Source organism: Rhinopithecus roxellana, chromosome 19 (genome assembly GCF_007565055.1).
Source record: "Rhinopithecus roxellana isolate Shanxi Qingling chromosome 19, ASM756505v1, whole genome shotgun sequence".
Lineage (NCBI taxonomy): Eukaryota > Metazoa > Chordata > Mammalia > Primates > Cercopithecidae > Rhinopithecus > Rhinopithecus roxellana.
The window spans coordinates 11,084,685-11,156,773 of NC_044567.1; positions in this window are offsets into that span (position 1 = coordinate 11,084,685).

A 72,089-nucleotide genomic window follows, 5' to 3' on the forward strand; every position below is an offset into this window, starting at 1 on the left:
ATTGAAGTCTATGGTGATAAAGGAAATATCCTCAGATATAAACAAGAAGAAGCTTTCTGAGAAAGTTCTTTGTGATGTGTGAATTCATCTCTCAAAGATACACGTTTCTTATCATGGAGCAGTTTGTTAACACTGTTTTCATGGAATCTGCAAAGGGATATTTCAGAGCACTTTGAGGCCTATGGTGAATAAAAAAAATCCTCAGATAAAAACTATAAAGAAGCATTCTAAGAAACTGCTTTGTGATGTATGAAATCATCTCACAGAGATGCACAGTCCTTTTCATTGAGCAGTTTTTTAACACTGTTTTCGTGGAATCTGCAAAGGGATATTTGGGAGCAATTTGAGGCTTATCTTGAAAAAGGAAGTATCCACAGATAAACACTAGAAAGAAGCTTTCTGAGAAACTGCTTTGTGATGTGTGAATTCATCTCACAGAGATACACCACTCTTTTCATTGAGCAATTTACTAACACTGTTTTTGTGGAATCTGCAAAGGGATATTTGGGAGCGCATTGAGGCCTAGAGTGAAAAAGTAAATACCTTCAGATAAAAAACAGAAAGAAGCTTTCTGAGAAACTGCTTTGTGATGTGTGACGTCATCTCACAGAGTTACACTGCCCATTTCTCTGAGCAGTTTGCTAACACTGTGTTCTTGGAATCTGCACTGTGATATTTCAGAGTGCATTAAAGCTTATGGTGACAAAGGAAATATCCTCAGACAAAACCCAGAAAGATTTCTGAGCAACTGCTTTGTGATTTGTGAAGTCATCACACAGATTTGCATGACTCTTTTCATGGAGCACTTTTGGTAGCAGTGTTTTTGGGGAATATGAGAAGGATATTTTGAAATGCCTTGAATTCTACAGTGACAATAGAAACATAATATGATAAAAACTAGAAAGAAGCTTTCTAGGAAACCACTTTGTGATGTGTGAATTCATCTCACAGAGTTACATGATTCTTTTCTTGGAGTAGTTTGCTAACACTGTGTTCGAGGAATCTGCAATGGGATATTTCAGAGCACATTGAAGTTAATGGTGACGATGGAAATATCATTAGACAAAAACTAGAAAGAAACTTTCTGAGAAACTGCTTGGTGATTTGTGAATTCATCTCACAGAGTTACACCTCTTTTTTTCATTGAGCAGATTGCTAACAAAGTTTTTGTGGAATCTGCAAATGAATATTTCTGAGTGCTTTGAATCTTAAGGTTACAAATGAAATACCCTCATATAAAAACTAGAAAGAATTTTTCTGAGGAAATAATTTCTCATGTGTAAATTCGCCTCACGGAGTTACATGATTCATTTCATGTATCTTTATGGTAGCAAAGTGTTTGGGGAATCTGAGAAGGGATATTTTGGATCGCAATGAAGGCTACGGTGACAAAGGGAATATCCTGAGATAAAAATGAAAAATAAGCTTTCTGATAAGCTGCTTTGTGATATGTGAATTTGTCTCACAGGGTTACACTGTTCTTTTCACTGAGCAGTTTGCTCACACTGTATTTTGGAATCTGGAATGAGTTATTTCAGAGCACATTGAAGCTTTTGGTGAAAAAGGAAATATTCTCAGACAAAAACTTGAAAGAAGCTTTCTGAGAAACTGCTTTGTGATTTATGAATTCATTTCACAGAGTTACACTTTTCTTTTCATAGAGCAGTTTGGTAGCAGCATTTTGGAGATCTGAGAAGGGATATTGTGAATCGCATCGAAGCCTATGGTGACAAAGGATATATCCTCAGATAATATCTAGAAAGAAGCTTTCTGAGGAACTTCTTTGTGATGTGAGACTTCATCTCACAGAGGTACACCTTTTTGTTCATAGAGCAGTTTGGTTGCTCTGTTTCTGGTGAATCGGAGAAGGGATATTTTGAATTGCATTGAAACCTATGGTGATAAAGGAAGTATCCTCAGATAAAAACTAGAAAGGTTTCTGAGAAACTGCTTTGCAATGTGTGAATTCGCCTCAAAGAGATACATGATTCTTTTATTGGAACAGTTTGGTAACACTGTTTTCATGGAATCTGCAAAGGGATATAAGGGAGCACCTTGGAGCCCATGGTGACAAAGTAAATATCCTCAGAAAAAAACTAGAAAGAAGGTTTTTGAGAAACCGCTTTGTGATGTGTGAAATTATCTCACAGACTTACACCATTCTTTTCATTGAGCAGTTTGATAACACTGTTTTCGTGGTATCTGCAATAGGATATTTGGGAGCACATTGAAGCCTACGGTGACAAAGGAAATATAATGAAATAAAAACCAAATCGAAGATTTCTGATAAGCTTCTTTGTGATGTGTAAATTCATGTCACAGAGTAACACTGTTGTTTTCATTGAGCAGTTTGTTCACACTGTATTCTTGGAATCTGCAAGGGGATATTTCAGAGCACATTGAAGCTCATGGTGACAAAGGAAATATCCTCAGACAAAAACTGGAAAGAAGCTTTCTGAGAAATTGCTTTGTGATTTGTGAAATCATCTCACAGAGTTACACGATTGTTTTCATGGAACAGTTTGGTACCACTGTTTTTGGGGATTCTGAGAATTGATATTTTGGATTGCATTGAAGCTTAAGGAGATAATGGAAATATCCTCAGATAAAACTAGAATTAAGTTTTCTGAGAAACTTCTTTGTGATCTGTAAATTTAAGTCAGAGAGTTACACTTTCTTTTCATTTATCAGTTTGCTAAGACTGTTTTCGTGGAATCTGCAAAGGTATATTTGGGAGCACATTGAGGCCTAAGGTGGAAATGTTTTTATCCTCAGATAAAAACTAGAAAGAATCATTCTGGGAAACTGCTTTGTGATGTGTGAATTCATCTCACTGAGTTACAGTGTTCTTTTCAATGAGCAGTTTGATAACACTGTGTTCTTGGAGTCTGCACTGGGATATTTCGGAGCACATTGAATCTTATGGTGACAAATGAAATATCCTCATATAAAAACTAGAAAGAAGCTTTCTGAGAAACCACTTTGTGATGCCCTAATTCATCTCAGAGTTATACTATGCTTTTCATGTTGCAGTTTGGTAGCAATATTTTTGGGGAATCTGAGAAGGGATAATTTGGATGGCATTGAAGCCTATGGTGTCAAAGGAAATATCCTCAGATAAAAACGAGAAGGAAGCCTTCTGAGAAAGTTCTTTGTGATGTGTGAATTCATCTCACAGAGTTACACAATGCTATTTTTGTAGCAGTTTGCTAACACTGCTTTCGTGTAATCTGCAAAGGGATTTGGGGGGTGGGGGGTGGCTTGAAGCCTACGGTGACAAAGGAAACATCCTGAGATAAAAACCAAAAAGAAGCTTTCCAATAAGCTGCTTTCTGATGTGTGAATTCATCACACAGATTTGCACTGTTCTTTTTATTGAGTAGTTTGCTCACACTGTATTCTTGGAATCTGCAATGGGATATTTCAGAGCAACTTGAAACTTATGGTGACAAAAGAAATATCCTCAGATAAAAACTAGAAAGAAGCTTTCTGAGAAACTACTTTGTGATGTGTGAATTCATCTCACAATGCTACACCTTTCTTTTCATGGAGCAGTTTGGTTGCACTGTTTTTGTGGAATCTGTGAAGGTATATTTTGAATTACTTTGAAGCCTATGGTGAGAAAGAAAATATCCTCACATAATAACTAGAAGGAACCTTTCTGAGAAACTTCTTTGTGATGTGTGAATTCACCTCAGAGAGGTATCCCTTCCTTTTCATGGAACAATTTGCTAAGACTGTTTTTGTGGGATCTGCAAAGGGATATTTGGGAGCGCATGGAAGCCTATGGTGAAAAAGGAAATGTCCACAGATAAAATCCAGAAAGAAGCTTCCTGATAAACTGCTTTGTGATGTGTGAATTCATCTCACATAGGTACACTGTGCTTTTCAATGAGCCGTTTGATAACACTGCTTTCTTGGAATCTGCAATGGGATATTTCAGAGTTCATTGAATCATACAGTGACAAAAAAAATCCTCATATAAAAACTAGAAAGAAGTTTCTGAGAAACCACTTTCTGATGCCCTAATTCATCTCATGGAGTTACACGATTCTTTTCATGGATCAGTTTGGTTTCACTGTTTTTGGGGAATCTGAGAAGGGATATTCTGGATCACATTGAAGAATATGGTGACAAAGGAAATATCCTCAGATAAAAACTAGAAAGAACGTTTCTGGGAAAGTTGTTTGTGATATGTGAATTCATCTCACAGAATTACACCTTTCTTGCTTGGGAGTAGTTTGCTTACACTGTTTTCACGGAATCTGCAAAGGTATATTTGGGAGAGCATTGAGGCCTATTTTGAAAAAGGAAATATACTCAGATAAAAATTAGAAAGAAGCTTTCTGAGAAACTGCCTTGTGATGTATGAATTAATCTCACAGAGTTACACTGTTGTATTCATTGAGCAGTTTGCTAACACTGTTTTTGTGGAATCTGCACTGTGTTATTTCAGAGCGGATTGAAGCTTAGCATGACAAACGAAATATCCTCAGACAAAAGCAAAACGAAGCTTTCTGAGAAACTGCTTTGTGATGTGTGAATTCATCTCACAGATTTACACGATTCTTTTCATAGACCAGTTGGGTAACACCTTTTCTGGGGGAATCTGAAAAGGGAGATTTTGGATCACATTGAAACCTATGGTGACAAAGGAAATAACCTCAGATATAAACAAGAAAGAAGCTTTCTGAGAAAGTTCTTTGTGATGTGTGAATTCATCTCACAGACGTACACCTTCCCATTCATGGAGCTGTTTGCTAACATTGTTTTCATGGAGTCTGCAAAGGGATATTTGGGAGCGTATTGAGGCCTATGGTGAAAAACTGAATATCTTCATGTAAAGACTAGAAAGCAGCTTTCTGAAAAACTGCTTTGTGGTGTGTGAATTCATCTCATAGTGTTACACTGTTCTTTCCTTTGAGTAGTTTGCTGACGTTGTTTTTATGGAATCTGCAAAGCATTATTTGGGAGCACATTGAGGTCTATAGTGAAAAGCGAAATACCCTAAGATAAAAACTAGAAAGAAGGTTTCTGAGAAACTGCTTTGTGATGTGTGAATTCATCTCACAGAGCTACACTGTTCTTTTCTTTGAGCTGTTTGATAACACTGTTTTTGTGGAATCTACATTGCGATATTTGGGAGCCCATTGAAGCTTATGTTGACAAAAAATTATCCCCAGATAAAAAACAAAAAGAACTTTCTGAGAAACTGCTTTGTGATGTTTGAATTCATCTCATAGAGTTACACTGTTCTTTTTGTTGAGCTGTTTGCTAGCAGTTTTCTTGGAATCTGTAATGGGATATTTCAGAGTGCATTCAAGCTTATGGTGAAAAAGTAAATATCTTCAGACAAAAAATAGAAATAAGCATTCTGAGAAATTTCTTTGTGTTGTGAATTCTTCTAACAGGCTTACATGATACTTTTCATGGATCAGTTTGGTGGTACTGTTTTTAGGGTATGTGAGAATGGATATTTTGGTTTGCATTGAAGCTAATGGTGACAAAGGAAATATCCTCAGACAAACACTAGAAAGAAGCTTTCTGAGAAACTGCTTTATGATTTGTGAATTTACCTCAGAGTTACACGATTCTTTTCATGGAGCAGTTTGGTTACACTGCTTTTGGGGAATCTGAGAATGGATATTTTGCATCGCCTTGAAGCCTATGATGACAAAGAAATAACCTCAGATAATAACTAGAGAGAAGCTTTCTGAGAAAATGCTTGGTGATGTTTGAATTCATCTCATAAAGTTACATTGTTGTTTTCATTCAGCAGTTTGATAACACTGTTTTTGTGGTATCTGCAATAGAATATTTGGGATCATATTGAAGTGTATGGTAACAAATTAAATATCCTCAGATAAAAATTAGAAAGAAGTTTTCTGACAAACTGCTTTGTGATGTTTTAATTCATCTCACAGAGTTACACAATTCTTTTCATGGATTAGTTTGGTAGCACTGTTTGTAGGGAATCTGAGAACGGATATTTTGGATCACATTGAAACCTATGGTGTCAAAGGAAATATCCTCAAATAAAAACTAGACAGAAGCTTTCTGAGAATGTTCTTTGTGACGTGTGAATTCATCTCACAGAGTTACACCTTTCTTTTGATAGAGTAGTTTGCTAACACTGCTTTCCTGGCATCTGCAAAGGGATATTTGGGAGCGCCTTGAGGTCTATGGTGAAAAAAGAAATATCCTCAGATAAAAACTATAAAGAAGCTTTCTGAGAAACTGCTTTGTGATGGGTGAATTTATCCCACAGAATTACATCTTTCTTTTCATTGTGCAGTTTGGTAGCACTGTTTTTTGGAAATCTGCAAAGGGATTTTCAGGAGCTCATAGAGGCCTATGGTGAAAAAGGAAATATCTTCAGATAAAAACTGGAGAGAAGGTTTTTGAGAAACTGTTTTGTGATGTGTGCATTCATCTCATAGAGATAAACCATGTTGTTCACTGAGCAGTTTGGCATCACTGTTTTTGTGGTGTCTGAGAAGGAATATTTGGGAGTGCATTGAGGCAGATGGTGGATTAGTAAATATGCACAGATAAAAACTAGAAAGAAGCTTTCTGAGAGATTGTTTTGTGATGGGTGAATTTGTCTCACAGAGTTAAATTTTTCTTTTCATTGAGCAGTTTGCTAACACTGTTTTTGTGGAATATGCAAAGGGATATTCAGGAGTGGATAGAGGCCAATGTTGAAAAAGGAATTATCTTCAGGTAAAAACTGGAGAGAAAGTTTCTGATAACTGTTTTGTGATGTGGGCATTCATCTCATAGAGATAAATCCTTCTGATGAGAGAGTACTTTGGCGCAATGAAGCTTACGGTGACAAAGGAAATATCCTCAGACAGAAACTACAAAGAAGCTTTCTGAGAAACTGCTTTGTGATTTGTGAATTCATCTCACAGAGTTACACAATTTTTTTCATTGACAACGTTCCTGATAATTCCTTCATGATGTGTGCATTCATCTCATAGAGGTGAAACTTTCTGTTGAGAGAGCACTTTGGCATCACTCTTTTGGGGTGTCTGAGAGGGATTTTTGGGAGCCCATCCAAGATGATGGTGGAAAAGGACATATTCTGAGATAAAAACTAGAAAGAAGTGTTCTGAGAAATTTCTTTGTGATGGCTGAATTCATCAGAAAGAGTTACAACTTTGTTTTCTTTAAGCAGTTTGGTAGCACTGTTTTTATGGAATCTGCAAAGGGATATTTAGAAACTCCTAGAGGGCTACAGTGGAAAAGGAAATAACTTCAGATAAAAACTAGAGATAAACTTTTTGAGAGACAGTTTTGTGATGTGTGTATTTTTCTCAAAGAGTTTACACTTTTTGTTGATTGAGCAGTTCATCATTGTTTTTGTGGTATCTGAAAGGAGTTATTTTTGAGTACATTGAAATCTATGGTGAAAAAGGAAATATCCTGAGATTTGAACTAGAAGAACCTTTTTGATAAACTGCCATGTGATGGGTGAACTGGAATCCGCAAAGGGATATTCAGGAGCACATAGAATCCAATGGCAAAAAAGGAAATATCTTCAGGTAAAAATTGGAGAGAAGCTTTCTGAGAAACTCCTTTGTGATGTCTGTATTCATCTCATAGAGCCAAACTTTTCTGTTGAGGGAGCACTTTGGCATCACTCTTTTTGTGGTGTCTGAGAAGGGATATTTGGAAGCACATTGAAGCCTATGTTTTAAAAGGAAATATCCGCACATAAAAACTAGAAAGAAGCTTTCTGAGAAACAGGTTTGTAATGTGTGAATTCATCTCACAGAGTTACACCATTCTTTTCATGGAGCAGTTTGGTAGCACTGTTTTGGGGGAATCTGAGAAGGGATATTTTGGATCGCATTGAAGCCTACAGTGACAAAGGGAATATCCTCAGATAAAAACTAGAAAGAAGCTTTCTGAAAAAGAGCTTTGTGATGTGTGAATTCATCTTACAGAGTTTCACCATTCTTTTCATTGAGTAGTTTTATAACACTGTTTTCGTGAAATCTGTAATAGGATATTTCGGTGTGCATTGAAGCCTATGGTGACAAAGGAAATATCCACAGATAAAAGTTCAAAAAGAAGCTTTCTGTGAAACCGCTTTGTGAAGTGTGAATTCATCTCACAGAGTTACACCGTTCTTTTCATTGAAAAGCTTGCTACCTCTTTTTGGGTTTAATCTGCTATGGTATATTTGGGAGCACATTGATTAAAATGGTGGAAAAGGAAATATCCTCAGATAAAAACTAGACAGAAATTTTCTGAGAAACATCTTTGTGATATGTGAATTCCTCTCACAGAGTTACATCATTCTTTTCATGGAACAGTTTGGTAGCACTGTTTTTGGGGAATCTGAGAAGGGATATTTGGGTAACATTGAATCCTATGGTGACAAGGGGAATATCTTCAATTAAAAACTACAAAGAAGATTTCTGAGAAAGTACATCATGTGTGAATTCATCTCACAGAGTTACACTTTTGTTTTCATTGAGCAGTTTGATAACACTTTTTCATGGAATCTGCAATAGGATATTTGAGAGTGCATTGAATCCTATGGGGAGAAAGAAAATATCCTCAATTAAAAACTAGAAAGAAGATTTCTGAGGAATGACGTCATGTGTGAATTCATCTCACAGAGTTATGCTGTTGTTTTCATTGAGCAGTTTGATGACACTGTTTTCGTGGAATCTGCAAAGAGATATTTGTGAGTGCTTTGAGGCTTATGGTGTAAAAGGAAATATCCTCATATAAAAACTAGAAGAAGCTTTCTCAGAAACTGCTATCTGATGTGTAAATTCATCTCACAGAGTTACACTGTTCTTTTGATTGAGCAGTTTGCTAACACTGTTTTCTTGGAATCTGCAATGGGATATTTCGGAGCACATTTTAGCTTATGGTGACAAAGGAAATATCCTCATAAAAAACTAGAAAGAATCATTTGGAGAAACGCTTTCTGATGTGCTAATTCATCTCACAGAGTTCATGATTCATTTCGTGGAGCAGTTTTGTAGCACTGTTTTTGGGAATCTGAGAAGGGATATTTTGGATCACATTGATGTCTATGGTGACTAAGGAAATATCCTCAGATAAAAAATAGCAAGAAGCCTTCTGAGACACTTGTTTCTGATGTGTGAATTCACCTCACAGAGACATAATTTTATTTTCATGGAACAATTTTCCAGCACTATTTTTGGGGAATCTGAGACAGGATCTTTTGAATTGCATTGAAGTGTATGCTGATAAAGGAAATATCCTCGGATAATAACTAGAAAGAAGCTTTCTGAGAAGCTGCTTTGTGATCAGTGAATTCATCTCAGAGAATTACACTGTTCTTCTCATTGAGGAGTTTGATAACACTGTTTTCTTGGAATCTGCAATGGAATATTTTGGAGTACATTGAAGCTTATGGTGACAAAGGAAATAATCTCCTATAAAAACGAGAAAGAAGCTTTCTGTGAAACTTATTTGTGATGTGTGAATTCATTTCACAGAGTTACACTGTTCTTTTCATTCAGCGGTTTGATAACATTGTTTTCGTGGACTCTGCAAAGGGATATTTGGGAGCGTATTGAAGACTATGGTGAAAAAGGAAATATCCTCAAATAATAACTAGAAAGAAGCTTTTGGAGAAACTGATTTGTGATGTTTGAATTCATCTCATAGAGTTACACCGTTCTTTTCATTGAGCAGTCTGATAACACTAGTTTTGTGGAATTTGTAATAGGATACTTTGGAGTGCATTGAAGCCTATGGTGACAATGGAAATATCCTCACATAAAAATCAGAAAGGAAGATTTCTGAGAAACTGCTTTGTGATGTGTGAATTCATCTGACAGATTTAGATTGTTCTTTTCACTGAGAAGTTTGCCAACACTTTTTTCTTTTAATCTGCAATGGGATATTCGGGAGGGCATGGAGGATTATGGTGAAAAAGGAAATATCCTCAGATTAAAACTAGAAAGAGATTTTGTAAGAAACTGCTTTTTGATGCGTTAATTCATCTCAAGGAGTTACAAGATTCCTTTTATTGATCTGTCTGGTAGCACTGTTTTTGGGGAATCTGAGATGGGATATTTTGGATCGCATTGAAGCCTATGATGACAAAGGAAGTATCCTCAAATAAAAACTAAAAAGGAGCTTTCTGAGAAAGATTTTTGTGAAGTGTGAATTCATCACACAGAGTTACACCTTTCTTTTCATGGAACATCTTGCTTACACTCTTTTCCTGGAATCTGCAAGGGATATTTGTGAGCACATTGAGGCATATTGTGAAAAGGAAAATATCCTCAGATTAAAACCAGATAGAAGCTGTCTGATAAACTGTTTGTGATGTGTGAATTCGTCTCACAGTGTTACACTGTTATTTTCATTGAGCAGTTTGCTAACACTGTTTCTTAGAATCTGCAATGTGATATTTCAGAGTGCCTTGAGGCTTATGGTGACAAAGGACATATCCTGAAATAAAAACTAGAAAGAAGCATTCTGAGAAACCACGTTCTGATGTGTTAATTTATCTCACAGAGTTACACAATTCTTTTCATGTAGCAGTTTGGTAGCACTGTTTTTGGGAAACCTGAGAAGGGATATTTTGGTTTGCGTTGAAGCCTGTGGTGACTAAGGAAATATCCTCAGATAAAAAGGAGAGAGAAGTTTTCTGAGAAATTTCTTTGTGATGTGTGAATTCATCTCACAAAGATAAAGTTTCTTTTCATGGAGCAGTGTTGTAGCACTGTTTTTGGGGAATCTGAGAAGGGATACTTGGAATTGCATTGAAGCATATGGTGACAAAGGAAATATCCTCAGATAAAAACTAGAAGAAAGCTTTCCTAGAAAGTTCTTTGTGATGTGTGAATTCATCTCACAGATATACACCTTTCTTTTCATGGAGCAGTTTGCTTACACTGTTTTTGTGGAATCTACAAAGGGATATTTGGGACAACATTGAAGCCTGTGGTGAAAAAGAAAAAATCGTCAGATAAAAGCCAGAAAGAAACTTTCTGAGAAACTGCTCTGTGATCAGTGAATTCATCTCACAGAGTTACAGCATTCTTTTTGTTTACCAGTATGCTAAGCATGTTTTCTGTAATCTGCAATAGGATATTTTGGAGGGTTTTGAAGCCTATGGTGACAAAGGAAATATCCTCAGATAAATACCAAAAGAAACCTTTCTGAGAGACTGTTTTGTGATGTGTGAATTCATTTCACAGAGTTAAACTGTTCCTTTTTTTTTGGAATCTGCAATTGGATATTTTCGAGCTTTTTGAAGCTTAGGGTGACAAAGGAAATAGCCTCAGAACAAAACTAGAAAGAAGCTTTCTGAGAAACTGCTCTGTGATTTGTGGATTCATCTCACAGAGTTACATGATCTTTTCATGGAGCAGTTTGGTAGCACTGTTTCTCTGGAATCTCTGAAGTAATATTTTACATTGCATTGAAGCCTATGGTGACAAAGTAAATATCCTCAGAAAAAGACTAGCTGGGCATGGTGGCTCATGCCTGTAATCCCAGCACTTTGGGAGGCCGAGGTGGGTGGATCATGAGGTCAGAAGATCGAGACCATCCTGCCTAAGATGGTGAAACCCCATCTCCGCTAAAAACACACACACACAAAAAAAACTTAGCTGAGCGTTTTGGTGAGCACTCATAGTCCCAGCTACTCGGGAAGCTGAGACAGGACAATGACATGAACTCAGGAGGCAGAGCTTGCAGTGAGGCGAGATCGTGCCACTGCACTCTAGCCTGGGTGATGAGCAAGACTCCATCTCAAAAAAAGAGAAAAAAACGAGAAAGAAGCTTCCCTAGAAACTGCTTTGTGATTTTTGAATTCGTCTCACTGAGCTACACCTTTCGTTTCATTTAGCAGTTTGGTGGCATTGTTATTGGTTAGTCTGAGAAAGGATATTTTGGATCACATTGAAGCCTCTGGTGACAAAGGATATACCCTCAGAGAACAACAAGAAGGAAATTTCTGAGAAACTTCTTTTTGATGTGAGAATTCATTTCACAGAGTTATACATTTCTTTTCATGGAGCAGTCTACCTACACTGTTTTCCTGGTATCTGCAAAGGCATATATGTGAGTGCATTGAGGCCTATGGTGTAAAAGGAAATATCCTCAGATAAAAACTAGAAAGAAGCTATCTGAGAAACTTCTTTGTGATGTGTGAATTCATCCCACAGTGTTACACTGTTCTTTTCATTGATCAGTTTGCTACCCCTGTTTTCTTGGAATATGTAATGGGATATTTTGAGCACACAGAAGCTTATGGTGACAAAGGAAATATCCTCATATAAAAGTAGAAAGATGCTTTCTGAGAAACTGCTTTGTGATGTGTTAATTCATCTCACGGAGTTCCACGATTCTTTTCATTTAGCCATTTGGTTGTACTGTTTTTGGGGAATCTGAGAAGGGATATTTTGGATCGCATTGAAGCCTGTGATGACAAAGTAAATATCTTCAGATAAAAACTAGAAAGAATCTTTCTGAGAAAGTTCTTTGTGATGTGTGAATTCATCTAACAGACTTACACCATCCTTTACACTGAGGAGTTTGATAACCCTGTTTTTGTGGAATCTGCAACAGGATATTTGGGAGCGCATTGAATCCTATGTGACAAAGGAAATATCCTCAGTAATTAAACAAAAAGAAACTATCTGAGAGATTGCTTTGTGATGTGTGAATTAATCTCACAGAGTTACACTGTTCTTTTCATTGAACAGTTACTAACACTGTTTTCTTGGAATCTGCAATGGGATATTTTGGAATGCATTGAAGCTTATGGTGACTAAGTAAATATCCTCAGACAAAAAGTAGAAAGAAGCTTCCTGGGAAACTGCTTTGTGATGTGTCAATTTATGTCACAGAGTTACAGCATTCTTTTATTGGAGTAGTTTGTTAGCACTGTTTTTGTGGAATCTGCAGAGGGATATTTGGGAGCACATAGAGGTCTAAGTTGATAAAATATAATTCTTCAGGTAACAACTGGAGAGAAGGTTTTGGAGAAACCCCTTTGTGATATGTGTATTCATCTCATAGAGATAAACGTTTCTTTTGAGGTAGCACTTTCACAACACTGTTTTCGTGATGTCTCAGAAGGGATATTTGGGAGCACATTGAAGCCTATAGTGGAAAAGTAAATATCCTCATGTGAAAACTGGAAAGAAGCTTTCTGAGAAACCACGTTGTGATGTTAATTCATCTCTCCAAATTACACGACTCTTTTCATGGAGCAGTTTGGTAGCACTGTTTTTGGGGAATCTGAGAAGGGATATTTTGGATCATATTGAACCCTATGGTGAAAAAAGTAATATCCTCAGATAAAATCTAAAGAGAAGGTTTCTGAAAAACTGCTTTGTGATGTGTGAATTCATCTCACAGAGTAACACCTTTCTTTTCATGAAGCAGTTTGTTAACTCTGTTTTCATGGAATCTGCAATGTGATATTTGTGAGCTAGTTGAGACCTATGTTGAAAAATGAAATATCCTCAGATGAAAAATAGAAAGAAGCTTTCTGAGAAACTGCTTTGTGATGTGTGAATTCATCTCACGCAGTTACAGTGCTCTTGTCATGGAGAAGTTTGCTAACACCATTCCCATGGAATTTGCAATAGGATATTTTGGAGTGCTTTGAAGGTTTTGGTATGGTAGCACTGTTTTGGGGTAATCTGAAAAGGGATATTTTGCGTCACAATGAAGCCTAGGGTGACAAAGGAAATATCCTCACATAAAAACTAGAAAGATGCATTCTGAGAAACTGTATGTGACGTGTGAATTCATCTCACAGAGTTACACTGTCCCTTGCATTGAGCAGCTTGCTTACTCTGTTCTCTTGGAATCTGCAATATGATATTTTGGAGCACATTGAAGCTTATGGTGACAAAGGAAATATCCTCAGATAAAAAGTACAAAGAAACTTACTGAGCAACCATTTTGTGAAGTTTTAATTCATCTAACTCAATTACACAAGTCTTTACATGTAGCAGTTTGCTAGCACTGCTTTTGGTGAATCTGAGAAGTGATATTTTGAATGGCATTTAAACCTATGTTGACAAAGGAAATATCATCAGAAAATAACTAGAAAGAAGCTTTCTGAGAAAGTTCTTTGTGATGTGCGAATTCTTCACACAGAGGTGCACCTTTCTTTTCATGCAGAAGTTTGGAAACACTGTTTTTGTGGAATCTGGAAATGGATATTTGGGATCACATTGAGACCTATAGTGAGCAAGAAAATATCTTGTCATAAAAACTAGAAAGTTTTCTGAGAACCTACTTTGTGATATATGAATTCATCTCAAAGAGTTACATTGTCCTTTTCATTCACCAGTCAGCTAACACTGTTTTCGTGGAATCTGCAGTAGGATATTTGGGAGTGCATTGAAGCCTACAGTGACAAAGGAAATATCCTCATAGAAAAGTCAAAAAGATGGTTTCTGAGAAACTGCTTTGTGATGTGTGAATTTATCTCACAGAGTTACACTGTTTATTTCATTGAGCAGTTTGCTAACACTGTATTCTTGGAATCTGCAATGGAATATTTCAGAGCACATTGAGGCTTATAGTGAAAAAGGAAATATCCTCAGATGAAAACTACAAAGAAGCTTTCTATGAAACTGCTTTGTCATGTGTGAATTCATCTCACAGAGTTACACCATTCTCTTCATTGAGAAGTTTGCTAACACTTTTTTCATTTATTCTGCAATGGGATATTCAGGAGCACTTTGAGGAATATGGAGAAAAAGGAAATATCCTTAGATAAAAACTGGAAAGAGTTTTTCTGTGAAACATTTTTGTGATATGTGAACTCATCTCACAGAGTTATGCCATACTTTTCAGTGAACAGTTCGGTAGCACTCTTTTTGGGGAATCTGAGAAGTGATATTTTGGCGTGCATTGAAGCCTTTGCTGAAGTATCTTCAGATAAAATATAGAAGTAAGCTTTCTGAGAAACTACTTTAAGAAGTGTGAATTCATCTCACAGAGTTGCACTGTTGTTTTCATTCAGCAGTTTGATAACACTGTTTTCATGGAATCTGTAATAGGATATTTTGGAGTGCATTGAAGCTTATGGTGACAAAGGAAATATCTTCTGACAAAAACCAAAAAGAACTTATCTTAGAAACTGCTTTATGATGTGTGAATTCACCTCACCGATTTATACCTTTCTTTTCATGGAACAGTTTGCCAACACTAAATTCATGGTATCTGCAAAGGGATATTCACAAGCACCTTCTGGCTAATGGTGAGAAAGGAAACATTCTACAACAAAAACGATAAAGAAGCATTCTGAAAAATGGCTTGTGATTTGTGTATTCATCTAACAGAGTTACGTGATTCATTTCATGGGGCTGTTTGGTGGCACTGTTTTTGGGGATTCTGAGAAGGGATATATTGGATCACATTGAAGTCTATGGTGAGAAAGGACATATCCTTAGTTAAAATCTAGAAAGAAAGTTTCTGAGAAAGTTCTTTGTGATGTGTGAATTCGTGCCACATAGTTACACCTTTCTTTTCCTGGAGCAGCTTGCTGACACTGTTTTCATGGAATCTGCAATGGGATATTCTGGAGAGCTTTAATGCCTATAGTGGAAAAGGGAATATCCTCAGATAAAATCTAGAAGAAGCTTTCTGAGAAAGTTCTTTGTGATGTGTGAATTCATCTCACAGAGCTACACTGTTCTTTGCATTGAGCAGTTTGCTTACACTGTTTTCTTGTAATCTGCAATCTGATATTTTGGAGCACATTGAAGCTTATGGTGACAATGGAAATATCCTCACATAAAAACTAGAAGGAAGCTTTCTGACAAATTGCTGTGTGATGTTTTAATTCATCTCACGCAGTTACACAATTCTTTTCATGGAGCAGTGTGGTAGCACTGTTTTTGGTGAATCTGAGAAGGGATATTTTGGATGGCATTTAAGCCTATGGTGACAAAGGTAACATTCTCAGATAAAAACTAGAAAGAAGGTTTTTGAGAAAGTTCTTTGTGATGTGTGAATTCAACTCATAGAGTTACACCTTACTTTCCATGGAGGAGTTTGCAAACACTATTCTCATGGAATCTGTAAAAGGGATATTTGGGAGTGCTTTGAGCCTAATGGTGAAAAGCTAAATATCCTTAGATAAAAAGTAGAAAGAAGAATTCTGAGAAACTGCTTTGTTATGTGTGCATTCATTGCACAGAGTTATACCTTTCTTTTCATTGAGCAGTTTGCTAACATTGTTTTCTTGTATTCTGCAATGGAATATTTTGGATTGCATTGAAACTTATGGTGAGAAAGGAAATATCCTCATATAAAAAATAGAAGGAAGCTTTCTGAGAAACCGCTTTGTGATGTGTTAATTCATCTCAAAGTGCAGCATGATTCTTTTCATGGATCAGTTTTGTAGCACTGTTTTTGGGACATTTGAGAAGGGATATTTTGGATCGCAATGAAGGTTACAATGACAAAGTAAATATCCTCAGGAAAAAACTAGAAAGAAGCTTTCTGAAAAACTGAATTGTGATTTGTGAATTCGCCTCATGGAGCTACACCGTCCTTTCCATTGAGCAGTTTTATAACACTTTTTTCATGGAATCTATAATAGGATATTTTGGAGCACATTGATGTCTATGGAAACAAAGGAAATATCCTCAGATGAAAACCAAAAAGAAGGTTTCTGAGAAACTGCTTTGTGTTGTGTCAATTCATCTCACAGAGTTACACAGTTCTTTTCATTGAGCAGTTTGCAAACACTATTTACTTTTAATCTGCAATGGGATATTTTGGAGCATTGAAGCTTATGGTGACATTGGAAATATCCTCAGATAAAAACGAGAAGGAAGCTTTCTGAGAAAGTTCTTTGTGATGTGTGAATTCATCTCATAGAGTTACACCTTTCTTTTCACAGAGCAGTTTGCTAACACTGTTTTCATGGAATCTGCAAAGGACATTTGGGAGTGCTTTGAGGCCTATGGTGAAAAAAGAAATATCCTCAGATTAAATCTAGAAAGAAGCTTTCTGAGAAACTGCTTTGTAATAGGTGAATTCGTCTCACAGAGCTACACCGTTCTTTTTTTTTTGAGCCGTTTGATTATACTGTTTTCGTGGAGGCTGCAAAAGGATATTTCTGAGTACATTGAAGCCTATGATGACAAAGGGAGTATCCCCATAGAAATACCAAAGGAAGCTTTCTGAGAAACTGCTTTCTGACGTGTGGATTCAAGTCACAGAGTTACCCTTTTCTTGTCATTGAGCTGTTTGCTCACACTGTTTCTTGGAATCTATGATGGGATATTTTGGAGTTCTTTGAAGCTTATTGTGAAAAAGTAAATATCCTCAGACAAAAACTAGAAAGAAACATTCTGAGAAACTGTTTTGTGATTTGTATATTCATTGCACAGAGTTACATGATTCCTTTCATGGATCAGTTTGACAGCTCTGTTTTTGGGGAATCTGAGAAGGTATATTTTGGATCGCATGGAAGCCTATGGTGACACAGGAAGTATCCTCAGATAAAAGCTAGAAAGAAGGTTTCTGAGAAAGTTCTTTGTGATGTGTGAATTCATTTCACAGAGTTATACCTTTCTTTTCATGGAGCAGTTTGCTAACACTGCTTTCCTCTAATCTGCAAAAGGGTATTTGGGAGCACTTTGAGGCCTATGGTGAAAAAGGAAATATCCTCAGATAAAAACTATAAAGAAGGTTTCTGAGAAAGTTCTTTGTGATGTGTGAATTCATTTCACAGAGTTATACCTTTCTTTTCATGGAGAAGTTTGCTAACAGTGTTTTCCTGGAATCTGCAAAGGGATATTTGGGAGCGCCTTGAGGTCCATGGTGAAAAAGGAAATATCCTCCGGTAAAAACTCTAAAGAAGCTTTCTGAGAAATTGCTTTGTAATGGTTGGTTGAATTCATCTCACAGAGTTACACCTTTGTTTTCATTGAGCCGTTTGGTAGCACTGTTTTTGGGGAATCTACAAAGGGATATTCCGGAGTTCGTAGAGGCCTTTGGTGAAAAAGGAAATATCTGCAGCTAAAAACTGGAGAGAAAGATTTTGAGAAATTGTTTTGTGATGTGTGTATTCACCTCAGAGAGATAAATCATTTTGTTGATTTATCTTTTGGGCATCACTGTTTTTGTGTTGTCTCAAGGGATATTTGAGAGCGCATTGAGGCTGATGGTGGAAAAGTAAATATCCTCAGATAAAAACTAGAAAGAAACTTTCTGAGAGACTATTTTGTAATGGGTGTTTTCATCTCACGGAGTTATATCTTTCTTTTCATTGAGCAATTTGTTAACACTGTGTCGTGGAAAATGCAAAAGGATATTCGGGAGCAGAGAGTGGCCAGTGTTGAAAAAGGAAATATCATCAGGTAAAAATTGGAAAGAATGTCTCTGATAACTTCCTTGTGATGTGTGCATTCATCTCATAGAGGTAAAGCTTTCTGTTGAGAGAGTAGTTTGGCATCACTGTTTTTGTGGTGTCTGTGAAGGGATATTTGGGAGTGCATGGAAGCCGGTGGTGGAAAAGGAAATATCCTGAGATAACAACTAGAAAGAAGCTGTCTGAGAAATTTCTTTGTGATGGGTGAATTCATCAACAGAGTTACACCTTGGTTTTCTTTGAGCAGTTTGGTAGCACTGTTTTTATGGAATCTGCAAAGGGATATTCAGAAGCTTCTAGAGTCGTACATTTGAAAAGGAAATAGCTTCAGATAAAAACTAGAAAGAAGCTTTTCAAGAAACAGTTTTGTGGTGTGTGTATTCATTTCATAGAGTTTAACCTTTCTGTTGATTGAGCAGTTTGGCATCACTGTTTTTGTGGTGTCTGAGAGTTTTTGGGGAGCACATTGAAGCCTACAGTGAAGAAGGAAATATCCTCAGATAAAATCTAGAAAAATGCTTTGTGAGAAACTACTTTGTGATGGGTGAATTCATCTCACAGAAGTACACTTTTGTTTTCATGGAGCAGTTTGCTAACACTATTTTTGTAGAATCTTCAAAGAGATATTCACCAGTGCCTTCAGGCAAATGGTGAAAAGGAATTATCCTCAGAAAAAAAATTGAAAGGAGCTTTCTGAGAAACTGCATTTTGATATGTGAATTCATCTCACAGAGTTACATGATTCTTTTCATGGAGCAGTTTGGTAGCACTCTTTTTGGAGAATCTGAGAAGGGATATTTTGGATCACTTTGAAGCTTATGGTGACAAAGAAAATATCCTCAGATAAAATCTAAAAATAAACTCTCTGAGACAGTTCTTTGTGATGTGTGAATTCATGTCACAGAGTTACACCATTCTTTTCATTGAGAAGTTTTCTAACACTTTTTTTTTGAATTTGTGATGGGATATTTGGGAGCACATTGAGGAATAGGGTGAAAAAAGAAATATCGTCAGATAAAAACTAGAAAGAAGCCTTCTGAGAAACATTTTTGTGATGTGTGAATTTATCTCACAGAGTTACAGCATTCTGTTCATGGAGTGGTTTGGTAGCACTGTTTTTGGGAAATCTGAGAAGGGATATTTTGGATCACATTGAAGCCTATGGTGAAAAAGGAAATATTCCCAGATAAAAACCATAAAAACAGCTTTTTGAGAAAGTTCTTTGTGATGTGTGAATGCATCTCACAGAGCTAAACATTTCTTTCCCTGGAGCAGTTTGTTAACACTGCTTTCATGGAATCTGCAATGATATATTCTGCAGCGCATTGATGCCTATAGTGAAAAATGAATTCTCCTCAGATAAAAAATAGTATGAAGCCTTCTGAGAAACAGTTTTTGATGTGTGAATTCATCTTACAGAATTTCACTGTTCTTTTCATTGAGCAGTTGGATAACTCTGTTTTCTTGACATCTACAAAGGGATATTTGTGAGTGCTTTGAGGTCTATGGTGAAAAAGGAAATATCCTCAGATAAAAACTAGATAGAAGCTTTTTGAGGAACTGTTTGTGATGGGTGAATTCATCTCACAGAGTTACACTTTTCTTTTCAAGGAGCAGTTTGCTAACACTATTTTCATAGAATCTCAAAGGAATATTCAAGAGTGCCTTCAGGCAAATGCAGAAAAAGTAATTATCCACAAACGAAAGCTAGAAAGAAGCTTTCTGAGAAACTGCTTTGTGATTTGTGAATTCATCTCACAAAGTTACACCGTTATTTTCATTGAGAAGTTTGCTAACCCTTTTTTTGGAAGCCAGTGATTGGATATTCAGGAGTGCAATGAGGAATATGGTGACAAAGTAAATATCCTCAGATAAAAACTAGAAAAAGCTTTCTGAGAAAGTTCTTTATGATGAGTGAATTCATCTCACAAAGTTACACCCTCCTTTTCATTGAGCATTTTGATAACACTGTTTTTGTGGAATCTGCAATAGGATATTTGGAGGGGCTTTGACGCCTATGTTTATGAAGGAAATATCCTCCGATAAAAACCAAAAAGAAGCTTTCTGTGAAACTTCTTTGTGATGTGTGAATTCATCACACAGTGTTACACTGTTCTTTTCATTGAGCAGTTTGCTAACACTGTTTTCATGGAATCTGCAATGGAGTATTTCAGAGCACATTGAAGCTTATGGTGACAAATGAAATATCCTCAGACAAGAACTAGAAAGAAGCTTTCTGAGAAACTGCTTTGTGATGTGTGAATTCATCTCAAAGAGTTGTAGTGTTCTTTGCATTGAGCAGTTTACTTACACTGTTTTCCTGGAATCTGAAATCTGATATTTGTGAGTGCTTTGAAGCTTATAGTGACAAAGTAAATATCCTCATATAAAAACTAGAAAGAAGCTTTCTGAGAAGCTGCTTTCAGATGTGGTAATTCATCTCACAAAGTTACACGATTGCTTTCGTGGAGCAGTTTGGTAGCAGTGTTTTTGGTGCATCTGAGATATAATATTTTGGATCACATTGAAACCTATGGTGACAAAGCAAATATCCTCAGATAAAAACTAGAAAGAAGCATTCTGAGTAATTCTTTGTGATGTGTGTATTCATCTCACAGAGTTACACCTTACTTTTCATGGAGCAGTTTGTAAACACTGTTTTCGAGGAGTCTGCAAAGGGATATTTGGGAGTGCTTTGAGACCTATGGCGAAAAAGGAAATACCCTCAGATAAAAATTAGAATAAAGCTTTCTGGGAGACTCTTTTGTGATGGGCAAATTCATCTCACAGAGTTAAAGCTTTCTTTTCACTGAACTGTTTGTTAGCACTCTTTTTGTGGAATATGCAAGGGATATTAGGGAGCAGATAGAGGCCAATGATGAAAAAGGAAATATCTACAGGTAAAAACGGGAGAGGACGCTTCTGATAACTCATTTGTGATGTGTGCATTAATCTCATAGAGGTCAAGCTTTCTGTTGAGAAAGCAGTTTGGCATCACTGTTTTTGTGGTGTCTGAGAAGTGATATTTGGGAGTGCATGGAAGCCGATGCTGGAAAAGGAAATATCCTGAGATAAAAACTAGAAAGAAGTTTTCTGAGAAATTTCTTCAGGATGGGCGAATTCATCACATAGAATTACGCGATTGTTTTCTTTGAGCAGTTTGGTAGCACTGTTTTCATGGAATCTGCAAAGGGATATTTGGGAGCTCCAAGAGGCCTATGGTGAAAAAGGAAATAATTTCGGATGAAAACTGGAGAGAAGCTCTTTGAGAAATTGTTTTGTGATGTGTGTATTCATCTTATAGAGTTTAAAATTTTTATTGATTGAGTAGTTCATCATCACTGTTTTTGTGGTATCTGAGAGGAGTTACTTTGGAGTACATTGACACCTATGGTGAAAAAGGAAATGTCCTCAGATTTAAACTAGAAAGAAGCTTTCTGAGAAACCGTTTTGTGATGTGTGAATTCATCTCATTTAGTTACCTTTCTTTTCATTGAGCAGATTGCTAACACTGTTTTTGTGGAATCTGCAAAGGGATATTCAGGAGCGCAGAGATTCCAATGGCAAAAAATTAAATATCTTCTGGTAAAAACTGGAGAGAAGCTTTCTGAGAAACTCTTTTGTGAGAAATGCATTCATCTCATAGAGCTAAACGTTTCTGTTGAGGGAGCACTTTGGCATCACTGTTTTTGTGGTGTCTGAGAAGGGATATTTGGGAGTGCATTGAACCCTATGGTGGAAAAGGAAATATCCTCAGTTAAAAACTGGAAAGAAACTTCCTGAGAAACTACTTTGTGATGGATCAATTTATCTCACAGCATCACATGATTCTTTTCATGGAGCAGTTTGTTAGCACTGTTTTTGTGGAATCTGCAGAGGGATATTTGGGACTGCATAGAGGCCTAAGGAAACAAAAGAAAATTCTTCAGCTAAGACAGGAGAGAAGATTTTGGAGAAACCCCTTTGTGATGTGTGCATTCATCTAATAGAGCTAAGTGTTTCAGTTGAGGGAACACTTTGGCATTACTCTTTTTCTGGTGTCTTAGAATGTATACTTTAGAGCGCATTGTATCTTATGGTGGAAAAGGAAATATCCTCATTTAAAATCTAGAAAGAAGCTTTCTGTGATACTGCTTTGTGACGTGTTAATTCATCTCACAGAGTTACATGATTCTTTTCATAGATCAAGTTGGTAGCACTGTTTTTTGGGAATCTGAGAAGGGATATTTTGGATCACATTGAAGCCTATGGTGACAAAGGGAATATCCTCAGATTTAAGCTAGAAAGAAGCTTTCTGAGAAACTTCTTGTAATGTGTGAATTCATCTTGCAGAGTTATACTGTTCTTTTAATTGAGCAGTTTGCTAACACTGTTTTCGTGGAATCTGCAAAGGGATATATTGGAGTGCATTGAGGCCTATGGTGAAAGAGGAAATATTCTCAGATAAAAAGTAGAAAGAATCTTTCAGAGCAACTGCTTTGTGATACTTCACAGACTTACACTGTTCTTTTCATTTAGCAGTTTGCTAACACTCTTTTCTTGGATTCTGCAATGCGATATTTCTGAGCATATTGAAGCTTATATTGAGAAAGGAAATATCCTCATATAAACACCAGAAAGAAGCATATTGAGAAACTGCTTTTTGATGTGTTAATTCATCTCACAGAGTTACACGATTCTTTTCATAGATCAATTTGGTAGCACTGTTTTTTGGGGAATATTAGAAGGGATATTTTGGATCACATTGAAGCCTGTGGTGGCTAAGAAATTATCCTCAGATAAAAACTAGAAGGAAGCTTTCTGAGAAAGTTCTTTGTGATGTGTGAATTCATCTCACAGGGAAACACCTTGTTTTTCATGGAGCAGTTTGCTAACACTGTTTTCGTGGGATCTGCAAAGGGATATTCGGGAGCGCATTGAGGGCTATGGTGAAAAAGGATATATCCTCAGATGAAAACTGAAAAGAAGCGTTCTGAGAAACTGCATTGTGATGTGTGAATTCAACTTAGAGTTACAGTGTTCTTTTCATTGATCAGTTTGCGAACACTGTTTCCTTGAAATCTGCAATGGGATATTTCTTAGCACCATGAACCTTATGGTGACAAAGGAAATATCCTCCAATTAAAACGAGAAAGAAGCTTTCTGAGAAACGGCTTTGTGATATGTGAATCCACCTCACAGAGTTACACTGTTCTTTTCATAGGTAAGTGTGCTAATACTGTTTTCTTGGAATCTCCATTGGGATATTTCAGAGTGCATTGAAGCTTATGCTGACAAAGAAACTATCCTTATATAGAAACTAGAAAGAAATTTTCTGAGAAACAATTTTGTAATTGGTCACTTCATCCCAGAGAGTTACACAATTCTTTTCATGGATAAGATTGGTAGCACTGTTTTTGAGGAATCTGAGAAAGGATATTTTTGATCGCATTGAAGACTCTGGTGACAAAGAAATATCCTCAGATAAAAGCTAGAAGGAAGCTTTATGAGAGAGTTCCTTGTGATGTTTGAAATCATCTCACAGATTTACAAGTTTCTTTTCATGGAACAGTTTCCTAACACTGTTTTGGAGGAATCTACAAAGGGATATTTGGGAGTGCATTGAGGTCTAGAGTGAAAAAGGAAATATCATCAGATAACAACTAGAAAGAATCATTCTCAGAAACTACTTTGTGATGTGTGAATTCATCTCACAGAGTTACACTGTTCTTTTCTTGGAACAGTGTGTTAGCACTGTTTACGTGGAATCTGCAATAGGATATTTGGGAGCACATTGAAGCCTATGGTGATAAAGGAAATATCCTCAGATAACAACTAGAAAGAATCATTCTCAGAAACTACTTTGTGATGTGTGAATTCATCACACCAAGGCACACATTTTTTTCATGAATCAGTTTGCTAACTTTGTTTTTGTGGAATCTGCATAGGGATATTTGGGAGTGCTTTGAGGCCTATAATGAAAAGGGAAATACCATCAGAAAAAAACGAGAAACAATCTTTCTGAGAAACTGCTTTGCGATGTGTGAATTTATCTCACATAATTACACCTTTCTTTACATTGAGCACTTTGATAACACTGTTTTCGTGGAATCTTCAATAAGATATATGGTAGCAGATTGAAGCCTATGGTGACAAAGGAAATATACTCAGATAAAAACCAAAAAGACGCTCGCTGATCAACTGCTTTGTGATGTGTGAATTCATCTCACAGAGTTACACCTTTCTTTCTTTATATGGAGCAGTTTTCTAACACTGTTTTCATGAAATCTGCAAAGGGATATTTGTGAGCACATTGAGACATAGAGTGAAAAAGGAAATATTCTCAGATAAAAACGAGAAAGAAGCATTCTGAGAAATGACTTTGTGATGTGTTAATTCACCTCATAGTGTTACACGATTGTTTTTATGGATCATTTCACAACACTATTTTTGAGGAATCTGAGAAGGCATATTTTGGATCGCATTGAAAGTAGTTTTTGATAGTTTTTGATATTTTGGATTGCTTTGGAAGTAGTGTATTTCCTTTGTCACAGAGTTACACCATTCTTTGCATGGAGCACCTTGATAACACTGTTTTTGTGGAATCAGCAACAGGATATTTGGGAGCTCATTTAAGTGTAAGTTGGCAATGGAAATATCCTCAGATAAAAAGCAAAAAGAAGATTTCTGAGATACTGCTTTGTGATTTCTGAATTCATCTCATGGAGTTACACTGTTCTTTTCATTGAGCAGTTTGCTAACACTCTTTTGTTGGAATCTGCAATGGCATATTTTGGAGAGCATTGGCCTTTATGCTGACAAAGGAAATATCCTAAGACAAAAACTAGAAACAAGCTTTCTGAGAAACTGCTTTGTGGTGTGTTGTTTCATCTCACACAGTTACACCTTTCTGTTCATGCAGCAGTTTTGTAGCACTCTTTTTGGGGCATCTGTGAAGGGATATTTGGGATTGCATTGAAGCCTACAGTGACAAAGGAAGTATCCTCAGATAAAAACTAGAAAGAAGCTTTCTCAGAAACTTCTTTGTGATGTGTGAATTCATCACAGAGAGTTACACCTTTCTTTCCATGGAGCAGTTTTCTAACACTCTTTTCATCGTATCTGCAAAGTGATATTTGGGAGAACATTGAGGCCTATGGTGAAAAAAGAAATATCCTCAGGTGAAAACTAGAAAGACACTTTCTGTTAAACTGGTTTTTGATTTGTGAATTCGTCTCACAGTGTGCCACTGTTCTTTCCATGGAGCAGTTTGCTAACACTGTTTCCTTTTAACCTGCAATGGGATATTTCGGAGTGCATTGAAGCTTTTGTTGACATAGGAAATATACTCATAGAAAAAGTAAAATGAAGCTTTCTGAGAAACGTCTTTGTGATGTGTTAATTCAACTCACAGAGTTACATGACTTTTTACTGGATACGTTTGCCAGCACTGTTTTTGGGGAATCTGCAAATGGATATTACAGATCACATTCAAGCCTATGGTGACAAAGGAAATATCCTTAGAAAAAATCTAGAAAGAAGCTCTCTGAGAAAGTTCTTTGTGATGTGTGAATTCATCTCACAGAGTTACACTGTTCTTTTCATTGAACAGTTTACTAACGCTGTTTTTTTGGAATCTGAAATGGAATATTTCAGAGCACATTGAAGCTTATGTTGACAAATGAAATATCCTCATATAAAACCTAGAAACAAGCTATCTGAAAAACCTCTTTGTTATGTATTAATTCATCTCACAGTGTTACATGATTCTTTTCATGGATCAGTTTCGTAGCACTATTTTTATGCTGTCTTCGAAGGGGTATTTTGGAGCACGTGAAGCTGATGGTGTAAAAGGTAATACCCTGAGATAAAAACTTGATTGAAGCTTTCTGTGAAATTTCTTTGTGATGGGCGAATTCATCACACTGAGTTACACCTTAGTTTTCTTTGAGCACATTGGTAGCATTGTTTCTGTGGAATCTGCAAAGTGATATTCAGGAGCTCCTTGAGCCCTACAGAGTAAAAGGAAAAAAAACTTCAGATAAAAACTGGAGAGAAGCTTTTCGAGAAATATTTTTGTGATGTTTGTATTCATCTCAGAGAATTTAGCCTTTTTGTAGATTGAGCATTCTGGCATCACTGTTTTTGCAGTGTCTCAGAAGAGATTCATGGGAGCATATTGAATATTATGGTAAAAAAGGAAGTATTCTTACATTTAAACAAGAAAGAAGCTTTCTGAGAAACTGCTTTGTGATGGGTGATTCATCTCACCATGTAACACCTTTCTTTTCTTTGAGCAGTTTGGTAACACTGCTTTGGGAAATCTGCAAAGGGATATTCTGGAGCACATAGAGTCCAATGGCGAAAAAGGAAATAACTTCAGGTAAAAACTGGAGGCAAGCTTTCTGAGAAACCCCTTTGTGATGTGGGTATTCATCTCATAGAGTTAACGTGTCTGTTGAGGGAGCACTTTTATTCACTATTTTGTGTGTTGTCTGAAAAGGGACATTTTGGATCACCTTGAAGCCTATGGTGTAAAAGGAAATAGGCTCATATAACAACTAGAAGGAAGCTTTCTGATTAAATGCTTTGCCATGTGTTAATTCACCTCACAGAGTTACAAGATTCTTTTCATGGACTAGTTTGGTAGCAATGTTTGTGGGGAATCTGAGAAGGAATATTTTGGATCTCATTCAAGTCTTTGGTGACAAAGGAAATATCCTCTGATAAAAACTAGAAAGAAGCTTTCTGAGAAAGTTCTTTGTGATGTGTGAATTCATCTCACAGTGTTACACCTCTACTTTCATGGAGTAGTTTGCTATCACTGTATTCCTGGAATCTGCAAAGGGGTATTTGGGAACGCATTGAGCCTAGTGAAAAAGGAAATATCCTCAGATAAAAACTAGAAAGAAGCTTTCTCAGAAACTGGTTTGTGATGTGTGAATTCATCTCACAGAGTTACACTTTTCCTATCATCGAGCAGTTGGCTAACACGCTTTTCTTGGAATCTGCAATGGGATATTTCAGAGATCATTGAAGTTTACTGTGACAAAGGAAATATCCTCAGACAAAAACTAGAAAGAAGGTTTCTGAGAAACTGCTTTGTGATTTCTGAATTCACCTCACAGAGTTACGTGATTCTTTTCAAGGAACAGTATTGTAGCACTGTTTGTTGGGAATCTGAGAAGGGATATTTTCGATCGCATTGAAGCCTATGGTGATAAAGGAAATACCCTCAGATAAAAAGCAGAAATCAGCTTTCTGAAAAGCTTCTTTATGATGTATGTTGTCATCTCACAGTGTAACACTTTCATTCATGGAGCAGATTGCTACCACTGTTTTTATGGAAGCTGTAAAAGGATATTTGTGAGCACTTTGAGGCCTACAGTGAAAAAGAAAATATCCTCAGATAAAAATGTGAAAGAAGATTTCTGAGAAACTGCTTTGTAATGTGTGAATTCATCTCACAGAATAACACTGTTATTTTCTTTGAGCATTTTGAGAACACTGTTTTCTTGGAAACTGTAATAGGATATTTGGGAGTACATTGATGACTATTGTGATAAAGGAAATATCCTCAGATAAAAACCAAAAAGCATCTTTCTGTGAAACTGCTTTGTGATGTGTCAATTCATCTCACAGAGTTACACTGTTGTTGTCATTGAGAAGTTTGCTAACACATTTTTTTCTGGAATCTGCAATGGGATATTCCAGAATACACAGAGGAATACAGTGAAACAGGAAATATCTTCACATAAAAGCTACTAAGAAGCTTACTGAGAAACAGGTTTGTGATGTGTGAATTCATTTCACAGAGTTACACCATTCTCTTCATGGAGCAGCATGGTAACACTGTTTTTGAGGAATCTGCAAAAGGATATTTGGAAGTGCATTGAAGCCTATGGTGACAAAGGAAATATCCTCAGACAAAAACCAAAAAGAAGCTCTCTGAGAAACTGCTTTGTGGTGTGCGAATTCACCTCACAAATTTACACCTTTCTGTTCATTTAGTAGTTTGCTAACACTATTTTCATGGAATATGCAAAGAGATATTCGTGAGTGCATTGAGGCCTATGGGGAAAAAGGAAATACCCTCAGACAAAAACTAGAAAGAAGCTTTCTGAGAAACTGCTTTGTGATTTGTCAATTTGTCTCACAGAGTTACATGATTCTTTTTCATGGAGCAGTTTGGTAGCACTGTTTTTGGGGAATCTGAGAAGGGATATTTTGGATTGCATTGATGCCTATGCTGACAAAGGAAATATAATCATATAAAAACTAGAAGGAAGATTTCTGAGAAACTTCTTTGTGATGTGTGTATTCATCACACAGAGGAACATCTTTCTTTTCATGGAGCAGTTTGCAAACACTGTTTGTGTGGAATCTGCAACAGGATATTTTGTAGGGTATTGAAGCCTATGGTGACAAAAGAAATATCCTCAGATAAAAACCAAAAAGAAGCTTTCTGAGAAATTGCTTTGTGATTGATGAATTCATCTTGCAGAGTAACGGTGTTCTTTTCAATGATCAGTTTGCTTACACTGTCTTCTTGGAATCTGCAATGGGATATTTCAGAATGCATTGAAGTTTACGGTGACAAAGGAAATGTCCTCAGATAAAAACTACAAAGAAGTTTTTTGAGAAAGTTCCTTTGTAATGTGTGAATCATCTCAAGGAGTTACACCTTTCCTTTCATGGAGCAGTTTGCTAACACTGTTTTCATGGAATCTGTGAAGGGATATTTGGGAGCGCATTGAGGCCAATGGTGAAAAAGGAAGTATCCTCAGATAAAAACTAGAAAGAAGAATTCTGAGAAACAGCTTTGTGATGTATGAATTTGTCTCACATAGATACACCATTCTTTTCATGGAGCAGTTCGGTAACACTGTTTTTGGGGAATCTGAGAAGGGATATTTAGATGGCATTAAAGAGTATGGTGACAAGGAAAATATACTCAGATAAAAACTACAAAGAAGCTTTCTGAGAAACTTCTTTGTGATGTGTGATTTCCTCTCACGGAGTTAAAATTTTCTTTCCATGGAGCAGTTTGCTAACACTGTTGCCATGAAATCTGCAACGGGATATTTGAAAGAGCATTGAGGCCTATAGAGAAAAAGGAAATATCCTCAGATAATAACTAGAAAGAAGCTTTCTGAGAAACTGCTTTGTGACGTGTGAATTAATCTCACAGAGTTACACTGTTCTTCTCATTGAGCAGTTTGCAACCACTGTTTTCTTGGAATCTGCAATGGGATATATTGGAGTCCATTGAAGCTTATTTTGACAAAGAAAATATCCTCAGGAAAATACTAGATAGAAGCTTTGTGTGAAACTGCTTTGTGGTGTGTTAATTCATCTCACAGAATTACACAATTCTTTTCATGGATCAGTTTCATAGCACTGTTTTTGAGGAATCTGAGAACGGATATTTTGGATTGTATTGAAGCCTATGGTGACAAAGGAAATATCCTCAAGTATAAACTAGAAAGAATCTGTCTGAGAAACTTCTTTGTGATGTGTGAATTCGTCTCACAGAGTTAAACCTTTCTTTTCATGGAGCAGTTTGCTAACAATCTTTTCATGGACTCTGAAAAGGGATATTTTTCAGAGCATTGAGACTATGGTTATAAAGGAAATACCCTCAGAGAAAAACTAGAAAGAAACTATCTTAGAAACTCTTTTGTAATGTGTAAATTCATCTCACAGAGCTACGCTGTTCTTTTCAGTGAGTAGTTTTCCCACACTGTTTACTTCGAATCTGCAATGGGATATTTCGGAGTGCACTCATGCTTATGGTGACAAATTTAAAAATATCATATAAAAACTAGACAGAAGCTTTCTGAGAAACTACTTTGTGATGTGTTAATTGATCCCTTATAGTTACACAACTGTTTTCATGCATCAGTTTGCTAGCAGTGTTTTTGGGGAATCTGAGAAGGGATATTTTGGATCAAATTGAAGTCTATCATGACAAAGGAAATATCCTCATACAAAAATTGGAAAGAAGCTTTCTGAGAAACCGCTTTGTGATATGTTAATTGAACTCACAGAGTTACATGTTTCTTTTTGTGGAGCACTTTGCTATCACTGCACTGTTTTTGTGGAATTTACAGAGGTATATTTTCGAGCACACTGTGGTTTATGGTAAAAACAGGAAATATCCTCAGATAAGAACTAGAAAGAAGCTTTTTTAGAAACTGCTTTGTGATGTGTGACTCCTTCTCACAGAGTTACACCATTCTTTTCATGGAGCAGTTTGGTAGCACTGTTTTTGGGGACCTGAGAAGGGCTATTTTGAATTGCATTGAAGCCTACAGTGAGAAAGAAAAAATCCTCACATAAAAACTAGTAAGAAACTTTCTGAGAAGCTTCTTTGTGATGTGTGAATTCACCTCATAAGGTTACACTTTTCTATTCATGGAGCAGTTTGTTTACAATCTTTTCGTGTAATCTGTGAAAGAATATTTGGAAGGGCATTGTGGTCTCTGGTGAAAAAGGAAATATCCTCAGAAAAATGAAAAAAAAGTCTCTGAGAAACTGTTTATGATGTGTTAATTTATCTCAGGGAGTTACATGATTCTTTTTGTGGATCAGTTTGGTATCACTGTTTCTGGGTAATATGAGAAGGGATATTTTGGATCACTTTGAAGAATATAGGGACAAAAGAAATGTCCTCAGATAAAAACTAGAAAGAGGCTTTCTGAGAAACTGTTTTGTAATGTGAGAATTCATCTCACCAAGTTACACTGTTCTTTTCATTGAGGAGTTTGCTAACACAGTTTTCTTGGAATCTGCAGTGGGATATTTTGGAGCACATTGAAGCTTATGTTGACAAAGGAAATATCCTCATACGAAAACTAAAAAGAAGTATTCTGAGAAACTGCTTTGTAATGTTTTAATTCATCTAACAGAGTTCATGATTCTTTTCATGGAACAGTTTGGTAGCACTGCTTTTGCAGAATCTAGAATGGATATTTTGGATTGTATTGAAGTCTATGGGGACTAAGGAAATATCCTCAGATAAAACTAGAAAGAAATTTTGAGAAATTTCTTTGTGATGTGTGAATTCATCTCACAGTGTTACACCTTTCTTTTCATGGAGCACTTTTGTGGCACTGTTTTTGGGGAATCTGAGAAGGGATATTTTGAACTGCGTTGAAGAGAATGGTGAGAAAGAAAATATCCTCAGATAAAAACTAGAAAGAAGTTATCTGAGAAACATCTTTGTGGTTTGTGAATTCATCTAACAGAGATGCACCATTCTTTCCATTTAGCAGTTTCATAGCACTGTTTTTGGGGAATCTTAGTAGGGATATTTTGGGTCGCTTTGAAGGCTATGGTGACAAAGGCTTCAGAAAAAACCGAAAAGAACATTTCTGAGAAACTGCTTTGTGATGTGTGAATTCAACTCAAAGATTTACATCTTTCTTTTCATGGAGCAGTTTGCTAACACTCTTTTCGTGGAACCTGCAAAGGGATATTCACGAGGGCACTGAGGCAAATGTTGAAAAAGCAAATATCCTCAGACAAACACTAGGAAGAAGCTTCCTGAGATACTACTTCGTGATTGGTGAATTCATCTCACAGTGTTACAGGATTCTTTTCATGGAACAGTTTTGTAGCACTGTTTTTGGGGAATCTGAGAAGGGATATTTTGGATTGCAATGAAGCCTATGGTGACAAAGGAAATATCCTCAGATAAAAACTAGGAAAAAGATTTCTGAGAAACTACTTCGTGATGTGTGAATTCAACTCACACTGTTACACCTGTATTTTCATTTAGAATTTTACTAATACATTTTTCCTGGAATCTGCGATGGGCTACTCCAGAGTGTATTGAGGAATATGGTGAAAAGGGTAATATCCTCAGGGAAACACTAGAAACAAGCTTTCTGAAAAACAGCTATGTGTTGGGTGAATTCATCTCACAGAGTTACACTGTTCTTTGTATTTTGCAGTTTGCTTACACTGTTTTCTTGGAATCTGCAATCTGATGTTTTGAAGTGCATTGAAACTTACGGAGACAATCGAAATAACCTCATATAAAAACAAGAAAGAAGCTTTCCTTTCTGAGAAACTGCTTTTTGATGTGTGAATTTCTCTCACAGAGTTACACCAGTATTTTCATTGAGAAGTTTGCTAACACTTTTTTCATGGAATCTGTGATCGGCTATTCCAGAGTGCATTGAGGAATATGGTGAAAAGGGAAATATCCTTAGATAAAAACTAGAAACAAGCTTTTTGAGAAACAGCTTTGTGATGTGTGAATTCATCTCCCAGAGTTACGCTGTTCTTTTCATTGAGCAGCTTCCTAACACTGTTTTCTTGGAATCTGCAAAGGGTTATTTCAGAGTGCATTGAAGCTTATGGTGAAAAAGGCAATATCCTCATATAAAAACTAGAAAGAAGCTTTTTGAGAAACCATTTTGTGATGTATTAATTCATCTCATAGAGTTACATAATTCTCTTCATGGATCAGTTTGCTAGCACTGTTTTTGTGGAATCTGAGGAAGGACATATTGAATCTCATTGAAGCCAACGGTGACAAAGGAAATATCCTTAGGTAAAAAATAGAAAGAAGGTTTCTGAGAAAGTTCTTTATGATGTGTGAATTCATCTCACAGAGTTGCCCCTTTCATTTCATGGAGCAGTTCACTAACACGGTTATCGTGGAATCTACAGAGGGATATTTTGTAGCACATTGTGTCCTACAGTGAAAAAGGAAGTATCCTCAGATAGTAACTAGAGACAAGCTTTCTGAGAAACTGCTTTGAGATGTGTGAATTCATCTCAGAGTGTTACACCATTCTCCTCATAGAGCAGATTGCTAACACTGTTTTCATGGAATCTGCAAAGGGATATATGTGAGTGCATTGAGGCCTATGGTGAAAAAGAAAATATCCTCAGATAAAAACTAGAAAGAAACTTTCTGAGAAACTGCTTTATGAGTGTGAATTCATATCACAGAGATACACTGTTCTTTTCATTGATCAGTTCATTAACTTTTTTTCTTGGAATCTACAAAGGGATATTTCGGAGCGCATTGAAGCTTATGGTGACAATGGAAATATCCTTATGTAAAAACTAGAAAGAAGATTTCTGAGAAATTGCCTTCTGATTCGTAAATTCATCTCACAGAGTTACATGATTCCTTTCATGGATCTGTTTGGTAGCACTGTTTTGGGGGAAATTGAGAAGGAATATTTTGAATCACATTGAAGCCTATGGTGACAAAGGAAATATCCCCAGATCAAAACTAGAAAAAAGCCTTCTGAGAACGTTCTTTGTGGTGTGTTTTTTCATCTCACAGGGTTACACCTTTCTTTTCATGGTGCAGTTTGCTAACTCTGTTTTCGTGGAATCTGCATAGATATATTTGGGAGTGCATCGAGGCCTATGGTGAAAAAGGAAATATCCTCAGATAAAAACTAGAAAGAAGCTTTCTGAGAAACTGCTTTGTGATTTGTGAAATCATCTCACAGAGATAAAACACCCTTTTCATGGAGTAGTTTGGTAGCATTGTTTTGGAGGAATCTGTGAAGGGATATTTTGGATCGCATTGAAGCCTGTGGTGACAAAGGAAATATCCTCAGATAAAAACTAGAAAGATGCTTCCTGAAAACGTCATTGTTGTGTTTGAATGGAGCTCACAGAGTTACAATTTTCTTTTCATGGAGCGGTCTGATAACACTGTTTTTGTGGCATCTGCAAGGAGATGTTTGGGAGTCCATTGGGTCATTGATAAAAAAGGAAATATCCTCAGATGAAAGCTAGAAAGAAACTTTCTGATAAAGTTCGTTGTGATGTGTGAAATCATTCCACCAATTTGCACATTGCTTTTCATGGAGCAGTTTGCTAACACTGTATTCTTGGAATCTGCAATGGGATTTTTTGGAGAGCATTGAACCTTAGGGTGACAAAGGAAATATCCTCAGACAAAAACTAGAAAGAAGTTTTCTGAGAAACTACTTTGTGATGTGTGAATTCATCTCACAGCGTTACAGGAGGCTTTTCATGGAACAGTTTGGTTGCACTGTTTTTGTGGAATCTGAGAAGGGATTTTTTGGATTGCATTGAAAAATATGGAGAAAAAGAAATATTCTCAGATAAAAACTAGAAAGAAGCTTTCTGAGAAAGTTCTTTGTGATGTGTGAATTCAACTCACAGAGTTACACCTTTCTTTTCATGGAGCAGTTTGATAAAACTCCTTTCCTGGAATTTGCAAAGGGATATTTGGGAGCTCCATGAGGCCTTGAGAAGCTTTCTGAGAAACTCCTCTGTGATGTGTGTATTCATTTCATAGAACTAAACGTTTATATTGAGGGAGCACTTTGGTATCACTCTTTCTGTGGTGTCTAAGAAGGGATATTTGGGAGCACATTGAGGCCTATGGTTTAAAAGGAAATATCCGCATATAAAAACTAGAAAGAAGCTTTTTGAGAAACTGCCATGTGATGGGTGAATTCATCTCACAGAGTTACACTTTTCTTTTCATTGAACAGTCTGGTAACACCGTTTCTCTGGAATCTACAAAGGGATATTCGGGAGTGCAAAGAGTCCAATGGCGTAAAAGGAAACATATTTAGGTAAAAACTGGAGAGAAGCTTTCTGAGAAACTCCTTTGTGATGTGTGTGTTCATCTCATAGAGCTAAACATTTCTGTTGATGACACTCTTTGGCATCACTGTTTTTGTGGTGTCTGAGAAGGGATATTTGGGAGCACATTGAAGCCTGTGGTTTAAAAGGAAATATCCACATATAAAAACTAGAAAGAAGCTTTCTGAGAAACAGTTTTGTGATGTGTGAATTCTTCACACAGTTAAACCATTCTTTTCATGTAGCAGTTTGGTAGCACTATTTGTGGGGAATCTGAGAAGGGATATTTGGATCACATTGAAGCCTATGGTGTCAAAGGGAATATCCTCAGAAAAAATCTAGAAAGAAGCTGTCTGTAAAACTGCCTTGTGATGTGTGAATTCATCTTACAGAGTTTCACCATTCTTTTCATTGAGCAGTTTGATAACACTGTTTTCATGTAATCTGCAATAGGATATTTCGGAGTGCATAGAAGCCTATGCTGACAAAGGAAATATCCACAGATAAAAGTCCAAAAAGAAGCTTTCCGTGAAACTGCTTTGTGATGTGTGAAATCATCTCACAGAGTTACACCTTTGTTTTCATTGAGAAGTTTGCTACCCTTTTTTAAATTAATCATGTATGGGATATATGGGAGCACCTTGATTAAAATTGTGAAAAAGGAAATATCCTCAGATAGAAACTAGAAAGAAGTTTTCTGAGAAACATCATTGTGATATGTGAATTCATCTCACAGAGTCACACCATCCTTCTCATGGAATAGTTTGGTAGCACTGTTTTTGGGGAATCTGAGTAGGGATATTTTGGGTCATATTGAAACCTGTGGCAACAAAGGAAATATCTTCAATTAGAAACTAGAAAGATTTCTGAGAAACTACTTCATCATGTGTAAATTCACCTCACAGAGTTACACTGTTGTTTTCATTGAGCTGTTTGATAACACTGTTTCCATGGAATGTACAATAGGATATTCAGGAGCTCATTGAAGCCTATGGTGACAAGGAAAATATCCTCTGACAAAAACCAAAAAGAAGCTTTCTGAGAAACTGCTTTGTGATTTGTGAATTCATCTCACAGAGCTGTACCTTTCTTTTAATGTAGCACTTCGCTATCATTGTTTTTTCGGAATCTGCAAAGGGATATTTTGAGCACTTTGAGGCCAATGGTGAAAAAGGAAGTATCCTCATAAAAACCAGAAAGAAGCTTTCTGACAGACTGTTTTGAGTTGTGTGCTTTCATCTCACAGAGTTAAATCTTTTTTCTCATTGAACAATTCGGTAACACTGTTTTTGAGATATCTGTAATGGGATATTTGAGATCACTTAGAGGCCTAAAGTGAAAAAAGAAAATTATCCAGGTAAAAACTGGAGAGAAGCTTTCAGAGAAATTCCCTTGTGATTTCTGCATTCATTTCATAGAGCTAAACGTTTCTGTTCAGGGAACACTTTGGCATCACTGTTTTGTGGTGTCTGAGAAGGGATATTTTGGAGCACATTAAAGTCTATGGTTTAAAAGAAAATATCTGCATATAAAAACTAGAAAGAAGCTTTCTGAGGAACTGCTTTGTGATGTGTGAGTTCATCTCACAGAGTTACACTGCTCTTTTCATTGAGCAGTTTACCAACACTGTTTTCTGGGAATCTGCAATGGGATATTTCAGAACCCATTGAAGCTTATAGTGACAAAGGAAATATCCTCAGATAAAAACAAGAAAGCGCTTTCTGAGAAACTACTTTGTGATTTTTGAATTCATCTCACAGAGTTACACGATTCTTTTCATGGAGAAGTTTGGTAGCACTGTTTTTGGGGACTCTGAGAAGGGGTGTTTTAGATCACAAAATCTCTATGGTGACAAAATAAATAATCTCAGATAAAAACTAAAAAGAAGTTTTCTGAGAAAGTTCCTTGTGATGTGTGAATTAATCTCATAGAGGTTTATCTTTCTTTTCATGGAGAATTTGCATACACTGTTATGATGTAATCTCCAAGGGATATTTGGGAACGCAATGAGGCCTATGGTGACAAAGGAAATATCCTCCTATAAAAACTAGAAAGAAGATTTCATAGATACCATTTTGTGATGTGTTAATTCATCTCACAGAGTTACAGCTTTCTTTTCATAGAGCAGTTTGCTAACAGTTTTCGTGGAATCTGCGCAGGGATATTTGGGAGCACATTAAGACCTATAGTGCAAAGGAGAATATCCTCATAAAAACTAGACAGGAGCTTTCTGAGAAAGTTCTCTGTAATGTGTGAATTCATCTCACAGAGGTACACATTTCTTTTCATGGAGCAGTGGGCTAACAGTGTTTATGTGAAATCTGCAAAGGGATATTTTGGAACGTTTTGAGGTCTATGGTGATAAAGGAAATATCCACAGATAAAAACTAGAAAGAAGCTTTCTGAGAAACAGCTTTGTGTTGTATGAATTCATCCCACAGAGTTACACCATTCTTTTCATTGAGAAGTGTGATAACACTGTTTTCGTGGAATCTGCAACAGGATATTTCGGAGCACATTGAAGCCTATGGTGAAAAAGGAAATATCCTCATAGAAAAACTAGAAAGAAGCTTTCTGAGACACCGCTTTGTTATGTGTTAGTTCATCTAACAGAATTACACGACTCTTTTCATGGATCAGTTTGACAGCATTGTTTTTTGGGAATATAAGAAGGGATATGTTGGATTGCATTGAAGCCTATGGTGACAAAGGAAATATCCTCAGTTCAAAACTATAGGGAAGCTGTCTGAGAAATTTATTTGTGATGCGTGAATTCTTCTCACAGTGTTATATCTTTCTTTTCATGGAGTAGTTTGCAAACACTCTTTTCGTGGAATCTGCAGAGGGATATTTGGGGGCACTTTGAGGACTATAGTGATAAATGGAATATCCTCAGATAAAACCGAGAGAGAAGTTTTCTGAGTAACTAGTTTATTATGTGTTAATTCACCTCACAGAGTTACATGATTCCTTTCATTGATCAGTTTAGTAGCACGGAATTTCAGGGATCTGCGAAGGGATATTTTGGATCGCATTGAAGCCTATGGTTACAAAGGAAATATCCTCAGATAAAAATTAGAAAGAGGCTTTCTGTGAAAGTTCTTTGTGATGTGTGAAATCATGTCACGGAGTTACACCTTTCTTTTTATGGAGCATCTTGATGACATTGTTTTCATGGAATCTGCAAAGGGATATTTGGGAGTGTATAGAGGCCTATTGTGAAAAGGGAAATATCCTCAGATAAAAACTAGAAAGAAGCTTCCTGAGAAACAGTTTGTGATGTGTGAATTACTCTCACAGATTTAGACTGTTCATTTCCTTGAGAAAAGTGCTAACACTTTTTTCGTTTAACCTGCAATAGGACATTCAGGAGTGCATTGAGGATTACGGTGAAAAGGGAAATATCCTCACAGAAAAAATAGAAATAAGGTCTCTGAGAAACCCCTTTTAATGTGTGTGTTCATCTCACAGAATTACACCACTGTTTTCATGGAGCAATTTGGTAGCATTGTTTTTGGGAAATCTAAAAAGGGATATTTTGAATTGCATTGAAGCCTATTGCGACAAAGGAAATATCCTCAGATAAAAACCAGAAAGAAGCTTTCTGAAAAGGTTCTTTGTGATGTCTGAATTCACCTCACACAGTTACACCTTCTTTTTCATGGAGCAGTTTGCTAACATTCTTTCTGTGGAATCTGCAAACGGATATTAGGGAACACATTGAGGCCTATAGTGAAAAAGGAAATATCCTCAGATTAAAACAAGAAAGAAATTTTGTGAGAAACCTCTTTTTGATGCGTTAATTCATCTTACGGAGTTACATGATTCTTTTCATGGATTTGTTTTGTGGCACTGTTTTTGGGGAATCTGAGATGGGATATTTTGGATTGCATTGAAGCCTATGGTGACAAAGGAAATATCCACAGATAAAAACTTGAAAGAAGCTTTCTGAGGAAGTTCTTTGTGATGTCTGAATTCGTCTCACAGAGTTACACTGTTCTTTTCCTTGAGCAGTTTGCTAACACTGTTTTATTAGAATCTGCAATGGGATATTTCAGAACACCTTGAAGTTTATGGTGACAAAGGACATATCATCAAATAAAAACTAGAAAGAAGCATTATGAAAAACCGCTTTGTGATGGGTTAATACATCTCACAAAGTTACAGGATTCTTTTCAAGTAACAGTTTGGTAGCACTGTTTTTGGGGCAACTGAGAAGGGATATTTTGGACCACACTGAAGCTGATGGTGACTAAAGAAATATCCTCAAATAAAAACTACAGGGAGACTTTCTGAGAAACTTCTTTGTAATGTGTGAATTCATCTCACAGATTTACACTTTTCTTTTCATGGAGCAGTTTGTTAACATTGCTTTCATGGAATCTGCAAAGGGATATTTGGGCACGCATTGAAGCCTGTGGTGAAAAAGACAATATCCTCAGATAAAAACTAGAAAGAACCTTTCTGAGAAACTGTTTTGTGATGTGTGAATTCATCTCACTGAGTTACACCATTCTTTCATTGAGCTGTTTGCTCACCCTTTTTTCGTGGAATATACAAAGGGATATTTGGAATTGCGTTGAAGTCTATGTTCACAAAGCTTTCTGAGAAAGTGTTTTTTATGTGTGAATTCATCTCACTGAGTTACACTGTTCTCTTCATTGAGCAGTTTGCTAACACTGTATTCTTGGAATCTGCAATGGGATATTTCGGAGGACTTTGAAGCTTATGGTGACAAAGGAAATATCCTCATATAAAAACTAGAAAGAAGCTTTCTGAGAAACTGCTCTCTGATATGCTAATTCATCTCAAATGGCTGCATGATCCTTTTCTAGGATGAGTTTGGTAGTAGTGTTTTTGGGGAATCTGAGAGGGGGTATTTTGAATTGCTTTGAAGCCTTCATTGAGCAAGGAAATATCATCAGATAAAATCTAGAAGGAAACTTTCTGAGAAACTTCTTTGTGATGTGAGAATTCATCTCACAGAGATACACCATTCTTTTCATTGAGATTTTTGCTAATGCTTTTTTCATGGAAGATGCAATGGGATATTCCAGATCGCATTGAGGAATATGGCGAAAAAGAAAATATCCCCATATAAGTACAAGACAGAATCTTTCTGAGAAACAGCTTTGTGATGTGTGAATTTATGTCACAGAGTTCCACCATTCTTTTCATGGATCAGTTTGGTAGCACTGTTTTTGGGGAATCTGAGAAGTGATATTTTGGATCACATTGAAGCCTAGGGTGACAAAGGAAATATCCCCATAAAAATACTGGATAGAAGCCTTATGTGAAACTTATTTGTGATTTGTGAATTCATCTCACAGAGTAACACGATTCTTTTCTTGAGGCTGTTTTGCAACATTGTCTTTGTGGAATCTGCAATAGGATATTTGGGAGTTCATTGAAGCCTATGGTGACAAAGGAAATACCCTCAGACTAAAACAAGAAAGAAGCATTTCGAGAAACAGCCTTGTGGTGTGTGAATTCAACTCTCAGATTTACACCTTTCTTTTCATTGAGCACTTTGCTAACACTCTTTTAGTGGAATCTACAAATGGATATTCTGGAGCACATTGAGGCCTATGGTGTAAAAGGAAATATCCTCAGATGAAAACTAGAAAGAAGCTTTCTGAGAAACTGCTTTGTGATTTGTGAATTCATCTCACAGAGCTACAACTTTCTTTCAAGGAGCAGTTTCCTAACACTGTTTTCGTGGAATCTGCAAAGGGATATTTGGAAGCACATTGAGCCCTATAGTGAAAAAGGAAATATCCCCAGATAAAAACTAGAAAGAAGCTTTCTGAGAAACGGCTTTGTGATCTGTAAATTCATCTCACAGAGCTACACCATTCTTTTCATTGAGCAGTTTGATAAACTGTTTTTGTGGAATCTGCAATAGGATATATGGGAGTGCATTGAAGCCTTTGGTAACAAAGGATATATTCTCAGATAAAAAACAAAAGGAAGCTTCTAAGAAACTATTTTGTGATGTGTAAATTCATCTCACTGCATTACACTGTTCTTTTCTTTGAGTAGTTTGCTAACACTGTTTTCTTGGAATCCACAATGGGAGGTTTCGGAGCACATTGAAGCTTATATTGACAACGGAAATATCCTCAGATAAAAACTCGAAAGAAACCTTCTGAAAAACTGCTTTCTGATATGTGACTTCATCTCACAGTGTTCCAACTTTCTTTTCACCCAGCAGTTTAGTAGCACTGTTTTTGGGGAATCCAAGAAGTGATATTTTGGATCACAGTGAAGCCTATGGTGACAAAGGAAATATCCTCAGATAAAAACTAGAAAGAAGTTTTCTGAGAAACTGCTTTGTGATTTGTGAATTCAATCTCACAGAGTTACATGATACATTTCACGGAGCAGTTTGGTAGGACTGTTTTTGGGGAATCTGAGAAGCGATATATTGGATTGCATTGAAGCCAACGGTGACAAATCAAATGTCCTCCTGAAAAAACCAGAAATAAGCTTTCTGAGAAACTTCTTTGAGATGTGTTAATTTATCTCACGGCTTGACATGATTCTTTTCTTAGATCAGTCTGTTAGCACTGTCTTTGGGGAATCTGAGAAAGGATATTTTGGATCACATTGAAACCTATGGTGACAAAAGAAGTATTCTCTGATAAAATCTAGAAAGAAGGTTTCTGAGAAAGTTCTTTGAGATGTGTGAATTCATCTATAAGAGTTGCAATTTTCTTTTCATGGAGAAGTTTGCTAACACTGTTTCCATGGAATCTGCAGAGGGATATTTGGGAGCGCATTGTGGCCTATAGTGAAAACAGAAATAACTTCTGATAAAAACTAGAAAGAAGCTTCTGTGAAACTGCTTTGAGATGTGTGAATTCGTCTCCCAGAGTTACACTGTTATTTTCATTGAGCAGTCTGTTAACACTGTTCACTTGGAATTTGCAAAGGGATATTTTGGAGCGCATTGAAGCTTATCGTAAAAAAGGAAATGTCCTCAGTAAAAACTAGAAAGATGCTTTCTGAGAAACTGCTGTGCAATGTGTGAATTCCTCTCACAGAGTTACCCCGTTCTTTTCATTGAGCTGTTTAGTAACACAGTTTTCATGGAATCTGTCATAGAATATTTGGGAATGCATTGAAGCAGATAGTTAAAAAGGACATATCCTGAGATAAAAACCAAAAACAAGCTTTCTGAGAAACTGGATTTTGATTTCTGAATTTATCTCACAGAGCTACATGATTCTTTTCACAGAGCAGTTTGGTAACACTGTTTTTGGGGTAACTGACAAGGTATAAATTTGACTGCATTGAATCCTATCACAGCAAAGGAAGTATCCTCAGATGAAATCAAAAAAGAAAGTGTCTGAGAAACCGCTGTGTGATTTGTTAATTCATCTCACAGAGTAAAAGCTTTCTTTTCATGGACCAGTTTACAAACACTGTTTTCATGGAATCTGCAAAGGGATATTATGAGTGCATTGAAGCATATGGTGAAATTGGAAATATCCACAGATAAAAACTAGAAAGAAGCATTATGAGAAACTGGTTTGTGATGTGTGAATTCATCTCACAGGGTTACACTGTTCTTTTAATTGAACAGTTTGGCAACACGATTTTCTTGGAATCTCCAATGGGATACTTTGGAGCCCTTTGAAGCTTAAAGTGACAAAGGAAATATGCTCATATAAAAACTAGGAAGAATCTTTATGAGAAACCACTTTGTGAGGTGCTAATTCATCTCACAGAGTCACATGATTTTTTTCATGGATCAGTTTCGTAGCACTGTTTTTGGGGAATGTGAGAAGGAATACTTTGGATCACATTGAAGCTTATGGTGAAAAGGAAATATCCTCAGATAAAAACTAGAAAGAAGCTTTCTGAATAAGTTATTTGTGATGTGTGAACTCATCTCACATAGGTACACTGTTCTTTAAATTGAGCAGTCTGAGAGCACTGTTTTTGTAGGATATGCAATAGGATATTTGGAATCACATTGAAGCCTGTGGTGACAAAGGAAAAATCCTCAGATAAAAACCAAAAAGCAGCTTTCTGAGAAACTGCTTTGTGATGTGTGAATTCATCTCACAGAGATGCACCATCCTTTTCATTGAGCAGTTTGCTAACACTGTTTTCATGGAATCTCCAAAGGAATATTTCGAAGTGCATTGAAGCTTAAGGTGACAAAGGAAATACCCTAATATAATAACTAGAAAGAAGCTTTCTGAGGAAACACTTTCAGTGTTGTAATTCATCTTCAAGGGATACACGATTCTTTTCATGGAACAGTTTGTTAGCACAGTTTTTGGGGAAACTGAGAAGGTATATTCTGGATGACATTGAAGCCTATGGTGACAAAGTATATATCATCAGTAAAAAACTAGAAATAAGCTTTCTAAGAAAGTTCTCTGTGATGTGTGAATTCACCTAACAGAGTTACACTTTTCTTTTCATGGTGCAGTTTCCCAAAACTCTTTTCGTGGATTCTGTAAAGGAATACTTGGGAGCACATTGAGGACTATAGTGAAAAAGGGAGTATCCTCAGATAAAAACTAGAAAGAAGCTTTCTGAGAAAGTTCTTTATGATGTGTGAATTCATTTCACAGAGTTGCACCTTTCTTTTCATGTAGCAGTTTACCAACACCATTTTTGTGGAATACGTAATGGAATATATCAGAGCCTTTTGAAGCTTATGGTGACAAAGCGAATATCCTCAGACAAAAACTAGAAAAAAGCTTTCTGAGAAAATGCTTTGTGATATCTTAATTCACCTCACAGAGTTACTCGATTCTTCTCATGGATCAGTTTGTAACACTGTTTTTGAGGAAACTGAGAAGGAATATTTTGGATTGCATAGAAGCCTATGGTGACAAAGGAAATATCCTCAGATAAAAACTAGAAAGAGTCTTTCTGAGAAAGTTCTTTGTGATATGTGAATTCATCTCATGGAGTTACACCTTTCTTTTCATTCAACTCCTTGCTAACATTGTTTTCATGGAATCTGCAAAGGGATATTTGGGAGTGTATTGAGGCCTATAGTGAAAAGGGAAATATCCTCAGATAAAAACTAGAAAGAAATTTTCTCAGAAACTGCTTTGTTATGTATGAATTCATCTCACAGAACTACACTGTTCTTTTCACTGAGCAGTTTGCTAACACTGTTTTCTTGGAATCTGCAATGGGATATTTTTGAGCGCATTGTAGCTTATGGTGACAAAGGAAATATCCTAATAAGAAAACTGGAAAGAAGCATTTTGAGAAACTGCTTTGTGATATGCTAATTCATCTCACAGAATTCACAATTCTCTTCATGGAGCAGCTTCGTAGCACTGTTTTTGGGGAATCTGAGAAGGGGTATTTTGATCACATTGTAGTCTATGGTGACTAAGGAAATATCCTATGATAACAACTGGAAAGAAGCTTTCCGAGAAACTTGTTTCTGATATGTGAGTTCACCTCACGGAGATACAATTTTCTTTTCAAGGATCAGTTTTCCAGCACTGTTTTTGAGGAATTTGAGAAGGGATATTTTGAATTTCATTGAAGCGTATAGTGACAAAGAAAATATCCTTAGATAATAACTAGAAAGAAGCTGTCTTAGAAACTTCTTTGTTATTTTTGAATTCACCTCACAGAGTTACACCTTTCTTTTCATAGAGCAGTTTTGTAACACTGTTTTCATGGAATCCACAAAGGCATATTTGGGAGCACACTGAGGTGTATAGTGAAAAGCAAAATATCCTCATTTAAAAACGAGAAAGGATTTTTCTGGGAAACTGCTTTGTGATGTGTGAATTCATCTCACAGAGTTACTCAGTTCTTTTCATTGAACAATTTGATAACACTGTTTTGTGGAATCTGCACTAGCATATTTTGGATTGCATTGAAGCCTATGGTGACAAAGGAAATATTCTCAGATAAAAACCAAAAAGATGCTTTCTTTGTAACTGCCTTGTGATGTTTGAATTCGTCTCACATAGTTACACTTTTGTTTTTATTGAGCAGTTTGCTAACACTGTTTTCTTGGAATCTGCAATGGGATATTTCAGAGCACATTAAAGCTTATGATGACAAAGGAAATTTCCTCAGACAGAAACAAGAAAGAATCTTTCTGAGAAACTGCTTTGTGATATGTGAATTCATCTCACAGAGTTACACTTTAATTTTCATGAAGAACTTTGGTAGCACTGTTTTAGGGGAATCTGAGAAGGGATAATTTGGATTGCATTCAAGCCTATGATGAGAAAGGAAATATCCTAAGATAAAAACTAGAAAGAAGCTTTCTGAGAAACGTCTTTGTGATGTGTGAATTTATCTAACAGAGTTACACCTTTCTTTTCATGGAGTAGTATCCTAACACACTTTTCGTGGAATCGGCAAAGGGATTTTTGGGAGTGCATTGGGTCCCTTGCTGGAAAAGGAAACATCCTCAGATAAAAACTGGAAAGAAGCTTTCTGAGAAACTGCTTTGTGATGTATAAATTCATCTCAGAGTGTTACAGTGTTCTCTACATGGAGCAGTTTGCTAACACTCTTTTCTTGGAATCTGCAATGCGACATTTCAGAGCACGTTGAATCTTATGGTGAAAGGGAAATATCCTAATATAAAATCTAGAAAGATGCTTTCTGAGAAACTGATTTGTGATGTGTTAATTCATCTCACAGAGTTACACAATTCTTTTCATGTATCAGTTTCGTAGAACTGGTTTTTGGGAATCTGAGAGGGGATATTTTGAAGTGCATTGAAGCCTAGGGTGACAAAGGAAATATCCTCAGATAAAAACTAGAAAGAAACTGTCTGAGAAAGTTCTTTGTGATTTGTGAATTCATCTCACAGAGTTCCACCTTTCCTTTAATGGAGAAGTTTTCTAACACTGTTTTTGTGGAATCTGCTAAGGGATATTTGGGAGGGCTTTGATGTGTATTGGAAATATTCATATATAAAAACGACAAAGAAGTTTTCTGAGAAACTGCTTTGTGATGTGTGAATTCATCTCACAAAGTTACACTGTTGTTTTCATTGAGCAGTTTGATAACACTGTTTTCATGGAATCTGCTATATTATGTTTGGGAGCACATTGAAGCCTGTGGTGACTAAGGAAATAGCCTCAGATAAAAAATAAAAAGCAGCTTTCCAAGAAATTTATTTGTGATGGATGAATTCTGCACACAGATTTACACATTTGGTTTCTTTAAGCAGTTTGGTAGCCCTGTTTAAATGAAATCTGGAAAGGGATATTCAGAAGCTCCCAGAGGCCTACAGTGAAAAAGGAAATAACTTCACATAAAAACTGGATAGAGGCTTTTTTGAGAAACGGTTTTGTGATGTGTGTATACATCTCATAGAATTTAAATTTTGTTCATTGGGCAGTTCAGCATCACTGTTTTTGTGTTATCTGAGAGGAGATACTTGGGAGCACATTGAAGCCAGTGATGAAAAAGGAAATATCCTCAGATTTCAACTAGAAAGAAGGTTTCTGAGAAACTGCTTTGTGATGGGTGAATTCATCTCACAGAGTTTCACCTTTCTGTTCATTGAGCAATTTGTTAACAGTTTTTGTGGAATCTGCAAAGGGATATTTGGGAGTGCATAGAGTCCAATGGTGAAAAAGCAAATATCTTCAGGTGCAATCGTGAGAGAAGCTTTCTGAGAACCACCTTTGTGAAGTGTGCATTCATCTAATAGAGTTAAACATTTCTGCTGAGGGAGCAATTTGGCCTCACTGTTTTTGTGGTATCTGAGAAGGGATACTTGGGAGCGCATTGAAGCCTATGGTGGAAAGGGAAATATCCACATATAAAAACTAGAAAGAAGCCTTCTGAGAAACCGCTTTTTGATGTGTTAATTCATCTCACAGAGTTAAACGATTCTTTCTATGTAGCAGATTGGGAGCACTGTTTTTGGAGAATCTGAGAAGGGATATTTTTGATAGCACAGAAGCCTATCATGACAAAAGAAATATCCTCAGACAAAAACTAGAAAGAATCTTTCTGAGAAGCCCCTTTGTGATGTATGTATTCACCTCACAGAGTAACACCTTTCTTTTCATGGAGCAGTTTGCTAACACTGTTTTCGTGGAATCTACATAGGGATATTTCTGAGAGTTTTGAGCCATATAATGAAAAAGTAAATATCCTCAGATAAAAACTAGAAATATACATTCTGAGAAACTGCTTTGTGATGTGTGAATTCATCTCACAGAATTATACTATTATTTTCATTGAGCAGTTTGATAACACTGTTTTCTTGCAATACGCAATAGGATATTTCGGAACACATTGAAGTCTATTGTGACAAAGGAAATATCCTCAGATCAAAACCAAAAAGAAGTTTTCTGTGAAACTGTTTTGTGATGTGTCAATTCACCTCACTGCGTCATACCGTCCCTTTCATTGAGTAGTTTGCTAACAGTTTTTCCTGGAATCTGCAATGGGATATTCCAGAGCTCATTGAGGAAAATGGTGAAAAAGGAAATATCCTCAGATAAAAGCTGAAAAGAAGCTTTCTGAGATACCACTTTGTTATGTGTCAATTCATCTCACAGAGTTATGCCATTCTTTTCATACAGCAGTTTGGTAACACTGCTTTTGGGGAATCTGAGAAGGGATATTTTGGATTGCATCAAAGCCTATGGTTACAAAGAAAATATCCTCAGATAACAACTAGAAAGGAGGTTTCTGAGAAAGTTCTTTGCTGTGTGTGAATTCATCTTAGAGTTACACCTTTCTTTTCATGGAGCCATTTGCTAACACTGTTTTCGTGTAACATACAAAGGGATATTTGGGAGCCAGTTGAGGCCTGTGGTGAAAGAGGGAATATCCTCAGATAAAAATCAAAAAGAAGCTTTCTGAGAAACTCCTTTGTGGTGTCTGAATTCATCTCACAGAGTTACACTGCTCTTTTCAATGAGAAGTTTTGTAACACTTTTTTCGTGGAATCTGCAATGGGATATTCCAGAGACCATTGAGGACTATGGATAAAAAGGAAATATCTGCAGATAAAATATAGAAAGAAACAGTCTGTGAAACAGCTTTGTGATGTTTGAATTCATCTCTCAGAAGGGATATTTTGGATAGCATTGAAGCCTAGTGTGACAATGGAAATATATCCAGATAAAAACTAGCAAGAAACTTTCTGAGAAACCTCTTTGTGATGTGTGTATTTATCTCACAGAGTAACAGCTTTCTTTTCATGGAGCTGTTTGATGACACTGTTTTTGTGGAATCTACCAAGTGATATTTGGGAGTGAGTTGAGAAGATGGTGAAAAAGGAAATATCCTCAGATAAAAACTAGAAGGAAGCTTTCTGAGAAACTGATTTGTGAATTCATCTCACAGACTTACACCTTTATTTTCACGGCGTAGTTTGGTCACACACTTTTTGGGGAATCTGGGAAGGTATATTTTGGATTGCATTGAAGCCTAACATGACAAAGGACATATCCTTGGACAAAAACTAGAAATAAGCATTCTGAGTAATGGTTTTGTGATGTATTAACTCATTTCAGATAGTTACATGATTCTTTTCAAGGATCGGTTTTGTAGAACTGTTTTCAATTGCACAGTTTCGTGGAATCTGCAAAGAGATATTTGGGAGTGCACTGAGGGGTAAACTGAAAAAGGAAATATCCTCAGAAAAAAAGTAGAAACAAACATTCTGAGAGACTGCTTTGTGATGTGTGAATTCATCTTATGAAACTATACTGTTCTTTTCCTTGAGCAGTCTGATAACACTGTTTTCGTGGTATGTGTAATAAGATATTTGGGAGCACATTGAAGCCTATGGTGACAAAGGAAATATCCTCAGAAAAAAAACAAAAGAAGTTTTCTGTGATACTTCTTTGTGATGTGTGAATTCATCTCACAGTGTAACACCATTCATTTCATTGAGAAGTTTGCTAACACTTTTTTCCTGAAATCTGCAATGGTATATTAGGGAGTGCATTGAGGCCTATTGTGAAAAAGGAAATATCCTCAGGGAAAAACTAGAAAGAAGGTTTCTGAGAGAAAAATTTCTGGTATGTGAATTCACCTCACAGAGTTACACTGTTATTTTTCATTGAGCAGTTTGCTAACACTGTTTAGTTGGAATTTCCAATGGGATATTTTGGAACACGTTGAAGCTTATGGTGACAAGGGAAATAACCTCAGACAAAAACTAGACAGAAGCTTTCTTTTTTTTTTTTTTATTATACTTTAAGTTCTAGGGTATATGTGCATAACGTGCAGGTTTGTTACATATGTATACTTATGCCATGTTGGTGTGCTGCACCCATCAACTCGTCAGCACCCATCAATTCATCATTTATATCTTGTATAACTCCCCAATGCAAGCCCTCCCTCCTCCCCCCTCCCCCCTCCCCATGATAGGCCCCTGTGCGTGATGTTCCCCTTCCCGAGTTCAAGTGATCTCATTGTTCAGTTCCCACCTATGAGTGAGAACATGCGGTGTTTGGTTTTCTGTTCTTGTGATAGTTTGCTAAGAATGATGGTTTCCAGCTGCATCCATGTCCCTACAAAGGACGCAAACTCATCCTTTTTTATGGCTGCATAGTATTCCATGGTGTATATGTGCCACATTTTCTTAATCCAGTCTGTCACAGATGGATATTTGGGTTGATTCCAAGTCTTTGCTATTGTGAATAGTGCCGCAATAAACATACGTGTACATGTGTCTTTGTAGTAGAATAATTTATAATCCTTTGGGTATATACCCAGTAGTGGGATGGCTGGGTCATATGGTACATCTAGTTCTAGATCCTTGAGGAATTGCCATACTGTTTTCCATAATGGTTGAACTAGTTTACAATCCCACCAACAGTGTAAAAGTGTTCCTATTTCTCCACATCCTCTCCAACACCTGTTGTTTCCTGACTTCTTAATGATTGCCATTCTAACTGGTGTGAGATGGTATCTCATTGTGGTTTTGATTTGCATTTCTCTGATGGCCAGTGATGATGAGCATTTTTTCATGTGTCTGTTGGCTGTATGAATATCTTCTTTTGAGAAATGTCTGTTCATATCCTTTCCCCACTTTTTGATGGGGTTGTTTGTTTTTTTCTCGTATATTTGTTTGAGTTCTTTGTAGATCCAAAATATCTCATTGCAGATTCCATAAAAACAGTGCTACCATACTGCTCCATGAAAAGAAACCTGTATCTCTGTAAGATGAATTCACAAATCACAAAGCAGTTTCTCAGAAAGCTTCTGTCCCAGGAGTGAATTGGACAGAAGCTTTCTGAGAAACTGCTTTGTGATTTGTGAATTCATCTTACAGAGATACAGGTTTCTTTTCATGGAGCAGTATGGTAGCACTGTTTTTATGGAATCTGCAATGAGATATTTTGGATCGCATTGAAGCCTATGGTGACCAATGAAAATCCTCAGATAAAGACTAGAAAAAAGATTTGCAAGAAACTGCTTTGTGATTTGTGAATTCATCTCACAGAGTTGCACTAGTCTTTTCATGGAGCAGTTTGGTAGCACTGTTTTTGGGGAATCTCAGAAGTGATATTTTACATCACATTGAAGGCTATGGTGACAAAGGTAATATCCTCAGAGAAAAACTAGAAAGAAGCTTCTTGAGAAATTGCTTTGTGATTTGGAATTCAGCTCACGGAGGTACACCATTATTTTCAATGAGAAGTTTGGTAACTCTGTTTTTGGTTAATCTGAGAAGGGATATTTTGTATCACATTGAAGCCTATGATGACAAAGGAAATACCCTCAGATAAAAACTAGAAAGCAATTTTCTGAGAAACTTATTTGTGATGTGTGAATTCATCTTACAGGCTTACACATTTCTTTTCATGTAGCTGTCAGCTAACAATGTTTTTGTGGAATCAGCAAAGGGATATATGGGAGCACTTGAGGCCTATGGTGAAAAAGGAAATATCCGCAGAGAAAAACCAGAAAGATGCTTTCTGAGAAACTGCTTTGTGATGTGTGAATTCATCTCACAGAGTTACAGTGTTCTTTTCATTGAGCTGTTTGCTAGCACTGTTTTCATGGAAACTGCAATGGGATATTTGGGAGGGCATTGGAGCGTATGGTGAAAAAAGAAACATCCTCAGATTAAGAATCAAAGAGAAGCTTTCTGTGAAACTTCTTTGTGATGTTTGAATTCATCTCTCAGAATTACACTGTTCTTTTCATTTAACAGTTTTGTAATACTGTTTTCTTGGAATCGGCAATGGGATATTTTTTAACTCACAAAATCTTATGGTGACAAAGGAAACATCCTCATATAAAAAGTAGAAAGAAGCTTTGTGAGAAACTGCTTTGTGATGTGTTTATTTATCTCAAAATGTTTCACGATTCTTTTCATTTAGCAGTTTGGTTGCACTGTTTTTGGGGAATCTGAAAAGGGATATTTGGGATTGCATTGAAGTCTATGGTAATAAAGTAAATATCCTCAGATAGAAACTAGAAAGAAGCTTTCTAAGAAAGTTCTTTCTGATGAGTGAATACATCTCACAGAGTTACATGTTTCTTTTCATGGAGCAGTTTGATAACTGTTTTCTTGGGATCTGCAAAGCAATATTTTGGAGTTCATTGAGACCAATAGTGAAAAAGGAAATACCCTAGATAAAAACTGGAAAGAATCTTACTGAGAAACAGCTCTGTTCTGTGTGAATTCATCATACACATTTACATCATTCATTTAATTGAGCAGTTTGATGACACCATTTTCATGGAATCTTCAAAAGGATATTTCAGAGTGCATTGAGGCCAACGGTGACAAAGGAAATATCCTCAGACAAAAACCAAAAAGAAGCTTACTGTGAAGCTGCTATGTGATGTGTGAAATCATTGTAGTGAGTTAAACCATTCTTTTCATTGAGAAGCTTGCTTCATTGAGAACTTTTTTCATGGAATCTGCAATGGGATATTCTGGAGCACATTGGGGAATATGGTGAAAAAGGAAATAATCTCAGATAAAAACTTGAAAGAACCTATCTGAGAAACAGCTTTGTGATGTGTGAATTTATCTCACAGAGTTACAACCCTCATTTCATAGAGCAGTGTTGTAACACTCTTTTTGGGGAATCTGAGAAGGGATATTTTGAATAGCATTGTATCCTATGATGACAAAGGAAACATCCTCAGTTACAAACTACAAAGAAACTTTCTGAGGAACTGCTTGTGATGTGTGAATTCCTCTCACACAATTATATGATTCTTTTCTTGGAGTAGTTTGCTAACACTGTTTTTGTGGAATCTAAAATAGTTTATTTTGGAGCGCATTAAAGCCTATATTGACAATGGAAATGTCCTCAAACAAAAACCAAAAAGAAGCTTTCTGAGACACAACTTTGTGATTTGTGGATTCATCTCACAGGGTTACTTGATTATTTTCATGGAACTGTTTGGTGGCACTGTTTTTGGGTAATCTGAGAATCGATATTTTGGATCGCATTGAAGCCTATGGTAACAAAGGAAATATCCTCAGATAAAAACTGGAAAGAAGCTTTCCAAGAAACTTCTTTGTAATGCGTCAATTCACATAACAAATTTACACCTTTCTTTTCATGGAACAGTTTGCTAAGTCTATTTTCGTGGAATCCTCAAAGGGATATTCATTAGTGCATTTGGGGCCTATGGTGAAAAAGGAAATAACCTCATAAAAAACTAGAAAGAAGCTATCTGATAAACTGTTTTATGATTTGTGAATTCAACTCACAGAGTTACAGGATTCTCTTCATGGAGTCGTTTTGCTACACTGTTTTTGGGGAATCTGAGATGGGATATTTTGAATTGCCTTGAAGCCTATGGTGATAAAGAAATATAAACAGATAAAAACTAGAAAGAAGTTTTCCGAGAAACTTCTTTTTGATGTGTGTATCCATCTCACAGAGTAACAAATTTCTTTTCATGGAACAGTGTGCTAGCAATGTTTGCATGCTATCTACAAAGTGATATGTGGGAGCGAGTAGCAACCTATGGTGTAAAAGGAAATATCCTCAGATAAAAACTAGAAAGAAGCTTTCTGAGAAACTGCTTTGTGATGTGTGTATTCATCTCACAGAGTAACAACTTTCTTTTCATGGAGCAGTTTGCTAAAACTGTTTTTGTGGCATCTGCGAAGGGATATTTGAGAGGACATTGAGGCCCATGATGAAAAGGAAATATCTTCACATAAAAACTAGAAGGAAGGTTTCTGACTAACAGCTTTGTGATATGTGAATTTATCTCACAGAGTTACCCCATTTTTTTCATGGAACAGTTTGGCAACACTGTTTTTGCAGAATCTGAGAAGGGATATTTGGATGGCATTGAAGAATATGGTGACAAAAGATGTATCCTCAGACAAGAACTAGAAAGAACGTTTCTGAGAAACTTCTTTGCTATATGTGCATTCATCTCACAGAGTAACAACTTTCTTTTCATGGAGCAGTTTGCTAACACTGTTTTTGTATGATCTAAAAAGGGATATTTGGGATTGAGTTCAGGCTTGTGGTGAAAAAGGAAATATCCTCAGATAAAAACTGCAAAGAAGCTTTCTGAGAAAATGCTTTGAGACATGTGAATTCATCTCAGCTAGTTACACAACCCTTTTCTTAGAGCAGTTTGGTATCACTGTTTTTGGGGAATCTGAGAAGGGATAGCATGAATTGCATTGAAGTCTTTGGTTACTAAGGAAATATCCTCAGATAAAAACCAGAAAGAAGCTTTCTGAGAAATTTCTTTGTGATGTGTGAATTCACCTCACAGACTTACACGATTCTTTTCTTTCAGCAGTTTGCTAACACTGTTTTCATAGAATCTTCAGTAGGACATTTTGGAACGTATTGAAACCTATCTTGACAAAGAAAATATCCTCATAGTAAAAAACAAAAATAAACTTTCTGAGAAACTGCTTTGTGTTGTGTGAATTCAATTTACAGAGACACACCATTCTGTTCATTGAGCAGTTTGCTAACACTGTTTTCGTGGAATCTGCAATAGAATATTTGGGACCACATTGAAGCCTATGGTGACAAAGGAATTATCCTCAGATAAAAACCAAAAAGAAACATTCTGTGAAACTGCTTTGGGATATGTGAATTCATCTGACAGAGTTACAAATTTCTTTTCATTAAGAAAATTTTCAATACTTTTTTCATGGAATCTGCAATGGGATATTCTGTAGCACATTGAGGAATATGGTCAAAAAGGTTATAACTTCTGATAAATCTAGAAAGAAGCTTTCTGAGAAACAGCTTTGTGATGTGTGAATTCATCTCTCAGAGTTACACCATGGTTTTTATGTAGCTGTTTGGTAGCACTATATTTGGGGAATCTGAGAAGGCATATTTTGAATACCATTGAAGTCTATGGTGAAAAGTAAATATCCTCAGATTAAAATTAGAAAAAAGCCTTCTGTAAAACTGCTTAGTGATGTGTGAATTCATCTCACAGAGTTAAACTTTTCTTTTCATATAGCAGTTTGCTACAACTCTTTTCTTGTAATCTGCTATGGGATATTTTGGACTGCATTGAAGCCTATGGTGACAATGGAAATATCCTCCTATAAAAACTAGAAAGAAGTTTTCTGATATACCACTTTGTGATTTGTTAATAAATCTCACAGCATTGCAAGATGCTTTTCATGGATCAGTGTCTTAGCACTGTTTTTGTGAACTCTGAGAGAGGATATTTTGGATCACTTTGAGCCAATGTTGACAAATAAAATATCATCAGATAACAAATAGAAAGAAGCTTTCTGAGAAAATTTTTTGTGACGTGTGAACTTATCTCACAGAGTTACACCTTTCCTTTCATGTAGCAGTTTGGCAACACTGTTTTTGTGGAATCTGAAATAGGATACTTGGGGGCATATTGCAGCCTATGGTACATAGACAACGGAAATATCCCCATAGAAAAACCAAAAATAAGCTTTCTGTGAAACTGCTTTGTGATGTGTGAACTCAACTCACAGATTTGCACTTTTCTTTTCATGGAGCACTTTGTTAACACTGTTCTCGTGGAATCTTCAAAGGAATATTTGAGAGTGCATTGAAGCCCATGGTGAAAAAGAAAATACCCTCAGATAAAAATAGAAAGAAGCTTTCTGAGAACCTCTTTGTGATTTGAGAATTCATCACACAGTGTTACACTGTTCTTTTCATTGAGCAGCTTGCTAAACTGTTTTCTTGGAATCTGCAATGTGATATTTTGGAGCGCTTTGAAGCTTATGGTGACAACGGAAATATCTTCATATTAAAACTAGAAAGAAGCTTTCTGAGAAACCGCTTGGTGATGTGTTAATTCATCTCACAGAGTTACATGATTCTTTTCATGGATCAGTTTGGTAGCACTGTTTTTGGCGAATCTGAGAAGGGTTATTTTGGATCACATAGAAGCATATGGTGACAAAGTAAGTATCTTCAGATAAAAATTGGAAAGAAGCGTTCTGAGAAAATTCTTTGAGATGTTTGCATTCATCTCACAGATTTATACATTTCTTTTCATGGAACAGTTTGCTAACACTGTTTTCCTGGAATCTGCAAAGGGATATTTGGGAGCTAATTTAAACCTATAGTGAAAAAGGAAATATCCTCAGATAAAAAATTGAAAGAAGCTTTCTGAGAAACTGCTTTGTGATTCGTGAATTCATCTTACAGAGTTATACTGTACTTTTCATTAAGCAGGTTGCTAACACTGTTTTTGTGTAATCTGCAATAGGATATTTGGGAGCACATTGAAGCTTATGGCGGCAAATGAAATATACTCAGATAAAAACCTAAAATAATCTTTCTCAGAAAGCCATTTGTGATGTGTGAATTCATCTCATTGAGTTACATCATTCTTTTCACTGAGAAATTTGCTAAAACTTTACTCGTGGAACCTGAAATGGGATGTTGGGTGAGCATTGAGGAATATGGTGAAAAAGGAAATATTCTCAGATAAAATCGTAAAAAGAATCTTTCTGAGAAACAGCTTTTTGATGTGTGAATTCGTCTCACAGATTTACACCACATTTTTATGCAGCAGGTTGGTAGCACTGTCTTTGGGGAGTCTGCAAAGGGTTATTTTGGATCGCATTGATGCCTATGTTGAAAAAGGAAATGCCTGAGGCCTATGTTGAAAAAGGAAATGCCTGAGATAAAATCTGGAAAGAAGTTTCTCAGAAATTGCTTTGTGATGTGTGAATTCATTTCGCAGAGTTACACGATTCAATTCTTGGAGCAGTTTGTTAACCCTGTTTTCGTGGAATCTGCATTAGGATATTTGGGAGTGGTTTGAAACATATGGTGACAAACGAAGTATCCTTAGATAAAAAGCAAAAAGAAGCTTTCTGAGAAACTGCTTTGTGATGTGTGAATTTATATCACAGAGTTTCATGATTGTTTTCATGGATTAGTTTGGTAGCACTGTGTTTGAGGAATTTGAGAAGGGATACTTCGGATCGCATTGGACAGTATGGTGACAAATGAAATACCGTCATATAAAAAATAGAAAAAAGCTTTCTGAAAAAGTTTTTTGTAATGTGTGAATTCACCTCACAGAGTTACACCTTTCTTGACATGGAGCAGTTTGCTAACAATATTTATGTGGAAACTGCGAAGCGATGTTTTTTAGCACTTTGAGGCCTATGATGAAAAAGGAAATATTCTCAGATAAAAACTAGAAAGAAGCTTTCTGAGAAAGTTCTTTGTGATGCGTGAATTTACCTTACAGAGTTACATGGTTCTTTTTTTTTGAGAAGTTTGCTAAAACTGTTTTCTTAGAATCTGAAGTGGGATATTTTGAAGCGCATCGAATCTTATGGTGACAAAGGAATTATCCTCAGATAAAAATTAGAAAGAAGCTTTCTATAAAACAGCAATGTCATGTGTTAATTCATTTCACAGAGTTACACGATTCTTTTCATGGTTCAGTTTGGTAGACTGTTTTTGGGGAATCTGAGATGGGATATTTTGGATTGCATTGAAGCCTATGGTGTCAAAGGAAATAACCTCAGATAAAAACTAGAAATAAATTTTCTGAGAACGTTCTTTGAGATGTTTGAATTCACCTCACAAATGTAGACCTTTCTTTTCATGGAACAATTTGCTAACACCATTTTTGTGGAATCTGCAAAGGGATATTTGGGAATGCATTGAGACTTATAGTAAAAAAGGATATATCCTCAGATAAAAACTAGAAAGAAACTTTCTGAGAAACTGTTTTGTGGTGTGTGATTTCAACTTACAAAGACACACTGATATTTTCATTTATCAGCTTGATAAGCCTATTTTCGTGTAATCTGCAATAGGATAATTGGGAGCACCTTGAAGCCTATGGTGACTAAGGAATTATCCTCAGATAAAAACCAAAAAGAAGCTTTCTGTGAATCTGCTTTGGGATGTGTACATTCATCTAACAGTTACAACTTTCTCTTCATTGAGAAGCTTGTCAATACTTTATTAGTGGAATCTGCAATGAGATATTCCATAGCACATTGAAGAATATGGACAAAAAGGATATAACCTCTGATAAAAACTAGAAAGAAACTTTCTGAGAAACAGCTTTGTGATGTGTGAATTCATCTGTCAGAGATACACCACTGCTTTTATGGAGCTGTTTGTTAGCACTATTTATAGGGAATGTGAGAAGACATATTTGGAATTACATTGAAGTCTATGGTGAAAGGGAAATATTTTCAGATCAAAATTAGAAAGAAGCCTTCTGTGCAGCTGCATGGTGATGTGTGAATTCATCTCACAGCGTTAAACTCTTCTTTTCATTGAGCAGTTTGCTAACACTCTTTTCTTGGAATCTGCTATGGGATATTTGGGACCAAATTGAAGCCTATGGTGACAATAGAAATATCCTCATATAAAAACTAGAAAGAAGTTTCTGAAGTTTGTGATGTGTTAATTCATCTCATAGCATTGCACGACGCTTTTCATGGATCAGTTTTTTAGCACTGTTTTTGTGGAATCTGAGAGAGGATATTTTGGATCATATTGATGCCAATGGTGACAAAGAAAATATCCTCTGATAAAAACTACAAAGAAGCTTTCCGAGAAAGTATTTTGTGATGTGTGAATTTATCTCACAGAGTTACACATTTATTTTAGTGTAGCAGTTTGGTAACACTGTTTTCGTGGAATCTGCAATAGGATATTTGGGAGTGCATTGCAGCCTATGGTGACAAAGGAAATATTCTCAAAGAAAAAAAGAAAAAGAAACTTTCTGAGAAACTGCTTTGTGATGTGTGAATTCACCTCAGAGAGTTACACTGCATTTTCTGTTCTGAAGTTTGCTAACACTGTTTTCTTGGAATATGCAATGAGATATTTCAGAGAACATTGAAGGTTATTGTGACAAAGGAAATATCCCGAGAGAAATACAAGAAAGAAGCTTTCTGAAAAACTGCTTCGTGGTCTGGGAATTCATCTTACAGACTTACATGATTCTTTTCATGGAGCAGTTTTGTAGCAGTGTTTCTGGGAAATCTGAGAAGGGATATTTTGGATCACATTGAAGTCTATGGTGACTAAGGAAATATCCTCAGATATAAATTAGAAAGAAGCCTTCTGAGAAAGTTCTTTGTGATGAGTGAATTCATCTCATAGAGTTACACCATTCCTTTCATGGAGCAGTTTGCTAACACAGTTTTCGTACAATCTGCAAAGGGATATTTGGGACAGCATTTAGGTCTATGGTGAAAAAGGAAATATGCTCAGTTAAAAACTAGAAAGAAAGTTTCAGAGAAACTGCTTTGTAATGTGAGAATTCATTTCACTGAGTTACACTGTTCTGTTCATTGAGCTGTTTGCTAACACTATTTTCTTGGGATCTGCAATGGGATATGTCAGAGTGCATAGAAGCTTATGGTGACAAAGGAAATATCCTCAGACAAAAACCAGAAAGAAGATTTCTGAGAATTCGCTTAGTGATGTGTTAATTCACCTCACAGAGTTATACGATAGTTTTCATGCATCAGTTGGGGAGTACTGTGTTTCGGGAATCTGAGAAGTGATATTTTGGATCGCATTGAAGCCTATGACGACAAAGGAAATATCCTCAGACAAAAACTGAAAGAAGATTTCTGAGAAAGATCCTTATGATGTGTGAATTCTTCTCACAGAGTTACACCTTTATTTTCATGCAGCAGCTTGCTTACACTCTTTTTATGGAATCTGCAAAGGGATATTTGGAAGCACATTGAGCCCTATAGTGAAGAATGAAATATCCCCAGATAAAAACCAGAAAGCTTTCTAGAAACTTCTTTGTGATGTGTGAATTCATCACACAGAGCTACACCTTTCTTTTCATGCAGCAGTTTGCTAAAACTGTTTTTGTGGAATCTGCAAAGGGATATTTTGCAGCACACTGAGGCCTATGTTGATAAAGAAAATAACCTCAGATAAAAACTAGAAAGAAGGTATCTGAGAAAGTCCTTTGTAAGGTGTGAATTCATCTTACAGAGTTACACCATTCTTTTCATTGAGCAGTTTGCCAACACTGTTTTCTTGGAATCTGCAATGGGATATTTCAGAGAGCATTCATGCTTATGGTGACAAATTAAATAATATCATATAAAAGCTAGAAAGAAGCTTTCTGAGAAACCGCTTTGTGACATGTTAATTCATTCCATAGAGTTACACGATTCTTTTCATAGAGCAGTTTGGTAGCACTGCTTTTGCTGATCTGGGAAGGGATACTTTGGATTGCATTGAAGCCTATGGTGACAAAGGAATTATCCTCAGATAAAAACTAGAAAGAAATTCTGAGAAACTGCTTTGTGATGTCTGAATTCTCACAGAGTTACACCACTCTTCTATACAGGCATTTGTTAGCACTTCTTGTGCAATCTGAGAAGGTGTATTTTTGATCACTTTGAAATCTATGGTGACAAAGTAATAACCTCAAATAAATACTTGAAAGAAGCTTTCAGAGAAACTGATTTGTGATGTGTGAATTCATCTCACAGAGTTACACCATTCTTCTCATTGAGCAGTTTGCTAACACTGTTTTCGCAGAAACTGCAATGTGATATTTTGCAGTGCATTGAGGCCTGTGGTGAAAAAGGAAATATCCTCAGATAAAGTAAGAAAGAAGGATTCTGAGAAACTGCTTTGTGATGTGTGAACTTATCTCACTGTGATATACTTTTCTTTCCATGGAGCAGCTTGCTAACACTGTTTTCATGGATTCTGCAAAGGGATATTTGGGAGCACAATGAGGTGTATAATGGAAAGGGAAATATGCTCATAGAAAAACTAGACAGAAGCATTCTGAGAAATCGTTATGTGATGTGTTAATTCAGCTCACAGTGTTACACCATTTCTTTCATGTATCAGTTTGGTAGCACTGTTTCTGAGGAATCTGAGAAGGGATATTTTTGATCGCATTGAAGCCTGTGGTGACAAAGGAAATATCCTCAGATAAAAACTATAAAGAAGTTTTCTGAGAAAGTTTTTTGTGATGTGTAAGGTCATCTCACAGAGTTACACCTTTTTTTTTCATGGAGGAGTTTGCTAATACTGTTTTTGTGGAATCTACAAAGGGATATTTGGGAGTGCTTTGAGGACTAGGAAATATTCTCAGATAAAAACCAGAAAGAAACTTTCTGAGAAACACCTTTTTCATGTGTGAATTCCTCTCACAGTGTTCAACCATTCTTTTGGAGCAGTTTAGTAGCACTGTTTTTGAGGAATCTCAGAAAGGATATTCTGGACCACGTTGAAGCCTAAGGTGACAAAGGAAAGATCCTCAGATAAAAAGCAAAAGGAAGCTTTCTGTGAAACTGCTTTGTGATGTGTGAATTCATCTCACCGAGTAACACTGTTCTTTTCATTGAGGAGATTGCTAACAGTTTTTTCCTTTAATCTGCAATTGGATATTCGGGAGCGCATTGAGGAATATGGTGAAAAAGGAAATACCCTCAGACAAAAACAAGAAAGAAGCTTTCATAGAAACTACTTTGTGTTATGTGTATCCATCTCTCAGAAGTAAACGTTTCTTTTCTGTTGAGGGAGCACTTTGGCATCACTGTTTATGTGGTGTCTGAGAAGGGATATCTATGAGCACATTGAAGACTATGGTGGCAAAGAAAATGTCCTCAGACAAAATCCAAAAAGAATCTTTCTGAGAAACTGCTTTCAGATATTTGAATTCAACTCACAGAAATACAACTAGCTTTTCATGGAGCAGTTTGCTAACACTATTTTCATGGAATCTGCAAAGGCATATACACAAGCAAATTGAGGCAAATGGTGAAAAAGGAAATATCAACATAAAAGGAACTAAAAAGAAGCTTTATGACAAACTGCTTTGTGAATTGTGAAGACATCTCACAGAGTTACAAGATTCTTTTCATGAAGCAGTTTGTTAGCACTGTTAGTGGGGAATCTGAGAAGGGATAATTTGGATCGCATTGAAGCCAATGGTGACAAAGGACATATCCTCAGATAAAATCTAGGAAGAATATTTCTGAGAAGCTTCTACGTGATGTAGGATTTAATCTCATAGAGTTACACCACTCTTTTCATTGAGAAGATGGGTAACACTTTTATCGTGGAATCTGCGATGGGATATTTCAGAGTGCTTTGAGGTCTATGGTGAGAAAGCAAATATCCTCAGATAAAAACTAGAAAGAAACTTTCTCAGAAACTGCTTTGTGATATGTGAATTCATGTCACAGAGTAACACCTTTCTTTTCATTGAACAGTTTGGTAGCACTGTTTTTGGGGAATCTGCCAAGGGATTTTTGGGAGATCATATATGTCTCCAGTGAAAATGGAAATATCTTCAGATAAAAACTGGAGAGGTTTTTGAGAAACTGTTTTGTGAGGTGTGCACTCACTACATAAAGATAAACCATTTTGTTCATTGAGCAGTTTGGCATCACTGTTTTTCTGGTGTCTCAGAAGGGATATTTGGGAACACATTGTGGTTGATGGTTTAAAAGTAAATATGCTACTTCTAGTTATAGATCCTTGAGGAATCACCATACTGTTTTCCATAATGGTTGAACTAGTTTACAATCCCACCAACAGTGTAAAAGTGTCCCTATTTCTCCACATCCTCTCCAGCACCTGTTGTTTCCTGACTTTTTAATGATTGTCATTCTAACTGGTGTGAGATGGTATCTCATTGTGGTTTTGATTTGCATTTCTCTGATGGCCAGTGATAATGAGCATTTTTTCATGTGTCTGTTGGCTGTAGGAATGTCTTCTTTTGGGAAATGTCTGCTCATATCCTTTGCCCACTTTTTGATGGGGTTGTTTGTTTTTTTCTTGTAAACTACTTTGAGTTCTTTGAAGGTTCTGGATATTAGCTCTTTGTCAGATGAGTAGATTGCAAAAATTTTCTCCCATTCTGTAGGTTGCCTGTTCACTCTGATGGTAGTTTCTTTTGCTGTGCAGAAGCTCTTTAGTTTAATTAGATCATATTTTCCAATTTTGGCTTTTGTTGCCATTGCTTTTGGTGTTTTAGACATGAAGTCCTTGCCCATGCCTATGTCCTGAATGGTATTACCTAGGTTTTCTTCTAGAGTCATCTCATTACTGGACATATTCCCAAAGGATTATAAATCTTGCTGCTATAAAGACACATGCACACGTAGGTTTATTGCGGCACTATTCACAATAGCAAAGACTTGGAATCAACCCAAATGTCCATCAGTGACAGACTGGATTAAGAAAATGTGGCACATATACACCATGGAATACGATGCAGCCATAAAAAACGATGAGTTTGTGTCCTTTGTAGGGACATGGATGCAGCTGGAAACCATCATTCTCAGCAAACTTTCACAAGAACAGAAAACCAAACACCGCATGTTCTCACTCATAGGTGGGAACTGAACAATGAGATCACTTGGACTCGGGAAGGGGAACACCACACACTGGGGCCTATCATGGGGAGGGGGGAGGGATATCATTGGGAGTTATACCTGATGTAAATGACGAGTTGATGGGTGCTGATGAGTTGATGGGTGCAGCACACCAACATGGCACAAGTATACATATGTAACAAACCTGCACTTTATGCAAATGTACCTTAGAACTTAAAGTATAATAATAATAATAAATAACTATGAAATAAAAAAATAAAGGTAAATATGCAAACATAAAAACTAGAAAGGAGTTTTCTGAGAAATTTCTTTGTAATGGGTGAATTCATCTCCCAAAGGTGAACGTTCTTTTCATTGAATGGTTTGGTAACCCTGTTTCAGTGGAATCTACAAAGGGATATTCGGAGAACAGAGAAGCCTATGGTGAAAAAGGAAATACCCTCAGATGAAAGCTAGAAATAAGCTTTCTGACCTTTCTGAGAGACTTTTTGTGATGGTTGAATTCATCTCACAGAGTTAAATCTTTCTTTTCATTGAGCAGTTTGGTAAAACTGTTATTGTGGAATATGCAAAGGGAGAGGATACAGGCCAAGGTTGAAACAGGTAATATCTTCAGGTAAAAACTGGAGAGAAAGTTTCTGATAACTCCTGTGTGATGTGTGCATTCACCTCATAGAGTAAAGCTTTCTGTTGAGAGAGTAATTTGGCATCACGGTTTTTGTGGTGTATGACAAGGGATATTTGGGAGCCCATGGAAGTCGATGATGCAAAAGGAAATATCCTGAGATAAAATCTAGAAAGAATCTTTCAAAGGAATTTCTTTGTGATGGGTGAATTCATCACACAGCCTTACACCTTTGTTTTCTTTGAGCAGTTCGGTAGCACTGTTTTTGTGGAACCTGCAAAGGGATATTTGGGAGCACATAGAGGCCTAAGGTGAAAAATATTCTCCAGGGAAAAACTAGAGAGAAGCCTTTGGAGAATTCCTTTGTGATGTGTGCATTCATCTCAATGAGCTAAACGTTTCTGTTGAGGGAGGACTTTGGCATCACTGTTTTTGCGGTGTCTTAGAAGGGAGATTTGGGAGTGCATTGAAGCCTATGGTGACAAAGGAAATATCCTCAGACAAAAACCAAAAAGATGCTTTCTGAGAATCTGCTTTATGAAGTGTGAATTCATCTCACAGATTTACACTTTTCTTTTCATGGAGCATTTTGCGAACACTATTTTCGTGGAATCTGCAAAGGGATATTTGCAAGCACATTGAGGAAAACCATAAAAAAGGAAAAATCCCCAGAGAAACACTAGAAAGAAGCTTTCTGAGAAACTGCTTTGTGATTTGTGAACTCATCTCATAGAGGTACACGATTCTTTTCATGGAGCAGCTTGGTAGCACTCTTTTTGGGGAATCTGAGAAGGAATATTTTGGATCACGTTGAAGCCTAGGGTGACAAAGGAAATATCCTCAGATAAAATCTAGAAATAAAATTTCTGAGAAGCTTCTTCATGATGTGTGAATTCATCTCACAGAGTTACACCATTCTTTTTGTTGAGAAGTTTGCTAACACTTTTTTCATGGAATCTGCGATGGAATATTCCGGAACGCATTGAGGACTATGGGGTAAAAGGAAATATCCTCAGATAAAAACTAGAAAGAAGCTTTCCGAGAATCTTCTTTTGGATGTGTGAATTCATCTCACAGAGATACACTGTTGCTTTTATTGAGCAGTTTGATAACACTGTTTTCTTGGAATCTGAAATAGGATATTTGGGAGCACATTGAAACCTATGGCAACAAAGGACATATCCTCAGAGTAAAACCAAAAAGAAGTTTTCTGATGAACTACTTTGTGATGTGTGAATTCATCTCACAGGTTTACACATTTATTTTCATGAAGCAGTTTGCTAACACTGTTTTTGTGGAATCCACAAAGGGATATTCGAGAATGAATTGAGGCCTATGGTGGAAAAGGAAATATCCTCAGACAAAAACTAGAAAGAATCTTTCTGACAAACTGCTTTGTGATAGGTGAATTCCTCTCACAGAGTTACACCTTTCTTTTCATTGAGTAGTTTGGTAGCACTGTTTCTGGGGATTGCTGGGAGCTCATAGAGGCCTACGGTGAAAAAGAAAATATCTTCTTTTAAACACTGGGGAGAAGGATTTTGAGAAGCTGTTTTGTGATGTGTGTATTCACTTCACAGAGATAAACCATTTTGTTGATTCAGCAGTGTGGCCTCACTGTTTTCATGGTGTCTGAGAAGGGATATTTGGGAGTGCATTGAGGCTCATAGTGGAAAAATAAATATGCAAAGATAAAAACTAGAAAGGAGCTTCCTGATAAATTTCTTTGTGATGAGTGATTTCATCTCCCAGAGGTAAAAGTTTCTTTTCGTTGATCAGTTTGGTAACCCTGTTTTTGTGGAATCTACAAAGCGGTATGCAGAGCACAGGGAAGCCTATGGTGAAAAAAGAAATACCCTCAGATAAAAACTAGAAAAAAAGCTTTCTGAGTGACTGTTTTGTGAATTCATTCACAAATTCATTCATTCATGTTTTATTGAATTCATCTCACAGGGTTAAATCTTTCTTTTCATTGAGCAGTTTGGTAACACTGTTATTGTGGAATAGGCAAAGGGATATTCGGGAGCGGACACAGGCCAAGTTTGAAACAGGTAATATCTTCAGGTAAAAACTGGAGAGAAAGTATCTGATAACTACTTTGTGAAGTGTGCATTCATCTCATAGAAGTAAAGCTTTTCGTTGAGAGAGCAGTTTGGCATCACAGTTTTTGTGGTATCTGAGAAGGGATATTTGGGAGCACACGGAAGCTGATGGTGTAAAAGGAAATATCCCGATAAAAAAACTAGAAAGAAGATTTCTGACAAAATTCTTTGTGATGGGTGAATTCATCACACAGATCTAACTTTAGTTTTCTCTGAGCAGTTTGCTAGCACTGTTTTTATGGAAACTGCAAAGGGATATGAGGGAGCCCGTAGAGGTCTAACGTGAAAAAACAAAATTCTCAAGGTAAAAACTGGAGAGAAGCTTTCAGAGATACTCTTTTGTGATGTGCGCATTCAGCTCAAAGAGCTAAACGTTTCTGTTGAGGGAGGACTTTGGCATCACCGTTTTTGTTTTGTCTGAGAAGGGATATTTGGGTGTGCTTTGAAGCCTATGGTGACAAAGGAAATATCATCAGACAAAAACCAAAAAGAAGCTTTCTGAGAAACTGCTTTGCAATGTGTAATTCATCTCACTTATTTACACATTTCTTTTCATGGAAGAGTTTGCTAACATTATTTTCAAGGAATCTGCAAAAGGATACTCATGAGTGCATTGAGGCAAATGGTGAAAAAGGAAATATCCTAAGACAAAAACTAGAATGACACTTTCTGAGAAACTGCTTTGTGATTTATGAATTCATCTTACAGAGTTACACCATTCTTTTCATGGAGCAGTTGGGCAGCACTGTATTGGGGGAATTTGAGAAGGGATATTTTGGAATGCATTGAAGCCTACGGTGACAAAGGAAATATCCTCAGATAAAATCTAGAAAGAAACATCTTGAGAAACCTCTTTGTGATGTATGAGTTCATCTCACAGAGTTACATCATTCTTCTCTGAGAAGTTTGCCAACACTTTTCTCATGGAATCTGTGATGGGATATTCCGGAGTGCATTGAGAAATATGGTGAAAAAGGAAATATCCTCAGATAAAAACTAGGAAGAAGCTTTCTGAGAAACAGCCATGTGATGTGTGAATTCATCTCAGAGAGTTACACGATTCTTTTCATGGAGTAGTTTGTTAGCACTGTTTTTGGGGAATCTGAGGAGGGATAGTTTGGAGAGTATTGAAGCCTCTGGTGACAAAGGAAATATCCTCAGATAAAAACTAGAAAGAAGCTTTCTGAAAGTTCTTTGTGATGTGTGAATTCACCTCACAGAGGTACACCTATTGTTTCATGGAGCAGTTTGTGGACACTGTTTTGGTGAAATCTGAATGGTGATATATGGGAGAACATTGAGTCGTATGGTAAAAAAGGAAATATCCTCAGATAAAAACTAGAAAGAAGCTTTCTGAAAAACTACTTTTGGATGTGTGAATTCATCTCAGAGTTGCACTGCTGTTTCAATTGAGCAGTTTGATAATACTGTTTTCGTGGAATCTGCAAAGTGATATTTGGGATCACTTTGAGGCCTGTGGTGAAAAAGGAAGTAACCTCAGATTAAAATCAGAAGGAAGATTTCTGAGAAACTTCTTTGTGATGTGTGAATTAAACTCACAGAGTTACCCTGTTCTTTTTGCTGAGCAATTTGCTTATACTGATTTCTTGGCATCTGCAATCTGATACTTTGGAGTGCATTGTTGCTTATGATGACAAAGATTTCTGAGAAACTGCTTTGTGATGTGTGAATTAACTCACAGAGTTACACTGTTCTTTTCACTGAGCAATTTGCTTATACTGTTTTCTTGGAATCTGCAATCTGATACTTTGGAGTGCATTGATGCTTATGATGACAAAAGAAATATCCTCCAGGAGTCGGTGTTTTGAAAAGATCAACAAAATTGATAGACCGCTAGCAAGACTAATAAAGAAGAAAAGAGAGAAGAATCAAATAGATGCAATAAAAAATGATGAAGTGGATATCACCACCGACCCCACAGAAATACAAACTACCATCAGAGAATACTATAAACACCTCTATGCAAATAAACTAGAAAATCTACAAGAAATGGATAATTTCCCAGACACTTACACTCTCCCAAGACTAAACCAGGAAGAAGCTGAATCCCTGAATAGACCAATAGCAGGCTCTGAAATTGGGGCAATAATTAATAGCCTACCCACCAAAAAAAATCCAGGACCACATGGATTCACAGCTGAATTCTACCAGAGGTACAAGGAGGAGCTGGTACCACTCCTTCTGAAACTATTCCAATCAATTGAAAAAGAGGGAATCCTCCCTAACTCATTTTATGAGGCCAAAATCATCTTGATATCAAAGCCTGGCAGAGACACAACAAAAAAAAGAATTTTAGACCAATATCCCTGATGAACATCGATGCAAAAATCCTCAATAAAATACTGGCAAATGATCCAGCAGCACATCAAAAAGCTTATCCACCATGATCAAGTGGGCTTCATCCCTGGGATGCAAGGCTGGTTCAACATATGCAAATCAATCAATGTAATCCAGCATATAAACAGAACCAAAGACAAAAACCACATGATTATCTCAATAGATGCAGAAAAGCCCTTTGACAAAATTCAACAGCCCTTCATGCTAAAAACGGTCAATAAATTCGGTATTGATGGAATGTATCTCAAAATAATAAGAGCTATTTATGAAAAACCCACAGCCAATATCATACTGAATGGGCAAAGCTGGAAAAATTCCCTTTGAAAACTGGCACAAGACAAGGATGCCCTCTCTCACCACTCCTATTCAACATAGTGTTGGAAGTTCTGGCTAGGGCAATCAGGCAAGAGAAAGAAATCAAGGGTATCCAGTTAGGAAAAGAAGAAGTCAAATTGTCCCTGTTTGCAGATGACATGGTTGTATATTTAGAAAACCCCATCGTCTCAGCCCAAAATCTCCTTAAGCTGATAAGCAACTTCAGCAAAGTCTCAGGATACAAAATTAATGTGCAAAAATCACAAGCATTCTTATACACCAGTAACAGACAAACAGAGAGCCAAATCATAAATGAACTTCCATTCACAATCGCTTCAAAGAGAATAAAATACCTAGAAATCCAATTACAAGGGATGTAAAGGACCTCTTCAAGGAGAACTACAAACCAGTTCAAACTACAAACTAGTTCAACCATTATGGAAAACAGTATGGCGATTCCTCAAGGATCTAGAACTAGAAGTACCATATGTCCCAGCCACCCCATTACTGGGTATATACCCAAAGGATTATAAATCATGCTGCTATAAAGACACATGCACACGTATATTTATTGCAGCACTATTCACAATAGCAAAGACTTGGAATCAACCCAAATGTCCATCAGTGACAGGACATATTTAGGAGCACACTGGGGCCTAAAGTTAAAAAAGAAATATCTTCAGGTAAAAACTGTAGAGAAGTTTTCCCAAAAACTACTTTATGATGTGTGCATTCATCTCATAGAGCTAAACGTTTCTGTTGAGGGATCACTTTGGCTTCTCTGTTTTTGTGGTGTCTGAGAAGGGATATTTGGGAGCCCATTGAGGCCAATGGTGACAAAGGAAATATCCTCAGATAAAAACTAGAAAGAAGCTTTCTGAGAATTTGCTTTCTAATTTGTGAATTCATCTCACAGAGTTACAATTTCCTTTCATGGAGCAGCTTGCTAACACTGTTTCCGTGGAATCTTCAAAGGCATATTTGGGAGTGCATTGAGGTCTATCATTACAAAGGAAATATTCTCAGATAAAAACTAGAAAGAAGCTTTTTGAGAAACAGCTTTGTGATGAGTGAATTGAACTCACAGAGTTACACCGTTCTTTTCATTTATGAGTTTGCTAACAATGTTTTCATGGACTCTTCAATAGGATAGTTTGGAGTGCATTGAAGCCTCTGGTGACAAAGGAAATATCCTCAGATAAAAACAAAGAAGAAGTTTTCTGACAAATTGGTTTGTGATGTGTGATTTCATCTCACAGAGTTACACTGTTCTTTTCATTGATCAGTTTGTTAATACTGTTTTCTTGGAATCTGCAATGAGATATTTTGGAGTGCATTGAAGCTTAGGGTGACAAAGAAAATATTCTCAGACAAAAATTAGAAAAAAGCTTTCTGACAAACTGCTTTGTGATTTGGGAGTTCATCTCACAGACTTACATGATTCTTTCTAGGGAGCACTTTGGTAGCGCTGTATTTATGGAATCTTCAAAGAGACATTTGGGAGCTAGAAACTAGAAAGTTTTCTGAGAAAGTTCTATGTAATCTAGTGCCTTGAAGATTTTGGTGACAAAGGAAATATCCTCAGATAAAAACTAGAAAGAAGTTTTCTGAGAAACCACTTTGTGATGTGCTAATTCATCACAGAGTTACAGGTTTTTTTTCATGGAGCAGTTTGCTAGCACTGTTTTTATGGAATCTGCAATGGGATATTCGGAAGCTCTTGGCAGCCTACAATGAAAAAGGAAATAACTTCAGATAAAAACTGGAGAGAAGGTTTTCCAGAAACGGATTTGTGATGTGTGTATTCATCTCAAAGAGTCTAAACTTCTTGTTGATTGAGCGGTTTGACATCCCTGTTTTTGTGGTATCTGAGAGGATATATTTGGGAGCACACTGGAGCCTACCATGAAAAAAGAAATAACCTCAGATTTAAATTAGAAAGGAGTTTTCTGAGAAACTTTTTGTGATGGGTGAATTCATCTGTCAGATTTACGTCTTTCTTTTCATGGAGCAGTTTGCTAACTCTATTGTTATGGATCTGCGAAGGACATTTTGGAGCACTCTGAAGCTTATAGTGATAAATTAAATATCCTCATAAAAACTAAAAAGAAGCTTTCTGAGAAACTGCTTTGTAATATGTGAATTCATCTCACAGAGTTACATCATTCTTTTCATTGAGCATATTGATAACACTGGTTTCATGGAATCTGCAGTGGGATAATTGGGAGCACATTGAAGCTAATGGTGACAATGGAAATATCCTCAGATAAAAATTACAAAGCAAATTTCTGAGAAACTGCTTTGTGATGTGTGAATTCCTATTACAGAGTTACACGATTCTTTTCTTGCAGGAGTTTTTTAACCCAGTTTGCATGGAATCTACAATAGGATATTTGGGTGTGCAATGAAACCTATGGTGAAAAAGGAAATATCCTCACATAAAAACTAAAAGAAGCTTTCTGAGAAACTGCTTTGTGATGTGAGAATTCATCTTGCAGAGTTACATCATTGTTTTCATTGAGCAGTTTGATAACGCTGTTTTCATGGAATCTGCAACAGGATATTTTGTAGCACATTGAAGCCTCTGGGACAAAGTAAGTATCCTCAGATAAAAACCAAATTCATTTCTGGGAAAGTGCTTTGTGATGTGTGAATTCATCTCACAATGTTACACCGTTCTTTTCATTGAGAGGTTTCCTAACACTTTTTTCATAGAATCTGCATTGGGATATTTGCGAGCGCATAGTGGAATATGATGAGAAAGAAAATATCCTCACATTAAAACTAGTAAGAAGCTTATTGAGAAACAGTTTTGTGATGTCTGAATTCATTTCACAGAGTTACATCATTTTTTTTCAAGCAATAGTATTGTAGCACTGTTGTTGGGGAATCTGTAGTAGGATATTTGGAAGCGCATTGAAGCCTATTCTGACAATGGAAATATTCTCAGACAAAAAACAAAAAGAAGCTTTCTGAGAAACTGCTTTGTGATGTGTGAGTTCATCTCACAAATTACACCTTTCTTTTCATGGAGCAGTTTGCTAACACTATTTTTGTGGAATCTGCAAATGGATATTAGTGAGTGCATTAGGCCTATGGTGAAAAAGGAAATATCCCTTAACCAAAACTAGAAAGAATTTTTCTGGGAAACTGCTTTGTGATTTGTGAAGTCATCTCACACAGTTACATGACACCTTTCATGGAACAGTTAGGTAGCACTGTTTTGGGGGAATCTGAGAAGGGATATTGTGGATAGCAATGAAGCGTATGGTGACAAAGGAAATATCCTGAATTAAAAACTAGAAAGAAGCTTTCTGAGAAAATACTTTGTGATGTGTGAATTCATCTCACAGAGGTACACCTTTCTTTTTATGGAGCAGCTTGATTGCATTTTTTGTGGAATCTGCAATTGTATATTTCGTAGCATGCTGAGGAATATGGTGAAAAAGTAAATATCCTCAGATAAAAACTAGTAAGAAGCTTCCTGAGAAACAACTTTGTGATATGTGAATTTATTTCACAGAGTTACACCATTCCTTTCATGGAGCAGTATGGTAGCAACAGAATATTTGGGAGCACATTGAAGCTTACAGTGACAAAGGAAATATCCTCTGACAAAAAGCAAAATAAATCTTTCTGAGAAACTGCTTTGTGATGGGTGAATTCATCTCACAAATATACACCTTTCTTTTCCTGGAGCAGTTTGCTAACACTATTTTCGTGGAATCTTCAAAGAGATATTTGCGAGTGCATTGAGGCCTTTGGTGAAAAAGTAAATGTCCTCAGATAAAAACTAGAAAGAAGATTTCTGAGAAATTGCTTCTTGATGTGTGAATTCACCTCACAGAGTTACACTGTTCTTTTCATTGAGCAATTTGCTGACACTGTTTTCTTGGAATCTGCAATGGGATGTTTCAGAGTGCATTGAAGCTTATATTGACAAAGAAAATATCCTCAGACAAAAACTAGAAAGAAGCTTTCTGAGAAACTGCT